General features: G+C 36.0%; 2 protein-coding genes and 2 long non-coding RNA genes across 4 annotated transcripts; 2 read left to right on the top strand and 2 right to left on the bottom strand.

The window, feature by feature from the left end:
• Positions 1-23,792: 23,792 nt before the first annotated feature.
• LOC127958411 (uncharacterized) lies at positions 23,793-39,675 on the bottom strand. The gene is made up of 3 exons (XR_008154025.1): positions 39,208-39,675; positions 24,314-24,599; positions 23,793-24,200 (listed from the first exon to the last, which is right to left on the bottom strand). It is a non-coding gene; the product is annotated as an uncharacterized LOC127958411 (long non-coding RNA).
• On the top strand, positions 32,347-34,694 carry LOC127958410 (uncharacterized). Its single transcript, XR_008154024.1, has 3 exons — positions 32,347-32,559; positions 32,672-32,766; positions 34,411-34,694. It is a non-coding gene; the product is annotated as an uncharacterized LOC127958410 (long non-coding RNA).
• A 1,651-nt stretch (positions 39,676-41,326) lies between the features above and the next one.
• LOC127958403 (E3 ubiquitin-protein ligase DTX3L) lies at positions 41,327-44,096 on the top strand. Its single transcript, XM_052557267.1, has 4 exons — positions 41,327-41,625; positions 41,847-42,794; positions 42,908-43,125; positions 43,258-44,096. The coding sequence occupies exons 1-4, from the start codon at positions 41,608-41,610 to the stop codon at positions 43,325-43,327; spliced, it is 1,254 nt and encodes a 417-aa protein (XP_052413227.1). The 5' UTR covers positions 41,327-41,607; the 3' UTR covers positions 43,328-44,096.
• A 567-nt stretch (positions 44,097-44,663) lies between these two features.
• LOC127958401 (protein mono-ADP-ribosyltransferase PARP8-like) lies at positions 44,664-71,320 on the bottom strand. The gene is made up of 26 exons (XM_052557265.1): positions 70,827-71,320; positions 70,220-70,274; positions 63,745-63,782; positions 62,422-62,511; positions 61,038-61,108; positions 60,826-60,894; positions 58,039-58,133; positions 56,530-56,590; positions 56,330-56,420; positions 55,386-55,452; positions 55,171-55,299; positions 53,727-54,297; positions 52,900-52,953; positions 52,393-52,488; positions 52,195-52,287; positions 51,959-52,084; positions 51,786-51,851; positions 51,420-51,487; positions 51,137-51,185; positions 49,355-49,467; positions 48,091-48,163; positions 47,551-47,620; positions 47,368-47,441; positions 47,169-47,238; positions 46,998-47,082; positions 44,664-46,809 (listed from the first exon to the last, which is right to left on the bottom strand). The coding sequence occupies exons 1-26, from the start codon at positions 70,915-70,917 to the stop codon at positions 46,707-46,709; spliced, it is 2,568 nt and encodes an 855-aa protein (XP_052413225.1). The 5' UTR covers positions 70,918-71,320; the 3' UTR covers positions 44,664-46,706.
• Positions 71,321-71,796: the final 476 nt, after the last annotated feature.

Genomic DNA, 71,796 nt, shown 5'->3' with positions numbered 1-71,796 from the left:
TTCCTTTGAGTACATGAAATCTTTCACTCATTACTGTGTCTTCATTTGTCCTTGGGACTGCAATTTGATTTAATTTTAAAGATAAGTTCACAATTCTGTTCCCCATCACCCCCTCCCACTTACTCTCCCACCAGTTGGATTGTGTATTATTTCTTTTTTCATCCTTAGGAGCACTTAGGCGTCTAAGAAACAGGCATCTGTCTTGAATATGGCCATCTCTGCCAACCCGCAAGGGCAGAAGAGAGCATCATATGTCTTATGGAAGGTCTACAGAACCCTTTGTCTATACCTTCGGTAACACGGACTGATGAATGATTCTGATCGCTGGCTCTGAGTAATATATAAAGTCATCCTACAATGTACCTTTGCACTAAATTACGCTCACTCAATAAGGTTTGACAGGTGCGGGTACTTCACCAGGCTCTTTTATATCTCTCAAGCATCAGATGGCCTCCATTTATCAGTAGCCAACCAGCCGGAGATTTCTTTCTCTCTTGTTTCCTCCTTTTGTATATCCTTTGTCTACACAAAATGCTGGTGTCACGGAATTGTGAGTTCATAGATGTCTTTGCCAATGTAAATATAAAGACTGTTCCAGCCTTGTAATAAAAAAAGGATATTTGAATGAACACTGATTTTCTGCTAGCATGGCAAGCTAACAGGGAAGGATGTTATTGTGTGGCCATTTGTAGCTGTTTGGCACTAAGCTGAAGGGCTTTGCTGGTGGGGGTGTAATGTTATTGTCAGTGATCCATTAGCGGAAATTCAGGATTAATGAACATGTAAACATTTTAGTAATCTTTGGACTGAGGTGATAGGCTGGATAAATGTACACCTTGCAAACAGCCTTTTAGAGCCCCACTTTCTGATAACATCTCCGAAAGGAGTATGAAACCCAGCTGAGTTAAGACAATTTGACTTACTTACAGCTACAAGTGTTACAGTGTGGAAACACTTCTAAGCATGCAAAGCATTTTCTTTTGTTTGATAGATGTAGCTAATCTTCTAAAGAGACTTTTTTGGGAAGTAAATACAATTTGTCTTCCAGACAAATTCCAAACTTTTTTTCCTGTTAAACTAAGGGATTTCGTGTTGATGCAACTACATAAACAATAGCTTTCCATTTCAATTAGTCAAGATAAAAGCAAAGCACTGCTTTCTTTATTCTTTATATATATATATATATATATATATATATATATATATATATATATATATATATATATATATATATATATATATATATATATATATATATATATATATATACCAGTGTGTGTGTGTGTGTGTGTGTGTGTGTGCAATTACTTTCACACCCTAACCCATATTAATTCTTTATTAATAGTCTTCCTATAAATATCTCTTAGATATTTAGATACAAATACAGATAAAGATATGTAAGATATTTCGAGATGTAATTTTTTTAAAGAACTCTCTGCAAAACTGCATTTATTAGACCAAAAATAAAGAAGCCATTACTCCAGTGTTCAGTTATTTTATGATCCCTCAGAAATCATTGTTAATATGCTGAAATGTTGCTCAAGAAACATTTCTTATCATTATCAGTGATGAAAACAATTGTGCTGTTCAATATTTTTTATGGAAACCATGATATTTTTTTCATGATCCTTCAAAAGATTTCTTATCATTATCAATGATGAAAACAATTGTGCTGTTCAATATTTTTATCGAAACCATGATATTTTTTTCATGATCCTTCAAGAGAACAGCATAAACTGATCTCTAACCATATTTGCACTCTACATAATTGTGACCACAAAGTCTACAGTTTCTGTATACAGTATGTGCATATACTGTAAATACATAGCAAGAGGGCGTATCTTGTGATATATATACATACATATACATCATACTTTATACCCTGCACAACTCTTAAATGTACTTGTAGTGTGCACCAAACATACATAGAAATGCACAAGTATCGGTTTGGGAGTCATTATCACTATTTGTAACACTATCACAATCTCTGTCACTTTTGATCGATTTAAACCTTCCTTGCTGAATTAGTGTTCATTCATTTAATTATTAATAATTAATATTAGTGCTGTCAAACGATTAATCACAAATAATCACATCCAAAATAAAAGTTTTTGTTTACATAATACATATGTGTGTGCTGTGTTACGTATATACAAATACAAATGCATGCATGTATATATTTAAGAAAAATAGGTAATGTTTATACTATAATATAAAATATAAGAATGTAAATATATAAATGCATATGCATGTAAATTTTCCTAAATATATACTGTATGTGTGTGTATTTATATATACATAATAAATATACACAGTTCACATACATATATTATGTAAACAACAACTTTTATTTTGAATGCTATTAATAAATATATCTATATATATATATCACACCACGTATAACATGTATTGACATTTTTCTGTTGTATTTCTCAATTCTAGATGAAAAATAATACCTAGTTCAATGTCTTGCTTCTTGTTGTATGACGGGTGAGAATCTGCAGGTTACATTTATGGGCCCCTTCTTGAAAAAACTGTCCTTAGGGCTTCAATTAATCATCACAGTCATTAGACTTGCCTGTCAAGCTGTGAGGCCCTGTGTGTTCAGTCAAAGGGATTTGCTTTTAAGCTAAACAAATGTTAGCAGTATGTATGTTGAGCTAACAGCCTGTCTAAGAAAATAAATGTAGCTACAGCTTTTCAATTTTAGTACAGATATCACACTTACTTAAGGTGAGCGGACAAATTGTGTAAGATATCTGTCTGTCAGTGCTGCTGTGAACAAAGCTAAATAGTAGTAGTATTAGTAACAGAATGCCAAACCTACACCACAAATACTATGATGTCACCTTAAAAAAATGACATTATTGCTTGTTTGTTTTTCAAAGATTTAAGAATACAGCACTTAATTTATAATAGTATTCATTCATTCATTTACTCATTCATTCATTCATTCATTCAAACGTACATTGATGTGAAAGACAAACATCACATGTGTCCTGGGACAATGTTCCTGCTCTAGGTGAAGGTACAGCAGTTGTTGTGTAAAAGCCACTCAAGGCCCTTCGGGGAGATTCACTACAGGAGGTTGTAAAGGTCTTAACACACATTCTGCCCTTTACTTTTCCCTTGGCCTTGCACTAATGTCTTGTAGTAACCTGGCCAAATGGCCAAGAAGGAATGTTTTTTTTTTTTTTTTTTACCTCTTCTGACACCTTAGCTTGTTACTGTGATGAGAATTATTTGTCTGATGAAGAGGTTTTGAGACAACACCACAGATCTACTTGTGTTGCTGCATACTGTATTGTACCTCTAAGCCTACTACAGGGTAAGACTTAAAAATCTTTATTTCTATTCCCCAAAATTATATTATTCATATATTATGTTTATTTAATTTCCTTTAATATGTATTATTATTGTTATTATTAATATATTTCCATGTATCGTATGATCTATTTCTCAATGATGTTGGTCAATTTTGAACTCATTAACCCATTACAGAAGTAAGTTATGTCAACTGATTTAGACATTTTCATTTTATGATTGCCTAAATTCCCAAAATGTATCTTTGCATGTGAATATAAATGTCTGTGAATGAGGGTAAATTGTTTGGCCTGGAATTCAGTTTTCAGGAGGGTTTTGATATAAATTTGTGAATATGAGTCAGCAGATGTCAGCTTACGTCATTAAAAATGAAATATTGGTATTAAAAATAACAATGAAATCATTCCTTAATGAATATCTACCTTCAACGCGTAGTCTGGCCATCTCTTCTCTTGTTACATACAGGTACATACAGTACATGTACATGTACATACAGCTATCATAAACTTGTCTGTCGTTGTGTATTATTTTTTTGTCTGTTTCTCATTTCCCCTCACTGCTGCATTTGTTTATATTCCAAATCTGATACAGCAGGCAACAGTCAACATGACAACATCGTCATTTGAATGACAACATCTTCATTTACATACATACATATAACAGCATTCCAATTTGGGGTCAGGACGTTTTATGTGTGTGTGTGTGTGTGTGTGTTTAAAAAAATGTCTCTTATGCTTACCAAGTATGCATTTATTTACATTGAATGTGAACTGTAACTGTATGTGCAACTGTTTCAATAATCTACTTGATAGGGAGAGAAAAAAGTTTTAATAATATTAACAAACAGATGTATACTAATAATAATGATAATAATAATATACAGTTGTCTATACAAAGTATTTGGATATAGTGTAGACACATTTCTTTAAAACACAGATGATTTGAGAGTGACAAATTTATGAAGGCAAGGCTTTATTAATAATATTTTATTTTTATTTTTCAGTGTTCAGTGTTACATTATCTTTTAGAAATCATTCTAATATGAAATCATGAAATCATTTTGTGCTTAAATAGTTCTTAGATTTCACAATGTTAAAAACAGTTGTGCTGCTTAATAATCTTGTGGAAACACATTTTCATGGTTATTTGATGAATAAAAGAAAAGCATTTAAAAAAGAAACGACGTGATGTTAGCAACTTGACGTGTAGTTTTTAACAGTAGCTTTAAATGTAGCTGTAGTTGACAAAAATGATGCTAATTATGCCACTAAACACCTCATTCATTCCGATATGTGTACAAAGACAGGATGTATGAGGATAAAACAGACAACAAGCCACTAAGTACCTTAAATTAAGTCAGGGGTTATGCCCCATATCTAATCGATTGTTGTAAAACAAAGTCCAGGCTTACAGAGTGGTAGAGTGCTGTAGGCCGCAGGCGGACATTTGCAGCAGTGTTTGTAGCCGAGGTGCAGCCCTATAACTTACTGACTGGGAGGTACTTACAATATAATGCAATATTCCTGCGCTGCAGTGTGCCATTTGTCATTTGAAGCGGGACACAGATTATGGCTTAGGGCAGTGCATCTGTCCTGCAAGTAGCTAAAAGCCTCCCCAGCTGAGCCTGCTGATTTAGCCGCTGGAGCAGAGGTCAACGCCCCTCCATTACTCCTCTCCACCTACTTTCTCTCTCTCGCTTTATCTCCCACCTACTTCCACACCCTAACCCACTGCTAGTCTGTATCTACATTCAAAGTGCTGCTCTGTTTGCTAATGCACACTCCCTAGCTTAGCACCCACTTAGCAGTGTCCCCTGATTTCCTGTGACAGTCCCTGCTAGCTAAGCCCTGCGTCTTAGCGGGTGACTAAATGAAACATATTGACTTCCCACTGGGCTCAACCCTTGTTGTTTTGACAAATCCTCCTTTGGTGCTGATCAATCAGGGCTTCTCAATGGGGAGTGGAACGCTCCCAATATTTCATTCCCTAGTGTGCTCGCACACGGAGCTGCGGGGCAAGCGGGTGTATTTAATTTGGGCTCGTAAGAGCTGCCCGTTCAGTCCGTCCCCGTAATTTACCCACCGTGCACGCACAACTTTGATGAAAAGGAAAGGGAAGATCATCAGCCCCCCTACCACAATGCTGACATAAGTTACAAGCGAAAATTTTAATTAGTGGGGCGGCGCACTGCGATAATTCACTGCCTCTTCTGTTAGTTTGCTTGTTTGTCATTGTGAGCTTCTATTCATTGCATCTGGCATCTGCATGCCCTGGGAGGAGAGAGAGATGGCAACAAAACCAGCATTTAAACTCTGGGGAAAAGAGGAACTCATCTTGACGTTGTTCAGTGAGTCAGGATTACAGACCTGCGGCAATAAACAGAAGATTAATAATACAGACACTTCCTTTTGTAGTTAATAGTTTACAGTGTTTATTCGATTCTGCTTTCAGACATTTTAGACTTTTTCTTTTCTGTTTTGTGTCATTAAACCTATTTTCATTTTTTAAGAGTATGTTAATTGTACAGACAAAAATAAACATATATAAGGTCAATGATTAAAAAAAAAGTTTTGTTTGTTGTTTGTTTAAATGAAATTTTTCTCATGAATTACTCTTTCTCATTCCATTCTAAATGTATATGGCTTGATATGGTAAATAATAGAAAACGATGTTTAGAAGTCGATGGGACCCCCATCTTTGCAGCTTCAAAAACCATGAAAAACGAACATGACGGGAATCCATACGACCCCAGCTGATGAATCAATGTCTTCTTAAGCATTTTAGAAGTGTTTGTGTAACAAAAATACTCATATTTTAAACTTTTTTTAAACTATAAATCATCTTGAGACGCTTGAAACTTCTTATCGCACAAGCTTCATAATGTATTTACATCAAGCTTCACAATGTTCTAATTTTTACATCAGGCGTGAACTCATGAACCCACTTATGACCACTGGCCCAAAGTGATGGTTTATATATAACATTTGTTTTTAAATATTAGCATTTAAAAAAAATAATAATAATAAGTGAGGATTCCAGTCACTCACTTGAGTGTTTTTTGAAGCATCAAGTTTGGTGGTCTAGTACACTTATATGGATTTCTGAAAATCTTCGTTTATGTTCCATCCAATGAAAGAAAGTAATAAACATCTGGGACAGCATATGAAACATGAATTTTCATTTTTGAGTGAATTATCCCTTTAAGCCTTTCTGGTGCTTGCTTTCCATTCTTGCTCACCTGACTGAATCTGATGCAAAAATTATAGAGGAATTGAATTAAGTATAATCAGACATACATCTCTCGGCGAACAGCAGCAAAAAATAAAACATGGTTCACATGTACGTCTTGAGTCAAATCCTTTGCTATGAAACATAAAAACTCTATTTCCAGAGAACTGTTTCTCACCGGCCAAATTTTGTGTTTTACATCTTATTTCTAAATTGTTCCTGAGACTATTGTGAATTTGTTATTTGCAGGAGCTAGTGTCATGCCAACAGGATATGATCAAGACCATAAATATTTCACCTGGAAGAGTGTGTAATCACTGTGTTGCCTGAGCTAGACTACTGTTCTGTGCATCCCCTGCTACAGTTCATCATTTATTTACCTCACAGTCTGTTTGCAAGAACCTCGTAGTTCTGCAGCACTTGAAAGCACGGGACTAAGAAACAGTTGCAGGGGGCTGTAATCAAATACGTACATCTCCCCGTCACGACCACCCCATCGTTCCCTCCCAGAATGTTAATAATGTCAGTCTCCACCTCCCAATCTGGTCTATATACCACCGGAGTCGGAGCGATGGCTTGTGCCTTGTCCCAGACCACCTCAGGCCCCTTGCTGGCCTTTGCTCTTTCTCATTGTCCTCCTGCATGTCAGGCTGGTATGCAGTGACATGCTGTCTAGATTGTTAGCGACCCATGAGTTCAAACTGTTGCCATCTGGCCTGCTGGCTCTTACCCTGAGTGCTTTATCTTGTGTTAGTCTCTGCTGGATGTTCAGATTTTTCAAAAGACTGCGGGTGGAGCTCACACAGAGTGATGCTTGGAATGGATTTGGTTTGGTGGGACTCTCAAAACTTTTTGATACTATTTTTATTTCCATAAAACCTTTTAACACAGTGTTTTGGATACTCAGTGAATGACAACATTGTGTTTTTGCGGTTTTTAAATATGCATTAAGCATTGTGCAGGCAATTTTACCTGTTACCGTTGCTTTACTAAACCGTTTTTTTTCTGTGGTTTAGCACATGTGCGCTGACACATTGATGCCACATGGGCATCCTTCTTTGGTCGTAATTTTGCGGCTAATATTTGCAGCATATGCAAGTTCAGTCCAAACCATTGCATCGACGTATTTCCATAAATTTGCGTAATGCAACAATTTTCCGTTAACAAAAGATAATTTAGAAGTCATATTGTTGTGTTTCTAGCTTTCATCATGCTCTGCTGATTTTCATATAAATGTCTTTTCTAAGGCACTCAGGTTTGTGCCGAGCATTATGTTAGCAGGGAGAGAGAGAGAGAGAGAGAGAGAGAGAGAAGAGCTTTAGAGGATATTCATTTATGGCTTGCATTTTAGGGGGAGCTTTGAAAACAATGAAATATTTATCATGGAAAGATGAATGGCACAGACAGGGAGAGGGCACTAAATTATAAAGGAAAGGTTAGGATCTAATTGAATTAGGATGTGTGGAGAGCACGAGCCAGCCAACTGCTGGGGTTCACAGTGGCTGCCACAAGTCTTCCCATCACTCTTGGTTTCACTCATCTGCCTCACTGACTCTTTTCTCTAATAAGGGTTAATGCATAGTAATAAATCACATTACAAATTATTAAACATTCATTTGTTACAAATGGAAAGATTTTTAGCAGGAATCATTTGTACAGCTTACATTAATTTAAAAGGTGCTGCAATAAAATAAAAAATAAAAACAATTTTATGTTATATGATTGTGTATATATAGTTATATCTATATATACAGAGAGATTAAGGGCCCTATTTTAACGATCTGAAACGCAAGTGTCAAAGCGCGAAGCGCAAGTAACTTTGTGGGCGGGTCTCGGCGCTGTTGCTATTTTCCCGGCGGGATAAATGGCTCTTGCGCCCGGCGCAAATCTAAAGTGGGTTGGTCTGAAGTAGCTTCATTATTCATAGGTGTGGTTTGGGCGTAACGTGAAATAAACCAATCAGAGCGTCATCCAACATTCCCTTTAAAAGCAGGTGCGCAAGTTCCATTATGGATTGCTATTATTATGGCGTATTTACCAGGCGCACGCCAGGAGCGGTTCACAGCCGAGGAGACTGATGTTCTTGTAAGAGCAGTGAAAGACAGAGAAGTTGTGTTGTATGGGGATGGGAGAAACCCACCCAAAATAGCGTCGGTTAAACAGGCGTGGGAGGAAATAGCCACAATTGTTTCATCGATTTTTTTTTCCCTGGTTCTTGACGGACAAACAAATTTGTCAGATGTCCTTATATACATATATGTCTTGCCACTATCGGGCAAACAGGTCTGATCCTTAATTACTACAATTAGCCTTAATAATTTGTAAGCAAGATTTCACAATGATTTCCGTCATCTCATGTGTTCATATTTTTTTAGTGTAACAATTTATGATTTGCAAAAATAACTGTTGCATCTGTGTAGATTACATGAGCAAAGTGTATGCGCGTTGTGCACGCTATACATTATGGTCAAGCTTGCGCCCTTAAAATAGCATAATGAACAACGCGCCACTGACTTTAGACTAGGTTTTTTCTGGTCAGTGGCGCAATTGTTTAATGGAACAGCAAAATAGCACCAGGGATCGTTTGCGCCGGAAGACGCCTCCTTTTTTGCGCTGAACCGCCCATGGAGCGCAAGTTCATTCACTAGTTTAGCGACGGGCTTCTGTGAAGGGAAAAGCGCGCTTTGCGCGGGTGCAAAATAGGAATGACACATGCGTCGGTGTACAAAGTCAATTGCGCTGGGTGCAAGATAGGGCCCTAAAACATCTTAACAGTTAACATAAAAAAAATCCTACAAAGTACAAAGATTATCAGCATCTTCTTGGGAATTTGGTTTACCTGATGTGAGCTCAAGTCAATACAATTTAGTCAAATGCAATAACATTTGAGCATTTTCAGGTAAAAAACAAAAACCCTCTGTGGTTCGAAATGACTGATACAACATGAGGGTTAAGTAAATACAATAGCTATAGTTTTGTTTAATTGTCATAAGAAGCGTATGAATGATCCAGAATAAAGGGAGAGAGAAAAACTAATAGAAATAAAATCTGTTGCAAGTTGTCTCTATTAAAATCTATTAAATATACTTTAAAAATAAAAAAGGCTTTGAGGAATAGATGTATAGTTCATACGATTTATAAAGGTCCCAAATCACATGGAATTTAAATAAAACTACATTAAAAAATTTTTTGTCTAGTTAAAGTTTTGTAGAAAAATATGGAGCCCAGGACATGACATGCAAGAAAAAAAATTGTGCGCACGATAGAAATTGTGTGCACATTTAAGTACGTTGAGGGAACGAATTAGTAAATCGTGCACATGATTTAGCCTACTATTTTTTCGGGGCCCTATAGAAAGATTTTTCATCAGCTGAATTTGGCAATCCATTGAACACACCGTACTTCTATTCCTCACAGCCTTGTTTTCACTCCTGCCAAAAGTGAACTGTGTGTGCCCTGACTAAGGTCTGCTGGCAATAGTTTTGGCTGATAACTGATAATTCCAAAAAGCAACTATTGGAGCAAAAGTAAATCGGTTGCACTTTATTTTACAGTACGTGTACTAACATGTACTTATAGTGTACTTACAGTGTATTTATCTAAGAAAGTTCTGGTAATACAAGGTAACTACATGTGGTAAGTTTAGGTTTAGGTTTAGGGGTAGGTTCAGGGTTAGTGCCTAGTTATTACATAGTTATTGTCATTACTATAATAAGTACATAATAAGTACATAGTATGTACATGAGGAACAGGACTGTAAAATAAAGTGCAACCAGTAAATCTCTTAGTATCTAAGTTATTTTTTCAAATTTTTTTTATTTATAAATAAACCACCAGAGCATAGTCTTCTTACTAATTTTATGCATTATGTTGTTTTCATAAAAATAAAAAAAACATTATAGAATTGGGGGTAAAAGTGACATTATTCACAATTACTCATTTTAATGCATCAACAAATTTCCATTTATAGATTTATCAGGACAAAGTACCTGCTTAGGGCCCCCCGGGGTCCATGTTCCCCAGATTGGGAATCGGTGATTTAGAATATTACATTTTCCAATAACATTTTCAGGCTTTGTAAACAGAGGCAGACGAAACAAGATGGCACCACTTTGTACTTTTTCAAAGAACATATTTTAATTTCTGTCCATCCCACCCTCCCTTCCTCAGGAATAACCTCATTAGAATTGAGGGAATCTGATTGTGTATTCCCGTGAGATTAACATTTTACTGCTTAATTTAATTTGAGGGGCTGGCGTTCAGAGGGGAAAGAAAGAAAGAGAAGTGTGTATCCATCTAACAGGTGGCTGAATCGACCTCAGCTGGTGCCACCTCGGCCTCTGACACTGACCTTGCTCAGAACAAGCTTAGCTTAGTCTCTCTCTCTCTTTCCTCCTCCTTTCCTTCCCTGTCTTTCTCTCACTCCACTCGGCTCTCTCTAAACAAATAACACTTCTGCTTTCAAGGGGGAGAAGATAGAAAGACACTAAAGGGGAAATATGTTACAGTACTTGCGGTTGGTGGAAAGCATTTGAGGATGAATAATTTCTCCCTGTCTCTGGAGAGACGTCGCTGTATTTCTTTCTCTTTTTTTCTTTTAAGGAGAGGGCGGATTTACATAAAAGGAGCAGCGACCACAGCGGTCTGAAAGAGCCTCTAACTGGTGGGAGGATTAAGTGTATCACTGAATGGAATTATGTTGTAAATGACAGGGAGGGGTAAGGACCCCCCTGGCCCCCTTGCTCCCCTCCTCAGTGTCGTGGTCCCATCTGGTCCTTTAAAGAATACCTAGCAGTAATTACCCCCAGATGGCTTAGGGGCTTTGCACAGGCCGCCCGACCAGGTGCCAGCAAGTCCTGCTGGGTCACTGTATTCGCTGCCAGCCCCCAGCACCACAAAGTGGACCAAAGTTCTTTTTTTTTTTTCTTAATTTATTTTAACAGTAATTTAAGCAGATAGAAGCCAAAAATAAAATTGGATAGGATGGGACATCAAAGAGGGAAGGGAAAGTTGGTAGACTGGACTATGATGTTATTTTCATCTTTCTTATGTCACAAGAGCAAAAAGGCTACACAGTATGTTTTTTTTTTTTTTCTCTGAGCATCAGAAGTGCATGAATTTTATCAGTTCTCATCTACATGCGTTTTCACAGCAGATTACAGTCATTTGTAAAGCAAAGTGGGTTTTAATACTGAAAAGCAGCCATATTGCATTGATCTGTTTTGACTGACCAAAAACTAAGATAAAGAGAGGCTAGCAAACTGAAACCCGTATTGATCACACTGCTATTTTCTCTCAGGCCTCAATAGTGTACCTGAAGGCATCTGTGTTTGGTAACAAGTCTGTTTGGATGGTCTCAAGTCACCATAACACAACAAAAAAAAAGTACAACGTACAAGTAAGCATCTATAATGCCTCTGCTGAAACATATTTGATTATTCTTTTCACTTGGTAAAGCAATAGGTCTCAAGATGCCTTGTGATATAAAGATTTTCCCATAAATAATTAGTGCTATTAGGCTTCGCTTTGCATTAAACCTTTAAAATCACTCTAACTTATGGACTCAGGTGGTGTATTGTTTTATTTATAAAATAAAGACACCATGATAATACAAGAACCAAAAGCATTTGATAAAGAATTATAGAAAATCTGTTGTAACAATATATCAGTTTATATCAATATATCAGTTTACAGTTGCCAGGCAACAAAATAACTTGGTGCATTAGTATGGAATCTGCCATCACAGGTATGTGTTTATAATCAAAAACTTGAAATGCAGCTCATCCGATCAGGGCTCTCTAGTCAGAATCAGAGGCTCACTTGTGTTCATATGAGAGTAATAGTGGCTCTGAGTAGAATTGATTTAGTCTTTTTTTGCCATTACATTGACCTTTAAAGCCAATTTAGTCATCTATCCATAGCAAAATGATTTTCCTCCTTTCTTGTCAACATTGAACCTTCAGAAGAAATCTAAGTCTGTAATCACTATCTCGCAGTAAACACCCTATGAATGACAAAACTGCACCGTTGTTAAAGACCTACCTGTAGAGAATGTTCCAACAATGCAAAAAAACCACAATAGTTTCTGCAGGCAAACCTAGTAAGTTAAATGCTGAACCAGCATCAAAGATTAAATATGTGATATAGTGGCATTTTTTTGTTATTTAGCTTGGGATACAGTATCCAGTGTCCAAGGTTATTTCACAATGTAATATTCCTCCTATTTATATCCCCATTAACAGTGGGAGTGATTAGTGCAGTTCACACTTGCTGTGTTTAACATCACCGTCTCTCAATAGACATAACGAGCCTGTAAAGTCATCATGATTCTGCATCTGCAGACTTTATTAAAATAATCTGACCTACTTTATTATCGGATCGCTCAATGACTCTAAATTGGCTGCTCTGCTTTTGTGTGCAGCCGTGTGTGCTGGAGTATATTTTATGCACGGTCCCTCCTCTAACAGCAAATGCTATTCAGCCTGCTGGTCGCAAGTGAATGCTGCTCCTCTTTCTGTAAACAATAGACGCTTGACCCCTGCCACAGGCTCACATAAAACTCCAGTGCCTCTCTTCAGCAGACTGCTGTCTTTAACATTATTCATAGAGAGAGGGCTGTTACAAAGGTATGATTTGAAGGCCTTGTTCTGCATTACATTCACTCACACAGGACAGTCATGTTGCTAACGGATCCAATTTCACATCTGTTCCTGAGTCATTTTGTTTGCAGTAGCCTAGCATGTGGTTTAATTCATCAAATATTGCAACTACAGATTTTTATACTAACACTTTTTACAAGTTACACCTTATTTTAATAGTGAGTATGTAACATGTAAAAAGGATACTTTACAAGCCAGAAGAAGTACCATAGATCACAGTTTTTGACTTATGTCCCAGGGTTTATTATTATTATTATTATTATTATTATTATTATTATTATTATTACAATAGTTACAATATACTTCATATATATGAGATGTTTTGGTGTTATTAGTTGATTGAGATAGTATACTACTAGTATTATTTTGAAATCGTTTTTTTAAAGTTTGGGTCATTTTTTTGTGTTATTTTAACACATCAGTTTAAACTTATTTTTTTAAAAATTTTTATGTTGTTTCAACAAATTAAATCTTCTTTTTTAAATCTCTTGTTTATCCCTTGTTATAAACGTATTCATTATTACATGATTACCATGTCACCTGTGATGCTTGTATATCCTCCGCTGGACATTGTTATTAGATAAATTAAATGAACTTTCAGTGTAAAAGTTTTTTTTTTAAAGGGGTGTAATAAGTCCACAAGTTCATAGGATTGTTTAAGTTCTGCTCTCTACAGATATTTCTCAAAAGGCATTTTGTCACTGTACCTTACATGGATCAACTACCACGTGGAATAGACATCCAGTCATTAAGCCATTTGCTCAAGATGCATGCAACACTTTTTTTACTGCAGGTCAACAGAAATGATACCAAGGCACCTTTTATGCTAGCACTCTGCTGTATGGCTGCAGCAAGGCCGGAGGGGGATTTGAAGGAGGCAGACTCCATCATTGCTCTAGAGTGCTATTGATTCTTTATTAAGCCAGTGAGCAGTTCATAGGGGGATCTTTGGGTCCCCTTCACGCAGTCATCCTTGAGAGGAGAGTGCCGTTTATCTGTTGTGACAAAGTGCTGGTTGGACTAGGAGGATTTCTTTTCAAAAGTAACCCTTAGAAACCCTCAAGCATCATTGTAATTGCAGGGTATTCCAAAAAGAATCAACTCTATATTTTTAAGATCATAATTGAAGATATGTTACTTTTAATATTCTAATGTGTAAATCCAAATGCATATTCTATTTAAACATCAGTGTGTGTGTGTGTGTGTTTGTGTATATTTTTACTTAAATATCAGTGTGTATGTTTGTGTTTGTGTGTGTATATATATACACAAACACAGTATATACAGGTGTATCTCAGGTAAGATGCTTCTGACATTGTTTCGGTTTCAGAAGTGGCTTGGTAGCCCTTTTCCTGAAGACATCTAACTGTGGTGACTCCTGATGCACTGACTCCAGCTTCAGTCCACTCCTTGTGAAGCTCTCCAGAGTGTTTGAATCAGCTTTGTTTGACAAGTATTCTCAAGCTTGCGGTCATCCCTTTTGCTTGTGCACCTTTTCCTACCCATTTTCTTCCAGTCAACTTTGCATTTAATATGCTTTGATACAGCACTCTGTGAACAGCCAGCCCTTTCAGTAATGACCTTCTGTGACTTATGGTCTTTGTAAAGGGTGTCAATGATTGTCTTCTGGACCATTGTCAAGTCAGCAATCTTCCCCATTATTGTGGTTTCAAAGAACAAGAGAAACCCAAAATGTATACTGTATGGATGGTAATTAAGTGAAACTCAAATGTAAATAATCTAATATTTTGAGGTACTGGATTTTTGACTTTCATGATATATAAGTTCTAATCATCAAAATCAAAAAAAAAAAAAAACTTTACATGTAATGAATAAAAAAAAAATATGAACATTTTACTTTTTGGAATGTTACAAAACAATTTTTTTGAGATGCACCTGTACATATTTAAAGAGAAAAAGAGCAAGAAAAATGTAAAGTAGTACTGTCCCTTTAAAGGAAAAGAGTGCAATGTTTTTCCCCCCTCTAATCTATGATAGATGCCCTAATACCATAATTCCTTTGGCATGTTGTTGTTATTTTTCTAAATATTTTTCAGCACTAGAGGTAGATGGAAGTAATCTCATGTTAGAAACAAGGGATTGCAGGAATTAAAAGCCAATCAAAACTAAAAAAATACACATGTATTTTTACTATTACTCTTATCACTCAACCAAATACTCTTAAATGTGTAGGCCTAGTACTTTAAAACGACTAACATTATCATATAATACATGAAGGAACTAAGCAATTCATGGCCTTGCTGCTGTATTACAAGTTCAAGAAAAGGTCAGGAGAAAACTCTTTTTGTGTTTCGCCTCATAGCTTCTGGAACTGTGAGGGTTTCTAAGTGTATTCAAGCAGACTGATTAACTTAGATTGCAGAGTGTGGTGTCATCTGGAACAGCGCAGTCAAGACTACTGAAGCTCTGACTGGTCCTGTGGTGTCTGACATATGCTAGACCAGACACCAGCAGACGTCTCCAATGGCCTTGCCCTGATTATTGAATATTGGAGGATTTTTTCTCCCTGCTTTGAAATAGTAGATGACAGTATGGGAGGAGCGGCATGTCATAAAACACTCGTGCCCTCTGCATACATGTTATTGTGCTTCTGAAATGAGCTCTCAGTGTTAATATCTTGTTTTTTGTTTTCTCTTTTCAATATATACACCGGGGGGGGGGGGGGGGGGGTGTTGAAACCTTCACTCAGAAACTAATAGAAAAGAATACATAAAAAATTACATGCTGAAGTAATTTTCTTGTATGTATATGCCACTATATCATTTAATACAGTGTATTCTGTGCAAACATATATTGTATAGTATAGAGTATATTTACTAAAATCTTTAATTATGCATTGCAGAGTGTTTTATGGTTAAATTATTTTAAAATTTAACAAAGACTCTTCTAAGACATGACTGATTTTATTTCTTAAAGTGTCTGTTTATATGTATATCTATAATTAAAACAAACTATAAAATTCTTAAGATCTGCAGTGGAAACTGCTGTTGTCAGTGTGATGGGGGCATTTTAAAAATGTGGGTTAATTAGTCTTGAAACGTTTTCCCTGCTGCAACAGCTGTGGCATAATTGATATAGTGCTATTTACTTTACACAGAGTAAAATTATGCATGCAACACACTTAAAAATATACAATTATAGCTGTGTAGTAATGCTGAAAAGGTTGCGTCAGTTACATTTGCGTGATGTAATTAATGCTACCTAGACTTGGGAGGGGTTCAGCTTGGCATGAACATGGTACAATAGATTGGAGTGGAGAAAAGGGGATAAGCAGACACACAATTAATGCTGGAAATGGACAGCTATGATTTTGGAGGGTTATTCTGGCCATAAAAAATGTAAATGCTTTGGATGTGTGCTTGTTTCGGGTGAAGCTGTTCAGCATTTTCAGCGAGCTTTTGTTTTGGATGTGCTAGTCATCTCAACTGCAATAAGTGCCACTGATATCTGTGGGTATTTTTTATTTTGTTATCTCACTTTCATCTTCACTGCCAACTAATTGTGTCTGTCACTGGCACTCTGTGTTCTAATCAAAATAAATAAATAAAAGATCTATGGTTTAATTTCTGGAGTTCCTTTTAGTTTATCTGGCACAAGTTACCATTATACAGTTCAAGAATGGAAATGACAGGTCTCAAAAACATTTTCTTGCAATTAAGAGTAGACCGTTACAGCAGATATCAACTATATATTAGGCTGCAAAAAAAAAAAAAAATAAATAAAATAAAAAGTGCTAAGATCATGTTTTCTTTTCTTTCTTTTTTTCAGTGATCAAAACATAATACTACATTTAGTCTGGCATTTCCTGAACACTCAGTTTTTTATTTTTTATTTTATCCTGTGTCTATCCATTAACAAACCTCTCACTCCCTTAACATCTAAGGCACAGAAGACCCTTTTTTACTTGCAACTGTTTTTCCCCCACAGTTTCAATTTTGCTTTAATTTGAACTTCATGCCAGAGCTTCAGGAAGGTGAAAGCAAGGTGGGAGTCTTACAAACACAAGGTGCAAGCGAGAAAAAAGGGAAGAAGAAAAAGAAAACCACACACGCCATCCATTGGTCTTTGTATTGATTCACAGGGGTGTTGAAAAGGTCTTTGGTCATGCCCTTACCAAAGCATACTAATTTGCTCGATCAAGTCTGTCAGAATATCGACTGGGAGGAGGTACAGCGCCCGGCATTGTGTTTTCTTCAGCGGGGAGCCGGTCTGTGAAACAGGATTACCAGAGGTCACGCAGGCAGTGAAAGGATGTCCATCACTTTCTGTCTGCTAATACAAAGGGGCGGGAACTGGGACGTGATTGAGATGTTGAAGACAAGAGGAATGGCAGTTTCAAAAAAAAAAAAAAACATCTCTTGCATGCAAATGTCTCACTGTTAATGTATTCATTGCCACCTCACAGAGTTTTAATCACTGTAGAAGACTAGCTTACAGTTTCCTGATGTATTTAAGGCTCAGGTTGAAATTGAACTGTAATGCAGTTACAGCTTTTGCTGTACCAGTAGATACACAAAGACAGAAAAAAAAGAAAAATAATTATTTATTTCAGCTTTATTGTAACATTTCATAAATGTGACCTTTGACAATGAGTCCGTTTTACAAAATGATTAATTTCTTAAAATCATCAACTGCATAATGCAATTTAATGCAGTTGTAAACACTTTGTTTATTTAGTAATGTTTTAAATGACAGGACAACAGAAAACATTGTGCCAGCATTGCCAAATGTTCATGAACACTTGTCTATTAAGAGCAACAAGTTTAATACTTTCTAATTATAAATGAATGCAAAACATACATACAAACTAGATGTAAATGCTCTCTTAATCTGAGTGTAGTAAAAACTTGATGCATCCTTTTCTATTCATTTAATTTCATTTCTCCAAGAGTTACTTGATTGCATCAATTTTAAAACTGGTTTGTGCAATTGTATTTTTTAAAAAAAGTTGTGCATGTGATGGTTGTTGAGGGTGTTGAGGGTTATGGGTTTTAATTGATTCAATTTTATGTAATTGTTTTGCTGTAGAAAGAAATCAGTTTTTCTTCTCAATTTAAAATAATAATTAATTTTCCCTATGTGTGAAGTCCAGATTTGATGTTTCATGTTCTGAGTCCCTCTAACTGTACAATCCCTGTTACCATCAGGCTCTATAAATAACCCATTGTGTCTATGAGACTCCTAATGTTTCCTAATCTCTGCACACTGCTGAAATTCTACGCCACATCATCCAACAAACCTCTTTGCTCAACAATGGTTTTTATTATACCCATTATTACAACAAATATCCAATTATCTATTATCTTGTAGATCTGATTGTATACCTCTTTGTGGCGGTAAGGTCAAATACTCTTACCTCTCTAGACGTGGAACATCTGCCTGTGCTTCCTGTCTCATCTGCAGCCCTCGTGGCCAGCAGTCCCTTGAACCTGATCACATAGGTATTTCGCTTTCATTCTCCCCCTGCGTTTTGTTTGTTTGATTGGCTGAGCAGGTGTTTTATAACCATTAGAGACTCCATTGCGACCCTGTCTCCGAGTAGTAAGCAAACAGAACAAGCAGACAGCCAAGTCATGCAAGTGATTTTTTTTTCTCTCAATGGAACCATCTGGTGACTGAGCGAAAGAAAAAAGGAAACAGGGTCGTTGTGGTTGTTTACATTTGGCTACATAATTGTGTTTCGAGGAAAGCGTGAGGTCATAGGGGGGAGGCTTGCTGTCGGTTCGGCAGGTTCTAAGGGTTTCATTGTTGTCCTTGTTTGCAGTCAGGAATATATCATATAATATATATTTCTATATTATTTATATGAATTTTTCCAAGTATCTGAAAATGATGTTTTTCTGTTCTCTCTCTATTTATTAATGCACTCTCTTGTTGTTTTTTTTTTTTTTTTGCTTTGTTTGTCGGGCGTCCGTCAGTAATTAATGTTGTCTCCCAAGAGTCATCGCAGCTCATTTTTATAACGAAAGCAAGTGTGACTCCAGCTTCCTGCTCTCAGTGCTGATAGTGGAAAGATTGAAATGTTTGTTTAGTGTTTTTGCAGTGGTGTCAATAAACATTCAGAGTAGACATTCATCCCTCCTGGTACTGCGCAGACCATTACGCCACACTACTACATGTAATTATGAAATTGATGATAATTACTGAGTGACTCATTAATCTCTCATTAAACCATTGTGTATAAACTCAATGACATGCAAATCAGTAAAATGAGAACAGAAGAAGAGGATAAATACTCGAGAAAGAACCGTGAAGAGCAAGTTATTAGCTGTGCTAAGACATACAATATTAGCCAGAGTAAGAGTAAGAGCAAGAGAAAAGCATATAGTACGCTCGGAAGTCAAATGAAAGTTTTAAGAATTACAGTTGTTAGTTTATATTTGAATGTTAAATTCAAATAGACTGGAATGTTCATTTAAAATTAAGACTTGTTTTTCCTCTACTGTAGTGACCTAAAATAATTATTTTGACACTTAAGCCAGATTTAAATTAAATGGCAAAATACCAAAGCAAATGGCATTTGCAAACAAATGATGCTGAAGATGTTCTCAGAATTTCAATTTTCTTTTCTTTTTTCCATTTCTTTGTAACCGGTGTCAGAGGTGTTTTTTAGGAGATGTATGAAATCAGATCCAAAATTTAGTTCATCAAATGGGCATGACCCACTAACTTTGACAGTCACAAACTGTTTAAATATGTCATTTGTCATTGTAAGTATTCTTTTATCAATTAAAACACCACAAACTGTGAAATGTTTTGCTGGAGGGTCAAAATCTCATACCTGTTACCGTACAGTATTAGGACACACTAACATATGTAGAATACCAACTTAATAGTGAAGCACATTTTATTCAATCATTCAATCATTTGATGATTGAAAGATTGAGCGACGAACCCAGCATTATGCTCTCTCAGATGTATTATACAGTATGTTGCATCTGAGTGGGAATGTTTACCTGAACGCTGCTAGCCCTCAAATGTGTGTGTGACAACAATTCTGATAAAAGCTTGACTCTCATGGCCTAATTGATTTATTTACAGTGATCCGGTCTTAGTAAGAAGCCCCTTTCATGTTGATTGATCACCACAACATGCTGCAGATTTAACAGCACAACAAACCTTTTTGTACTAATGACCCAGGAGCATTAAAGCTCTAGGGCAATGTCTCCATTCACGCAAGAGTGTGGATTTGCAGCTCAAGTGAGAGAGGGGACTTGGTTTATGTGTTCCTAAGAAGCTGCCCATAATGAACAATTTCTCCTAATGGCAAATTATCCGTTTCTCTTTCCTGAAGCCGAGGCCCCTGTAAATTGATGTATCTGTCCTCTGAGGGTTTCACCGTCACATTACGGCATTTTAAAATATTAATATGAGAGTGCATTTAGCCCGGCGAAGCGAGGCACAGCTACGCTCCCGGTGCTTTCATGTAGGTCACAGGAGACTGACTCCCTCTTCCTCTGTCTGTTTCATTTTGTCTCTCTCTCCATTCCTCAGACACACTCTTTTTTTTTCCATCAAGCTAATTCAAAAGTCTAAATGTCTAAATGCAACATATACATACAGGCCTATGTATTTTTGCATTAGTATTTTTTGTTGTTTAAGTGCAGATTTCTTCCATTGGCATCCGGTGGAGATGCCCTTTTCCCAGCCGTGGCCATCTTGCCAGCTCAAACGCTGATTAAAGCAGACTACGTGTCACATCCTGTTACAATATGAGCCAGAATGTGGAATCCTGGGAGATCTGAATAAAGAATACGCTCCGTTTCTTTCTTTTCACTGGAGTCTGAGTGGATAAATGTTTTACATGCTGGTGTTGACCGTCGCCATTGTAATGAGAGCTGTGAAAGACACAGGTATTCACATATAATCTAACAATTAATGACATTATGCTTAAGAAGTGTTGTCATTTTAATTGTTATCTAATGCTCTATTGGCAGTGTTTATTATTTTATGAACTGGGGTTTTCAATGTAAAACTGCAATATCCACTGCAAAAAATGACAATGCGAGTAGCTGTTTAAACCTACAGAATGTGTGTTTGTGTAACCTCAAGTAGTCCGATCAATTTAGTCATATGAAATATTTTTGTCTTGAATAGTTATTTTAATTATTTTTTTGTATTAAAACGCTAAAAAAAAAGATATTTTTTATATTTTGACATGTCTGATATTTATGTCAAGGTCAAGAAACTACACAGAGCAGGCAAAGGATCAGAGATGTCATAAGGAGAGAATGTGCCAGGGGTTTTAGTTTGTTGTGAATCACTGTTGACAGAATTGCTGGGGCAGCGTCATTAAAAATTGATAAGGAAACCTCCATGTGCTGTGATCTGCCCTCACCATTTTAAGGGGGTTAGGAATACAGCACATATGGTGCTTTATCTCTCAATATCTCAAGCACAAGTGAAATTAAACTGTGTTTTTTGATCAACACATGTAACGTTTGCTAGCTTTGAAATGAAATTAAACTTGCTAAAAAGTGCAGGACTACGGTAGATCTTAGAGGAGGATTTTTACCCCTGTGATCTCTACTGGGGCACAAACACCCCAGTGGTGTCATGATCGAGTACATCCTGTGAAAGCTACCATTCTAAATCTGAAAGAAAGAACCTACAAATTACTGTGAACTATATGTTTACTTTTAGAAAGTAAAGCTTGAGGTTCTAAATTAGCATCTTCACATTTGCTAAAGTGTTTCAGTTTAATTAAAAACAAGAAAGGTGTAAATATAAAGTAAACAAAAAATTGTATGTGGGTGTATAAATATACAAAAAACATGAACAAGGTTAACACACTCACTGAACAAAACCCAACTGTTTTGAGTTTGTGTGTTGGGCCACTTTGAACTAGCCTAACAAAAACCAGATATATAAACTGAAATAAATCATTATCTTTGTTACTATTGCTTTCTATTCTGATTCAGTACTACTAGTAGTCCATGGTGTACAATGCTGTGTTGTTTGTCCGTCATGTAAAGGCAGTTTAGTGTTTGCTTTTATGAGGTACACATGGCAAAGTGCATGCAAACAGAAGAGTGTAATATGGTAATCAAATTAGCACAACACATCAAAGGTCCTGGCTTTTTACAGCGCCAATCTCAGATCACAATTCACAACGGCAAGAGCCAATACAATAAAGGGCTTGGCAGCGTGAGCGATGATCCTGGCAGAGGACTTTAGAGTGGAGCAGTGTTCAGTGGAAAACATCATATCACTCTAAATCCACTTTCACATTAAGAACATCTTCTGAATATTTATTTGGGAATGCTGATGAGATGCCAAAAGCAACCATTACACATTTGCTGATGATGTGGGTTTTATATTTAGATGCAAATTCAACTTGATCGTATGATAGTGGCATTTGCAAAGGTTCAAAGGTTTGGAAGGATTGTTAGTGAACAATGAGATTCTTCCAAATTGCTACAGATGTCCGTTACACATCGGGAACTTTTAATAATAACATTTACAAAAAATATAAATATAAAACTGGTAAATAGATAGTAAAGTACACATTTGAATAGACTGAGATTTCATAATGAAAAAAGTGCTGTCAAACAATTAATCGCAAATAATCGCATCGAAAATACAGTACTGTGTATATTTATTATGTATAAATAAATACAAACACATGCATATATATATATTAAAAAATATATATACATTTATATATTAAATAAATCTGGACCAGCATGTTACTGTCTGGGGAATATATAAATGTAGAAACTTAAATATTTTCAAAATATATACTGTTTGTGTGTGTTTATACACACATCATAAATATACATGCTACATATACATGTATAATGTAAACAAAAACATTTTATCTTGGAAGCAATTAATCGCGATCCAAAATAAAGAGCACTATTGAATACAGACCATTGTATAATGCTTTCTAACTTATAAATGAAAGTTATTTATTAATCATTATATTTATAATAAAGCTTGTTAGAATATTTAAAAAAGTGTTTTCAAGCTGCTTAATTTTTATTGAAATTTATCAAAAATGACAGTACAGATGTTTTTAATGTTGCAAAAGATTTCTGTTCCAAATAAAGACTTTTCTTTTGAAATTTCTATTCATCAAAGAATTCTATTTTTTAAAAGTATAACAGGTTCCACAAAACTGCCAAAAATTCAGCTTTATCATCAAATGAATAACAGTTTAAGCTACATTAAAGTATAAAAAAAACATTATTTCGAGTAGTACTAATATTACACAATCTTATTTACATATTTTTAAATTCATATTTGCATGCATCTGAACTACTCAGCATCTGTTTAATGTTGTTAAAGTTGTTAATGAATTGTAAAATGTCTTTGCAGCTCATCTAAGATATATGACGGGAAAAAGATGAATGAAGACAATCAGTAAGTTCTATCTACAGAACAGTCAAATGACTTATTGGTGTTTTATCATTTGCTTATGATTTGTAAGAATACATATGCTGTAGCTATGAATACTTGTAATTGTATGTATAAAAATATATGTATATATTTGTATATCTCCTGAATATTAAATAATAATATATGATAGTTACCCAAAGCATTACAAATAGAATGAGAGACCGTAAGAGAAATATGTTTTATTTTTGTTGTTTTCATGTACAATTTATCTATATTGGTTTCTGAATTGCTAAAAAAAAATACTTTACCATGTTCTATATATTCCTCAGAATTTACAACAATTTATAGACATTGAAAGAAATGATCAGCTCAGGATGTAATTTGTAAACCAAGAAAACTTTGTATCCATTTGGTTTAAATCACTTTGGTGGATTCCAATATGAAAATCATCCTTGAAAGTTCTTGCGAGCACTTCAGTGCAGCATCTCGATGAGATGGAGATGGACATGGAAGCGCGGATGTGGATCTGACAGCGGCCCCGCCACACTAAATAATTGATTGGGCACTCAGCTGGCTGGGAAAACTTATTAGCAGGGGAAAGGAAGCAGATGGTATGAAACTTGTCATCTGGCAAAACAATGGCAAAAAAAGTAAGAGAAATTAACTCAAGCAGTCATCGCTCCCTAAGTTCTGCCACATACCCCTGCTAACACATGCACATATACTCGTACAACACTCACAGGAGGTGGGATTGCTGTCCGTATCACGGAGGTATTCCCTGTTCACATCTGGACGCCTCGTTCCTCGTGTCACCATTAAAGTTTCAGGCGGTGGGTGGCTGAAGATTCCGGGCGGTTGTTCCAGCTACTGTTCAACATGCTCGGATCCCTGAAGAAGCACTGCTGGAAGGCAGCCATGGGCAACAGCGTGTCACAAATGCTGGATACGGAGTCTCCAGATGCTGCCCTGGAAAAGACTTGTGTTCAGTTAGCACCTTGAGGGACTCCGAGCGTGTTCACTTTCTTCCTGCATGAAACAAATTGATTGTGTTACAAGAAGATTCATGTTCCTGTGAAGTACTTCTAATAGTCGAGGGAACTTCATAATGATATTCTAAAACATTTGACGCATAATAGCACAACAATTGCATAGCTTTTGTGCCAGCAGAGGAATTAAAAATTGTGATTTAAGGTATTGCTTTTAATTGCAATTCAGATCATGGCAACAGTTCATCTAAAGTGCTGGTATGAAAAGAAAGCCAGCCATGATGCTGACCCCCCATTGCTACACCTAACCTTCACAGTAATTGCAATGCGCTCACTCAAGCACAGTTTGGTTTACACCCATCCACAATGGTGCTTGTGGAGATATCTCAATATGTAGCACACATAATATCTCCTAATTAAAGAATAATTTCCAGTGTCCACAATGCTGCTTTTCATGCAGACATGAAATGGCTCTTCTTGTCCCAAGAGACTTGAAGTGGTGTTTTTATCTGACTCTGGTAAAAGTGAGCGTGTGTTTTCATTATGTAGTGGGCCACGAGGTTGCTAATGGATTTAGAATTTTTGACTGGCATGAATGTTTGATGCATGTATACGGTTTCTGTTCAATGTTGTTCACCTGCTTCAGGCATGCTGCTGTTAATTATGAATTCAAATTTTATTAATTAAAAACCATGATCTTTCATGAGGTTATTCTATTATATGCTCTGGTGAGGTTTTTTTTTTTTCTCATGTAAAATATAACTTAAAAATGGTATGAATGTTTTTCTTTCTGTTAATAGGAATTTAAAGGGGTCATGAACTGAGAAATCAAAATTTCCTTAATCTTTTGAGATATTGTATAAGAGGTCATTGTGCTATAAAAACATCCTGTACGTTTCAGAGCTCAAAACTTTGTCATTAGTATAAAAACAGGTTATATTGAAGGCAGTCTGCCAAAATGACAGCTTTCGGAAGGTTCTACTCTTTTGCAATTTGTGTTTACAAGAGAGGTGAAGTTGCAGGCCTACACAGAAACCAAACAATTAAGATGCAGTGGCAAGTTGTGGAAAAACAGTGTTTGCGTTGCCTTTCTTCTAATCCCAATGTTAGGAATGCGGGAATTAACTTTATTTTCAATAAAGATTCAGACTGCGTCAGTAAGAACTTGGTCCCTTTTTCACTTTATTTTACCACGGATTCATTTACAAACAAGGCATAATTCAACACGGGATTTTCAAAAAGATTCAAACTAAAAGCTGATGCTGTGCTGACTATATTTCTATCTGGCAATACAGCTATTGCTTTGTCTCTTCTTAGATAGATCGTTTGATATGTATTGTTATTTATGCCTTTTTTACCTAAATCAGAGCAGTGTCAAGCTACAGTCATGGTCAAAAGTTTTGGTAGTGACATAAATTCTGTTTTGCAAATTCTGCTGCTTCAGTATTTGTAGATTATTTTTCCACGTTTACTATACTGAAAAACAAAGATAAGCTTATCATAGGTTTTAAAGGCTTTTATTGGCAAAAAATATATATATATATATTAAGGTAATATGTACAGTGTTGACCCTTGTTCTTCATAATCTCTGCAATTAGCTCTGGCATGCTGGATATTAGCTTCTAGGCCAAATCCTGACTGATGACGATCCATTCTTGCCTTATTAGTTCTCAAGAGTTGCCCCCACATTGTCCTCTCGCCCCCCTGCTCTACACATTTTGTATGTTTCTTTTATGGTTTCAGATGTTTGTTCTATTTGAACGTAAGTGCCCTGCAAAGTGGACATCACAGGATATTCTGCCATGATTCCAGGTTAAAGTGAACGTATATGTTCCATTTAAAGGGCATTGAAGAGTCAATGTGCAGGACAAATCCGTGAATGAATGTTCCGAATGAGGCAAACTTCAACAGATTTCCCCTGCTCAGGGAGTAGGGAGCAATGAACACTGTGTAGGGACCATGTCAATGGGAACACAGTTTGTGCACGAAACTCACTTCTAACGAGCTGATTATCTGAATTAGGTGTGTTAACAAAGAGAAACATGGAAAATATGGAAAGCTGGCCAATCACAAAGCACTGGATAGCTGGCCAATCAGAGCAAACCTAGCTTAAGCAGAAAAATTTGCAAAACACAAAATTTATGTCACTACCAAAACTTTTGACCATGACTGTTTGAGCAATACTGTCAAACATACACAGCTATTAGCTTATCATAGCAGTCGTGTTTACTTCTGAGTCTACAATCTGCCACGCCTATTTAAACGGAGAGTTTTGATGAGGGGGTTAAAACAGAACAGAAAATAGCTTTTTACTTCTAAATTATGTTTATGTAAAAAAAAATATAAATAAAAAAGGCAATTCATGACCCCTTTAACAAGGCTGATTTCCTATCACCAAAACAATATGACTTCATCGACCATATATACATCCCATATGCAAAATGAACACAAAAACACTATTATTTTTTAGATATTTATAGAGCTGAATGAGTGGTCAGGGACATGTCAGTCTCTTTCTTAGTTTGTGTTGATGAGATGTGACAGACAACCAAGGGTCTCTGCATGGCAGGAAGCCCACTTATGGATAAAAATAAAAATAAAAAACCTTCAGCTGCAGCATTAGTAACTCTCTTCGGCTGCACCTTGAAACTTTTTTGAAACTTTTTTTTTCCCCAAGGTTATATATTCATCCATGCATTTGTACAGTAAACGTGTCAGTTTTTTAATACCAGCAACTGTTAGAAAGGATTTAACATGCACACAGTATCCCTGATTTAATGCTTCATGCATCACACACAGAAGACGTTCCTCTTACAGTAATAATAGACTAAAAGCTAACTGTAAAAGGAGTCATATAACTGGTGAAAAGTTGGTTTTCTTCCATCTTTCTACAGTATTTCTATTTAATATATGCTGTTTCGTATAAAAAAAAAAAAAAAAAAAAAAAAAAACTTTCAAATAATAAAATTCTCATCAAATGCAAGTGTAGGCAGCAAGCATATGCAGTACTTTCAAGAAATGTTTAATCTGCAACAAAAGAGGGAAAATAACAACTGTACACTATATATATATATATATATATATATATATATATATATATATATATATATATATATATATATATATATATAGTATTTATAAATGCACCCTACAATTAGATTTCATATTATTGATTAGTATAATTCAGATCACCTTCAAAAGAAAAAAAAAAATATAAACAAATATAAAAAGTTTTTTTTTTCTTTTTTTTAACTATTGCTCACCATAGTTCCATATTTTTCAATCCATGCTGTTCAATCCTGAAAGCAGGCAGTCTTAAACACACGGGGATCCTTCATGTTGTGCTAAACCATTTTATAAACCACTATAGAGGGAATGGGACAAGTTTCCCTAGACTTTCCATCGTTAATTCCATTCACTTCAGAAGCAGAAAGAGAGGAAGAGCCCCCAGTAATCTTTCACTGTTTTCAGGGGTTTCATACTGATGTACTGATGTACTGATTTCTTACTGATGTAGCCTTTACTTAAAAGCTGTCATCGGGGGTAAGTCCATTTGTAAATTTGTCTCCAGCATTCTCAGAGGGACAAGCACAGCTCCTCTTACAGACCGTCTTAACTATTAGTCTAAACATAACATTTGTCAGCATGTCATTTCAGCACCTTAATGCAATTGCTTCAAGTTTTTCTAACATGGCGTTAGAAGCCAAGGGTGAGTAGCAAGTTCTTTTTTTACTAACAGGAGGATGTCTGTTCTTTATCAGACTGCGCTTGGACAAGAACATTTACCAGGCACCAAGTTACTGGACATAGATTAAAGATTGACTAATATATCAGGATTTCATTGTCTCTTAAGGTTTCTGCCAAAAAGAAGCATTCTGTTATTATTGATTTATTCACCCTTACCTTCATCCTAACCCCATATTAAAATGATTTTGATTTTTTTTAAAAAGGAAAGAAAGAAAATTACAAGTATTACAAAGATATCCTATTGCTTTAGAAGACTTGAAATACGAAGGTGCTTCCAAGCATTTCTTTTTGTGTTCCTTAGAAATAAATAAAACGTGTGGAACAGCATAAGGGTAAGTAAATAATGACACAATTTCAATTTTAGGTTTGGTTTTGACTATTCTGAATGAGTTTGGAGTAAGCTGAAAGATTTTGTTTATGGTGTTGTGTAAAATAAAACACCTGTAATAGAACCTTATTTGCTTTTTGTGCAAGTACATGTATTTAAAAGGTTTCTAAATCGAGAAGGACTGCCCAGCTCTAGACCACCTTCAAACCCCCACCCATCCATATGGGATCAAGACAGTGTTCATTCCCATCACTCCTCTTCTGACCAGTTGTTATGTCTCACATCCAGCTGTTGCTTTCATCTGCTGGTTGACATGGCTTTGAGAATAGACAGCAGCATACTCGCCTGACTTAATGTATTGCCATCCATTAGTCTAATATAACCTTAATTCTATTGTTTGTTATGGATATGTAAGACATATAAAGCAAAACTGTACATATGTTTTTTAGAAAAAAAAAATTACCTTTGCAACAGGGTGGCATTTCTGTAATGCAGACCCCTTCAAATAAACATTTGTCTTAATTTGTTAAAGAGCAATGCAAAATGTTAGAATATTTCATTAAATTAGTTTCAAATGTAGATAAAATAAAATAATAATAAAATAAAAAAATAATGTAAAATATCACATAGAAATTGTGCATTTATTTTAAGAAACAGCCACTATTATTGATGTAATGATATAGATATAGAAGACAGATGTCCACAGTAAGTGAGTAGAAGTGTAAGATATTAAGAACCTATCAGTAAAAGCCCAGCACATTCAGTGTTCCATTTGACATTTCAGATTCAACAGTCCTGTGCACATATACATAATTACCCCAGCAGTAATAGCGGTTCTGCATTAACCAAACACCATTTCCAACTGCATCAGTCATTACCACTTTGAATTTTCTACTTAGACTGATGGTCTGATTTTGAATCAAATGGGAGAAACGCTCTCGACAAATGCAAATGCATAAGATTAAGGCACACCGGACACTCAAGGACCATAACCTTTTAGTGTTATTCTCATATTTTGAGTTTTGAATGAGCTCATTTGAACTAAATTTCAAAGAAACTGCACAACTTTGTTGAACTTTGAGATTTACATTTGTGATCATTTCCATTTAACGCATATTTGAATTGCAGATTTGTCCTGTGTACATATATATATATATATATATATATATATATATATATATATATATATATATATATATATATATATATGGAGTTTATATATATATATATATATATGCATGTATTTAATAAGATTAATAACAACATTTAACTCATTTGCATAATCAAAGAGCCATAATCACTAATTAACAGAGAGCTTTTAATAAAAGCATAAACATTCTCCCCTAAATCATTTAGTCAACTAAAAAATAAGTTGTAAGGTCTAATGTTATTTATTTATTTAGCCTCAAGTGCAATCAATTAATCTGCATGAAAAATAATCAAGTCAACTAATTATCCAGAGGAGAAGGATTAGCCTTTTTCTCTGACTCTTAAGAGACATGTTCGCTAAAGTCTGCTTTGTCTGACATAGTTGATACCCAAATTTCCGGAGATGACTTTCTCATCAAGCAATGTCTCCCTTTAGTTTATAATACAATGTATTGTTTTATTTATACTGAGGTAAAAAAAAAAATTGTTTTAAAAAATACTTTCAATGTGCTATATCTCATTCAGTTTTTTTTATTTTTTATTATCAACAATAATATGTTTGTCCTGTTTTGGAGGGAGGAGATATTTTGGATGTTTGCGTGCATGTGACTGCATCATTCAGTGATGACCATATTTTGTTAAGCCCCATTGTGTGAGATGCTTTTCTGTATAGATGGAAGCACGTAACCACATATAAGCTTCTCTGAAGACCAAGTGCTCTGAGAGGTGTGGGGATATTGTACAGACTCAGGGGTCATTCTGAGGTTAGCAACGTTCAAACCCACTGCAATTTTTTTTCTCTCTTTCCCAGACACACGCATCTTCTATTCATTTTATTGGCTTTAAGAAACTGTCACTATTTGCATTGTAATTTGACACATAAAAGGAAAAGGTTGAAAATGTAAGATTCTTATACAAGGTGTTTCAAGTATGGAAATCATGGGAATCTACTGTATTTAATCTTTGAGGATCAAATTATATAGACACTCTAAAATAGAGAGATAGCAATGCTAAGCCTGGCAGTCACATTACAGGCTGACAGTGAAAATGGCTTCTACGTGGTACGTCTCCTGTCACTGAACAATGTTTCAGACCATTCCCAAGGTAACAATCATATAGATGGATTCACCTAAGCTCAAGGCTACTCCTCTTAGATTTAATAGGCTTTGGATCTCTTCTTTAGTTTTCTAAAGTATCCATCTCAGTTTAATATATGGGATTCAGTTGAGTCTTCAATGTTTGCCTTGTTTGTATGTACATTAAGCAGCTCTTACAGCGCACACATTTGGAGTCATCGTCGGCTTAAAAATGTACAGCATAATCTATAAATTCCTCACGACTGTGATCTGAATCTGAACATGTAGAACGTTTGGACAAATGGCACATCCAGATTTAAAGAGGAAAACACATATCTCAGATGCTAATGATAATAGGGATGGTAATTATTCTGTAGTTATTCTGTAATGCAAAATAGTGGGTGGTTGATTATGATTTCTTAAGAAAAAAGGAAAACATATGTAAACAAGCATGTGTTTCATACATTTCTATTAGCTATTGGTCACAACGCTAGCAGGAATCTGGTGCTTCAAAAACAGTTTTCTTTACATTACTTAATTGTTAAGTGTGTGTGATCATTAAGAACCAGATGCCTAGTCACAAATAACTCCTACTAAGCAAGCTCCTGTAGCTTCTAACATGGACCAAAAATGCATAAATTCTCATGTTTTGGACAAAGTAGAAGCATCTTTAATAAAAGAGTGTGCGTGGGGGGGGGGGGGGGTTGTTGGGGGTATTTGGCTGACTTCAGAAAGAAAACCAAAAACACATAAATATGTATAATTATCTCTATTATTCTCATGGACCTCTTTTTCATATAAAGGGTTTAAAAAAAACAGCAAGGCAAAACAACAACAACATAATTAAGCCCCCCTCCACCCCCACCCAACCCCACCCCATCACCCCACTGCCCCTGTCATATTTAGATCAGATTAGCTGTCCCTTTCTGCTGTCTGTTGTCTATCCTGCTTATAGTGTCCATTGTCTGACACCAATATTTAGTCTGCTTTGAGGTCTATGGGCATCAGGAGGTCATTGTGGACGTTCTGTACACTGTAAAAAATAATTCAGTGGCTTAGTAAATTTCACAAAAATAAAGAGCTATATTAACTTAATAAAATCTTTTGAAATCATTTAAGTGATTTTTTGAGTGGGTCAGATTAAAAAGAATAATTAAAAATCCAACAAATAATTTCTCTAAAATTTACATATATTATTTAAGTTTATGTAATTAAAATAAATAAGTATTTAACTAACTAATTATATTTTTAATATACCTTCAATATTTCTGGTGAATTCTAATAGAAATATTTGATAATTATTTACTTGTACTGATCTGTTTTAGAAACTAAAATTATTAAGTATTTCCAACCAATTTTCCTAAATAAAGTTCCAGCTTAATAAATGACAGTTTAAATAAATTGAGTAAATTTCGCGGCTAAAGTGATCACGTGTGCAGCTCCGCAGGAAAAAAAAATCTGCTTTCCTCAGCAGCGACGTGGACTAGCCATACACCTCACAGCTCCTGGTAAGTAACGTTAGTCAGCTAATCCTACTTACGTTTGTAACACTTTATTAAAAAGTTAATAATTATTAAGCATTTTCTAACAATTGTCTTTGTATTTTACGTCATATTCAACAAGTTTCGTAGCTTAATCGAAGTCACCTGAAGGACGGCTTTCCTCAGCAACGGCAAGACCCGCACTCCTCTCATATTGTGGTACGTTATGTAATTTAGCCAGCTAATACTAATTATGTTTGTGATGTTTAATTCAGAAGTTAATTATTAAGGATTTCCTAACAATTGTGTTTGTATTTTGCGTTATCTTAAGAAGTTTAACAAGTTTCGCGGCTCAAACAAGAGGCACCTGTCACTGAAGGACTCCTTTTCTCAGCAACGACGTGAACAGCATTACTCGAATTTCCTGTAAGTAACGTAACGTTAGTCCTTTTATAACTATGTATATTTGCAATAATGTTTTCAAAAGTTGATTAAACATTGACCGTGTGTACGTGTACATAACAGTTTTCGAAGTTAGTTAGTGGTGCAGCCATATGTATGTTAGGGTTTTTTTTTTTTGTTTTTTTTTTTTGGAGTGGGTTAACGTTCGTACTATTTGGATCACCGTTTATTTCAACCGCCATTTGAAAGTCTAACGATAAGTGTACCGTGGTCCAGCAACTATAACTATACATGCCCAATGGAAAACGATTTTGTACAGGTTCCCCTTTGGGGTCAGTGGCTTGTCAAAAGGGAACACATCATTTATGAACTTTCAAATGACAACATTCTTTCTTGTAAAAAGCTGTCACGTTGTTGTAAAACATCATAATTACTACACGAACTCAAGTATGAGCTCTTAAATCACCACTACAAATACGCCATGCAAAAGTATTTAAAATGGCGTGGACATAACATAGACTGTTGCGTTTTAATCAGCTCCCACTATAGGGAGTCAGCCAGTTTAAGGCCTGCTCCGTTGTAAAATCATTCTAGTGCACTGAAACCTAGATCACATACAATATCGGTCAAAAGTTTGAAAACCGTAAGCTTTTTAATGTAACCAATCCAGACCTGGTGGGTATTGAAGGACAGCGGAGGCTGGGGGAGGGGTACGTTGTTTTAATTGAGTGAACTTCCTAAATTTTTTAAGTGTGTGTTTAAATATATTCATTTTGATTTGAAATTATTTGTAATATTTTTGTTCCCTGAAACAGATCAGTTTAATTTTCCATCCTTAAATTGATAGAAATTTCACAAATATATTATGTGTATTATAAATAAACAATTTGTTAGTCTAATACTAAATTGTTTTAGTGGAAAAAATAAAATATAACTGTACATTTTAGATAAAATAAACTGTTGTATTTTTAGTCCGTTAATATGTTTACATTTATGCATTTGGCAGACACTTTTATCCAAAGTAACTTACATTGCATTTCAAGGTACACATTTACAATTTAATCAATTTTTGCTAGCGCCGACGCTCTACTGTTTGAGCTACAGGAAAGCCATCTTTTGTATAATCAAGTAAACTATATTCAGAGATTTTATTAAGTTAATAAAGTTAAATATTACTGTAATATTTACTAAGCCACAGAATTATTTAGAGGGTTAAGGGTTGAGTGTGAGGGTTAATGCAATGCATATTTTTTTCAAGTAGTGCAATTAAACAAGCTTTTTTGTTTCAAAACCATTAGTCATTTTACTTAAATATTAAACATGTTTATAAAGAAATTGGTTGAAATAATGCAGACCTCAATAAAAGCCTATAGCATTGATTTACAGCATAGAAGCTCGCAGTTGGTCTCTTTTCGTTTTTCTTCTAGGTTTATTGTTAAAAATAAATGTCCCTATGTAGAAAATTAACCTGTCCTCTTGTTAAGAAGAATGCTGTTAATTTTTGCAACTCCTCCCCCTAGTAAATTTTGTTTGAGATTTTACCTATCATATGGTCCAACAGAATGTTTGCTTCTTCAGGTGCTACTTGTTTTGTGTATTTGTCACTTTCTTGTAACATTCAGTTTTGAATGTTAGCTCTAACCAGTTATCTTTAAAATTTGCCTGTAGGGTTCAGCTGATCTACCCGTCTTCGTACAAGCAGAGTTGGCAGAGGAGGTCATAAAAATCTACATCCTTCGGGACAATAATGGGGCAGTCAGCGATGTAATCTTGGGAATCTCAGCAGAGCCTGCTGCCATCTTTCAGGAGTCACATTGGATTTGAGATATCCCAAGACCCACAAATACAGGTCCTTCTCCAAAAATTAGCATATTGTGATAAAGTTCATTATTTTCCATAATGTAATGATAAAAATTAAACTTTCATATATTTTAGATTCATTGCACACCAACTGAAATATTTCAGGTCTTTTATTGTTTTAATACTGATGATTCTGGCATACAGCTCATGAAAACCATAAATTCCTATCTCAAAAAATTAGCTTATTTCATCTGACCAATAAAAGAAAAGTGTTTTTAATACAAAAAAGTCAACCTTCAAATAATTATGTTCAGTTATGCACTCAATACTTGGTCGGGAATCCTTTTGCAGAAATGACTGCTTCAATGCGGCGTGGCATGGAGGCAATCAGCCTGTGGCACTGCTGAGGTGTTATGGAGGCCCAGGATGCTTCGATAGCGGCCTTAAGCTCATCCAGAGTGTCTCAACTTTCTCTTCACAATATCCCACAGATTCTCTATGGGGTTCAGGTCAGGAGAGTTGGTAGGCCAATTGAGCACAGTAATACCATGGTCAGTAAACCATTTACCAGTGGTTTTGGCACTGAGAGCAGGTGCCAGGTCGTGCTGAAAAACGAAATCTTCATCTCCATAAAGCTTTTCAGCAGATGGAAGCATGAAGTGCTCCAAAATCTCCTGATAGCTAGCTGCATTGACCCTGCCCTTGATAAAACACAGTGGACCAACACCAGCAGCTGACATGGCACCCCAGACCATCACTTACTGTGGGTACTTGATACTGGACTTCAGGCATTTTGGCATTTCCTTCTCCCCAGTCTTCCTCCAGACTCTGGCACCTTGATTTCCAAATGACATGCAAAATTAGCTTTCATCCGAAAAAAGTACTTTGGACCACTGAGCAACAGTCCAGTGCTGCTTCTCTGTAGCCCATCTCCTGCACACGCCTGTGCACGGTGGCTCTGGATGTTTCTACTCCAGACTCAGTCCACTGCTTCTGCAGGTCCCCCAAGGTCTTGAATCGGTCCTTCTCCACAATCGTCCTCAGGGTCCGGTCACCTCTTCTCGTTGTGCAGCGTTTTTTTTCCCACACTTTTTCCTTCCCACAGACTTCCCACTGAGGTGCCTTGATACAGCACTCTGGGAACAGCCTATTCATTCAGAAATGTATTTCTGTGTCTTACCCTCTCGCTTGAGGGTGTCAATGATGGCCTTCTGGACAGCAGTCAGGTCGGCAGTCTTACCCATGATTGCGGTTTTGAGTAATGAACCAGGCTGGGAGTTTTTAAAAGCCTCAGGAATCTTTTGCAGGTGTTTAGAGTTAATTAGTTGATTCAGATGATTAGGTTAATAGCTCGTTTAGAGAACCTTTTCATGATATGCTAATTTTTTGAGATAGGAATTTTGGGTTTTCATGAGCTGTATGCCAAAATCATCAGTATTAAAACAATAAAAGACCTGAAATATTTGGTTGGTGTGTTAGTTGGTGTGCAATGAATCTAGAATATATGAAAGTTAAATTTTTATCATTACATTACGGAAAATAATGAACTTCATCACAATATGCTAATATTTTGAGAAGGACCCTGTACTCACTTGAGTTGTTCCAAAAACTGTTTCTTGAGCTGGATCCTCCAAAACTCTGTTAATGTTCAGAGGTTAAAAAATTATCTTCTTGCATAGTAGTGGTTCATGGTCATCCCACAGAATGGGTATTCCTGATGGAAGTGTTTCTGTTATCTGATTAATTCTGTTGAAGACATAGTTCACCCCAAAAGATGATGTTGTCATAATTTACTCTCCCTCAATTTGTCCCAAACCTGTACGAGTTTCTTTCTTCTGTTGAACACAAAAGATATTTTAAGTGAAGTGACGTGACATTCAGCCAAGTATTAAAGAGTGTTGGTTAACGCAGTTAAAGGTTGCCATTGACTTTGCATAGTATACTTTTTTTTTTTTTTTTTTTTTTTTTTTTTTTCTATCATGGAAGTCAGTGGCAACTTTCAACTATCTGTTGACCAACATTCATTAAAATATATTTTGTGTTCAACAGAAGAAAGAAATTCGTACAGATTTGGGACAACCCGGGGGGGCGAGTACATTATGACAACATCATCTTTTTGGGTGAACTATCCCTTTAATATTGATGTAAGTGTTGCTTTTATATTTTTTTATGGTTTAATGTTGAGTGTGACTGCAAATGGCTGGTATGCACCAGGAACAAAGATGTCATTTCTCTTATGGCTATCGTATTTTACATGTAATCTACTTGAATACTGAGATGGATGAAATGTTTCATAAGGTTTAATCATTTCCCTTATGGCTACTTTACAGTTTTTAATTTTTGCAATCTACTGGAATATTAAAATGGATACAATGTTTCAAAGGTTGATTTTAGACTTTGTCTTATGTTTAATTGACAAATAAATTTTCAATAAAAAATGTGTTTCTTTCTTTATTTGGTTTTATTATATTAATTATAAAGGGTAAATGGTGTAAAAAAAAAAAAAGTGAATGCAGCATTTTGATAATTTATAGTCCAATATTAAGTTAAATTCACTTTTACATGTAGTAAACGTAGCACATTTTTTTTTTTGGTAAAATTTCATCCAATATTTCAATTATATCTACTCAATATTTTTTGTTTATTTTACATAGAATTACAGTTGTGGTGTTTTATAATTTTGATTATATCCAATTAATTTTATTTCTCATATAAAGTAATTCAGTTACTCAGATTTACTTAATTTTTTTACTTACAATTACTCAATTTAAACAGTATATTTCATTGATTTCACAGCTTTAAAATTTACTCAATTTTTTTGAGTGTAAAAATGTTTCACCAAAAAAATTGAGTAAATAATAGTTAAACTTTTTACAGTGTAGGAAGATATTGTTACTTATTTGCAAAAATTTTAAAATAACGGCAACTTTAGTTTCAGTGTCAATAATTATTTAATATTTTGTTGCAATTAATACAACACGTAGCATAAGCAGCCTAATAAAAAAAATTATAAATAGGTTAAATAAATAAAAAAAATAATAATAAAATAGGCTATCTTAATTTTAGCCTGCGTAATTTCCGAACAGAAAATGGTTGAAGGAATTAGGCTAGGCGACAGTCTGATGGGCTATATAGTCCGTGATAACATTCAGGTTGGATTGTGAATCTAACGCAGAAGGCCATCTTGATGTGTGCCCCTTTTGTCATATGCATTGTGGCCGCCTGGATGCTTTCAAGCAGCCGAGTTTTCGTGATCAGATTATGAATTGTAGCCTACTTAATCCTCCCCGATCTGCCGACGTCTTTCTTGGTTCAATATTACTAATGTACATTCTATTGGCTGCCTTTGACAGATGTCTAGATCTCCCTCAATCCGATTCCACATAATACTTTCACTGCCATTAAATCCACACTGGTGGCCTTTTTTGGGATCCGTGCTATCTGAGGACTGGCAGTGATGCTTGGACCGGGGCATTGCTTGATATTTTCCGCTGTGAGACATGCGTTTGCAGACTCAGCGTCTTTTTAGCAACGCAGTGATTTCCAGCATTTTGCGCAAATCGATAAGAGTGAAACATAAATCTGCCAGCATGTCAAGAAGAAATTTAAATAATGGTTCAAATGGAAAAGAAAATGTACACCTTCATTTTGTTATGCGAACAGTCTACAAAAACTATTCTTAATAGAATAATTCTAAATCCGCGAAATATAGCCTATGTAGTCGATATCATTGGTGGTTTTGCTGTTAATAGATTAACAACAGCTAATATTAGCTATTTCTTAATATTATTAATAAGCTAATACGATTCTGTTAAGTTTATTATTTAATAGTATTTAACTAACAAAAGTTACTTGTTATATTAGGCTAGTAGTAGGCTAGGCTAACCTATTCTTCAAGATTTTAACTCAAATGAGCGCTACAAAATACTAGCTGATATGTACATTATAGGCTACGTGTTATTCATTAAATAGCCATTCTGACCGCATCAACCTTAATATAAATTGTCTTTTAAGTGTCCTGCTAACTTATAAAAATAGTATATTTTATTCCTCACAACACTATTTCACCCTGTTGTAACCTAAGTCTAGTCGCGCGCTCTCAATATAAACGTGCCTGCTTTATGTTCAAAAAATGACTGAATTAAATGTTTTTATTAAAAACGTTTTTTTCTTCTGGAAATTCTAAAGGGGGAAAAAAACTCCTATTATCAAACCCGTTATGTGTAAATAGACGCCTGCCCTGTCCAAATATAGGCTTCCTATCTTACAGATGCTATCACTATTTCAGAGTGCGTGGAAAATGCACAACTCTTTTTTTTCTTCTTTACATACTCTGGACAAACATTTTTTTATTTATTTTATATTTTTTTTGCAATAATATCAAAACAAATGAAGCACTCTGGTAAAGTAATTTTAATTTTAAAAGTTTCGTGCGTATCCTAACATTGAAGTGAATACGAAAAAAGAGAAGAAAAAAACTAAAACAGCGTCTTAACTAAAAATAATAATAATAATAATAATAATAATAATAATAATAATAATAATAATAATAATAATAATAAGCTAACAAAATCTCAAAGACTAATACAAGATGAAGAAATGAAAAGGTCCCCAACTAATAAATAGATTAAAATATCTACTTTCTCTGGAGGCAAGCATACATACTGTGATAAACGGGAGTCGGTTTGGCTGGCTGTCCTCCTGTTTTCACAAATGTCCCAAAGAGTCGTTGACAAGTCGTCTTGTACGGACACATAATTTGTGTCATGTGCAGGTGGCCGATTGTGTGATATCCGACAGGAGCATCTCAATGGTGAAGTCTCACTCCAATTAGGGTCCCCTTTAAGAATTTCATGTTAGCCAGACGTGCAAAGCCACCAACAGCTAACTTAAAAACAAAACATTTAACTCGAAATATTTTTTCCCCTGCCCATTTACAGCCTTAAGTTTAATGTAAATGAACGCAAACAGCAATGACTCGGTGCAGAAGAAATGTGGGTTTTGGGTGACAGTTGTGTCTGCGTGTCGTGTAGTAGGCAAAGTGCTATATTCCCCCCTGGTCATAAAGGCAAAACATTAAGAGAAGGTGTTGTAACAATCGATTTTGGCATGAATTTGCTTGATGTGTGTTGTCGAAATGTAAGTCTAACTGCAACCTTATTACTAAAAAGCAGATTGGTGTTATTAGTTAGACACAAGCGTGAACTCTTCTGCCATCTAGCGATCAAGTAAACAGAGGCTGCCTTGTTAAGTTATTGTGAACTACTCTACTGCCATCTATTGTACTTATGTTGAACATCGTCTAAAAGTGTGCAGTAGTCTGCTGGTCTGAACAAGTCACCTCTCTGGACGGTTTATTATTTATAGCCCTCAAGAAAATTTACATTTAGCTGATTTGGAAAAGAAGTGACTAAAAACCCATTATTTAGAAAAAAAAATTAATTTGGATTTTTTTTCAACGTCTGTTTAATGCTGGGTTTTATTCTTTATACTTAAAAGGACTGATTATTTAGGTTTTGGGGTCTTTTGTCGTGTTCTTGTGCATTGATGCCTTGATGCTAGCTGCTGGACCTCTCTGAAGATGTTTTCCTCTCTGATGAGTCCCTAATGATATATCTTTGAGGGGGAGGGGTCTCTGGCAATGTGTTCGTGGGCTTCCGGTGGGTGTGTGGTGGTGGTAATGCTGTTGAATGGTTTAATGATGTCATATTCTCTATATTATGTATCTGCATCATGCTCAAGTACATCTTGTTTTTACAGCAGCTCTGACTAAGTTTTTGTTTGTGGATGGTGAGCTAAGTGGACATTTAGCTGGTTTGCACAACCTAAAGGGACATGATGACAATTATTTTAAGGGAAGATTACACATCCTGTTAATCATTGACAGAACCGATCATTAAATTCAGCAGTTCTCTTTTTAAAATGTTTGCTTCTGCCCAAGAAAGGGTTTTTATTTACAGCACCAAATAATAAATTATCTTTATAGACATTCTGGGGACACCTGAGACTTATTTTACATCTTGTCAAAAGGGAAATAATAGGACCCTTTTAAAATAAAATGTGAATGGGCTTGGGGTAAAAGTGATGATGGATAGTGGTATCCATCCATCCATCTATTCTCTAGACTGCTTGTCCTCCATAGGGTCGGAGGACACCCCAGACAGATGGCCAGTCCATCACAGGTGAGCGAAATTTGACAGGAATAAATATTATCAGATGACCAAGCATATAGTAATCTCTTTTGACATAAATGTATATGCATAATTTAACTCGTGCGCAGAAATAGTCTTGTGATGCTCTAGTTCACAAGAGAGGACCGAGAGCGGGACGTGTGTAATGTATATTATTCTTGGTGAAACAAGGTCTTTTACCTGAATGGACCTCTAACTCCCTCTTGTGGTGTAAATGTTTTTCTACGTTATCATAAGTGAGGGTGTCGTCTACTCGACGAATAATGCATACATACAACTGTTTACTTTATTCAAAGCAGGCTGCTGCTCTTTTGATATTATTACAATCAGTATGGACGATTTTCTAAATGACTAATTTCGATAACGATACTCGTATACATTAACTGGTCTTTTAGATTATTCTGTTAAGTGGGTAGAATTACCTACTTAATTTTTTACAAAAATAGTTTAAAACCGTATCTTTGTAATTAAAAACTAACTGCAAAATATTGTTTTTGACACCGCATGTGTTAACTCTGGACGGAGGAAAACAGGCTAGTGTTATATTCCTTTGGGGCGGGTTTTGAGGAGGCCTTGGGCTGTTTTTTACTAGGACCTGGCAACCCGATAATGACTTCCTGCTTGAAAAAGTGAAACAAACTGCAGTGTGTATTCAAAAAGTGTCAACAGTGTCCTGGGGACACTGTGATTATATATTGGACGAAACGAAAAGCGCTTCAACTTGTTACTAACGTTACTCTTTAGAAAACAATGCATAACTTTATCGTTTTACTGAAACAAACTTATTGACGTTTACACTAGCTCTTAGCTCGTTTCGTTCCCGCTTTGTTTAGATTTCCCTGACAACTGAACGACGCCATCAGTGGAGATCGAGATGACGAGCCTGCCACAGGTGAGTTTGCTAACAGTCATGCTAAAACCCTGTCGACGATATTATTTATCAGTTAAGGATTTCATGTCACGACTCCAGTTACTTAAAATGTGTACTGTTTATTAGTGTCTTTAGACGTAAGCGTGACGTCAGTCAGTTCTTAAAAAAGTCCTGATTTTAAAACAAATGCAGATACCATGTAAATAAATCAGCTATGATTGTTATTTTCAAATTCATTGCAGATATTCACTGCAGTGAGACTGCACCCGCCAAATTCAGTTTCAAGCAAAAGCAAGACTACTAAACACAAATCTGAAGACGCGTATGGTGTTGCCTGCGGCTCGTTTCGAGAGGCTGAAGATATGTACAGGAGTACAATTGTGCAAATAACACGTGATGGAAGTAGGGATCTCAGACAAGAGGAGAGACCAGCTCAAAGTAACTCTTTAGTAGTTGAACAAGTTGAGGTTGATGGCATTGTTATGGATTACATTGAAGAAATGAAACACAAGGAACTTGACATAATTGAAAAAAGGAATGCAGTTCTCATGAAGCGAGATGATAGATACGTGACCTTCATATCTCCGTCTGGTAAGCGCGTTCACGCTCAGTTTGCACGAGAACAGTTTATAACATTGTATCAAAAGATTGCAACGGGGCTGCAAACTAGGACATACGATTACAGTCGAGGACTTGTTGCGCGTTGCCAAGCAGAATTTCCAGAACTCCAAATCACTCGTAAAGATGAAAGGCGATTGCAACTGACTGGCAACTTCATAAGCCTTGAAAGATTTGACACATTTCCCAATGGCAGTACACGGACATATTCACACTACCAAACCCCAAATAAAACAAAAGTCAATGACACACCTTACACGCAACCTGTGAAACAACAGACATCAATAGACCAAGCCAAAGATGAGACGTGTCCAATTTGTTTGGAAACAATCAAGATATCTGAATCCACAGTCTTGCCTAAATGTAAACACAGATTTTGTAAAGACTGTTTGGAGAGAGCTTTCCATGTGAAGCCAACTTGTCCGATATGTGGAGAGATATACGGCAGTCTTACAGGGACGCAACCAAAAGGAGGAACCATGACTGTCTCATCGGACAGATCCTCTCTCCCTGGATATGAAAGATATGGTACAATAATAATTAACTACCATATACCAAGTGGATATCAGGGGGTGAGTACAAATGCAATGACATGCAAGATATTCATTTGCTTTAAGCTGTTCGTTATGACAACAATCAGTTACACCGTTGAAATGTTGTCTTTTTATTACCTCATACTCTGCAGGATGAACACCCAAACCCAGGCATGCCGTACCAGGGTGCGTCCCGCATAGCTTACCTCCCTGACTCAGCAGAGGGGAATAAGGTACTGAAGCTTCTGCAGAGGGCATTCGACCAGCGGCTCACTTTCACCATCGGACGCTCATCCACCACTGGACACAACAATGTGGTGACCTGGAATGACATTCACCATAAGACGTCTCGTTATGGTGGGCCAACCTCGTGAGTACACAGTTTGGGTGGTGTCATCATTTTTGGGTGGTTGCCTTCTCTGAGACAAGCCCTTTAATTTTTAGCAGTGTTTAATATACAGTAGTTCTCATAAGTGTCGTAATTATGTTTTCTTCTTTGCAGTTATGGTTACCCAGATCCAGATTACCTGAAACGAGTACAAGATGAACTGAAAGCAAAAGGAGTCGACTAACAACCTTTTAATCAGTTCAGACACTATTATTACAACCAGTAGTCATTTTAAAACAGGTACAAGAATAAAGTGATATTGTAGTCTTGTGGTCACTAATCAAGGTCAAGCACTTTTCTTTCTTTTTTTTTTTTTTTTTACAGGCATTCTTAATGTTTAACACAGTTTTGAATGTAGGAATCTCATGTAGCAGTATAAGAGAAACTCCACTGCACTACCTTTTCATTGCTTTAACATTGTTTTTTACACAGATGTTTGAACATATTACTTTAATGTCTTTTGCAGCATCACGTGTGTGACGGGACAGCATTTTCTATATGTCCCTAAGAAAATCTACTATTATGATGTTATGCATGCAGTATAACTTGTTTGTGCTTTTAAATGAAACCTTATTGTTTCATCTCATTATGATCAAATCAGATCAGTTTTACTTTAATCACAATATAATATAGCAATGATTATTTTTTAGAGTTTTTAGATGGATGAACATGCAGCAAAATTAAGTGTCATGTAGTGTATAGAGAGTTATAGTGCCAGCCAAAAAAAAAAAAAAAACTGCAACGTTCATGAGAAACTTTAATCAAACAAAAAACAGGTCATTTTAGTAACACTAAGCCATTTCCATTGGTATCCGGTTTTTTATATTAACTTATTTTTTTTCTGGATCATTTATTGTTTACCTTTTTGATTTTGGTGGATTGTAGTATTAAAACTTAGATGAAAGATGCTAAAGTGTACATGAACAAGAAATAAATCCAAATGGTTCATCAAATGTTGTTTTTCCCCCTCTCAGAAAGATGCTACATTGCAGAAAGATTTACTGGTATTTAGGCATCATATACAAATAATAATAATAATAATAGATGACTTACCTGGCCCAAGTGTCCTGGCTTTTGGCCAACTTGAGTCAATGATTAGCCTGTTCTAGCACTGATTTACAGAGGTACAGCTAAATTAGTTACATATAACATTTTATGAGAAAAACTGCAATAGGAACACTGGAAAATTTTTTTTTTATTTGTGCTTTAGAGGGAAGACACTTGAAATTAAATGGCTGATCCATTCTACAACATCCCCATGCACTGCTTTTCCCCTCATAAACATTTGGACTACACCTTAATGCTGTCAGCAGCCATTTTTAAGTTGTTCGATGTTGTGCACTAGCCAGATGTTTAATGGTTGTAACAAAAAGAAACGGCTCTTCCGTTTGAAAATAGCTCTGGATCAAAGGTGAGTATGGCTGGTAAGGCTGCAGACGTATGTGCTTAAACTGGTGCTCTGCAGTATTTAGGGTTTTACACATTAGTTCAGCTAGAAAGAAAAAAGACAAATGTCTGAATTATTGGTAAATCTGAATTTAATGAACATAAACAGATACATAAGCTACTATTTCCATAACTTGTAAAAAGCTTGCTCCGTTCGCAAAATAAGGAAAAAGTAAAAACGTACTACAGAAAATATTTGGCCTCCATGTTGCTGTGGCATTTTTTACACTATATACAGTCTTTTCATATATGACAGTACTGTCATGTTTGCCATTAAATCCTTATCGATAAGGCACCAAATGCTAAGTAGCATGATCCTTTTTTTATTTAATTTTTTACCAAATTGTGCAGAAAGTGTACAAAACTATACAAATAGACCTATCACATAAGAACATGGTCTATCACAATGAAAAAATATAAACACAAATAAAAATAAGTTGCTTTTAGATGTTTTGCAACCGCTGTGAGAGTACATGCATGTAAGAATGACCGCCGTCTTAATCCTTTTTATTAACTGATTAGATTGTGGATTTGAAAGAATAAATATAATTAATCTGATTTACATAGTTTTTTAGTAATGACGAATGTGTAATGATTACGTAAACTTTCACTTCAGATTTAATGTATTATTATTGTCATTCACTTGAAACTATAGTCAATGGAATATATTGCAAGTGAACATCGTGTGAATTTACCAGCAGTTCAAAATCCCATGGAAAAATACACAAAATAATACCACATATTTAATGTGTCCATATTTTAATAAAAACCCATAATTCTAACCATAAGTGCGAAAAAAAAAGAAATGTGGTGCTACATCTGGACTTTATGTAGAAGTTGCATTTCCTCATTTAGTATTTTGGATCAAATTTTATTTTAACCAAACACATTCCCCTTTATGCACATTTTCCTATCCCTATATTGGGTGATCATTCTCAAAAAAAGATTTAGTGATTTCAATGATCGAACAATTTAATGTTTTGAAAGTAAAGTTAACAACCACACAGGTGTCTAAACATCACTATAAAGAACTGCAAAAACTGAACAGAATACTCACATTTGAACCCTCTGTTAATACATTACAATGTATAAACAACAAGCAGCAAACACTTATTCTGCCTTAAAATCAACTTACAAAAAAGTTATATATTGTAATATTCAAAGACATTTTACAATTGGGTGCCGATTTTTGTCCATTATTTTTAAAAAAAATCTGAAAACGTAAGGAAAGCAGCATGCATCTTATGTTTAGTTGTCGCTGCTGAATATATAAAGTCTTTTTTGAATTTTTTTTTTAATCTTTTTTTCATACTTGGTATAGTCACTGGTAAATGGAAACGTTACAGCAATACTGTACGTTTAAAATGAAAATGTTAATGAAGTGGCAGGTTCAGTACATCTGGGCAAATTCTAAACTGAGGCCTTTAGAAATTGTAAACTGACAGCTACTTTTAAGTAGCAGAAAATATTAGCTGTAGAACAGGGGTATTGTTTTTAAACTACACTTGTCAAAGCTCTCCATCAGCTGTAAATGCGGTCAACAACAGGAGTTGCTCGCTTGTGTTCAGCACTGTCAAACAATAAATACGTTTGTCTTTCAAAGGCATTTAAGATTATATGGAAGTTTGAAACAGCTATCATACAATTAAGAAAAATAAAGTGCATATACAGTAGACACCTTTTGTATACACAAATTAATGTACTTTAACAAGTACAACTCTTAGTAAACAAGGTCAGATGGCGCATATCCTCACAGGAATATTGGATTTTCTCCAGGAAAGTCTCAAAATACTGTATTCTTCAAAGTGTTTCATTTTTTGTATTCTTTACAAAAAAATAAGTAGTCTATCAGTTGAACTGAGAGACATACCATGCTCTTTCAAAATGTACCTTTATAAACTTAGCAAAATGGTAGTAGTTGAATTGCCAGTGTAAATATGCATGTATCCCAGGGGAACAGTAGAAATACTGTATTCTGAAGATTGCGAATATGCTTCTTGTTTTGTGTGTGTGTGTGTGTTTGTGGTTACCAAAAATACATGTGGTATTGGCCTCCTATGCTCAAATGTCCAGCTTTGGGAAAGAGGTCAAGGCAGCGGTATTGTGTTCAAACTCTTTCATCCAGTAGCCGTTTGATTGCCGATGACTCGCAGGATCTCCCGATGAATGCCAGGGTCCTGTGTGTTTATACTTGTGTCACCTACCTGTCCGTCCTCATAACTAGTTCGTAAAAAAAAAAAAAAAAAAAAAACGGAAGTAGACTATCAGTTCAATTTAGGTTCAGTACTTCTGCTAATATCGCATTCTGCTTTTTATGTTCTGACGGAATGAATGCATTCAATATGTGAGATACACACTCAATATTTAATTTTACAGATATATGCAGAGATAGACATAAATGTACTTACACAAAGAAAAAACGGGTGCAGACATGATCTGTGTTTGGAACTACCCAGATGTCCCCATGCTTGTGCAGGTCTGGAGATGTAATAACTGTTACATGTATATACATAAAAAGAGGTGATTATTAACATGATAAGAATTGCATATGATGGTATAAATCTTTGTTAAATGTGTACCTTCACATAAGGCTATGCATTTCAGGTTGCGGCTCTGCAGAAACTGTGGGTTCTGACCTTTCTTCTGTGACTGAAAGCAAAAACAGAACAATTTGGATAATGTCCTGCAGGGTTCAGGATGTAAAGCATTTTTTTTTTAAGAAAGGCATTCTAATAATGAGTGTGTCGGGTAATTTGCAATGTTAAAAAAGCGAAATACCTGCAAATTAATATTGGACTTGTTGGCAGCAGTTTCATCTTTTGAAGCAACTTTCTGCTGTTTTTTATTCATCCCTGTTCCACAAAAAGCCACAGTCATGTCAAGCAATTATACATGTTTTTGCATTTTTTGCATATATTTACGTAGAAAGTACAGGAGTTTGGCTCATAAAGGTTTTAAGACCTGAGTAGCCAAAGGATATGCTTGATAATGGACTGAGATAGATTCCAATCCCATAGATAGCGCCATGGAGCTGCAAACAAAACAAAGATTCAGTATGGCATTGAGTAACTGCAAACTGTTTTACTTCTCAAAATATGTTTGGTGAAATATTTTTGCAGAAATAATCTCACTAAGCTCATACAGTACACACAACTGGATTGAAAGACATTTACATTTTATATTTTGTTGTAAGAAACATCCAGTGAATAAACCTCTTAAGTTTTTTCTTACATAAATTTAGAGATGTGGTGTAAAAAGGTCAGTGTACATCAGTCTGCTTGGATGTTTAAGAGGTTTACATAATGCATTATGCATGTATGTATACACTATTACATCTTACTACATCAATTTCCACTATTTAAAAACCCGACTTCATCCACACTTTCATCTCAGCTTGTTTTCTATAAAAACATTTTTGCCCTCAACCCTTTTTATGATCGGTCTCTTTAAAGAACCAGACACCGTGGGTAATGCATCTGCATCATAATTAGATGCAAGTACCTGAAGCCTCGTGTTTGATGCCACGACCAAACCATTCCTCAAAATGGAGTGCCAGTTTTCTATGTGTGATCCACTGAAAGAGAGAGGGAGAAAGAGCCAGTCAGTTTGTCTTTTTAAATCTGGAAAATCAACAACCAGTGTTGTCAACTCAGCAAGAGACTTCACGCCTGTACAGCTGTAGCTTTAATTAGATTTGTGCAAAAGACAGATTGGAATTCTATGACTCCTTCAAATACAGTTGCGGAAAATCAACTGAACTAGTTGAGACAGCTGGAACTGGATTCCTTTTATTGTGACAATGAAATGTATTTCCAAATGTAGAATATTTGTGACCCTGGACCACAATAGCCAAAAAAAAATATTGTTTGGGTTAAAATGATTGATGCCTAAAATCAATAGGATATTAAGTAAAGATCATGTTCCGTGAAGATATTTTGTAAATTTCCTACTGTAACCATCAAAACCTAATTTTTGGTTAATAATATGCATTGCTAAGAACTTAATTTGGACAACTTTAAAGGTGATTTTCTCATTATTTGGATTGTTTTGCACCCTCAGATTCCAGATTTGTAAATAGTTGTACATTGGCCAAATATTGTGATATCCTAACAAAGGGAAAACTTATTTATTCAGCTTTCAAATGATTCATAAATCTCAATTTACATATATAAGTCACACTGGACTATAAGTCGCATTTATTTAGAACCAAGAACCAAGAAAAAACATTACCTACACCCACGAGAGGGCGCTCTATGCTTTCTTTGGTAGACTACAGGAGCACTGAGCATCATAGAGCGCCCTCTCGCGGCTGTAGACGGTAATGTTTTCTCTTGGTTCATTTCTCTCGGTTCATGTCAAATTAATTTTTATAAATAAGTCCCACCTGACTATAAGTCGATGGACCAGCCAAACTATGAAAAAAAGTGTGACATAGTCCGGAAAATACAGTAATCACAAAGCCATAAAACATTTGAAGTAAGAAATTATTGCTTTTATGTTATGCCTTGCAGTGCAAACCAGGCTTGTGGCATCTACATCATTTGTTCAACAAACCCACAGACCATTCACAGACGTCCTGATTCACATTACACACAAAACTGCCAATAGCTTGCCAAAAATGGCAAGAATAGAAAGATACTATAATATACTTAGGGACCAGATAAAACACATTTTCCTTGTCATGAATCATGAGTTTGTAATGATGTGGGTCAGATTTGAAGATTCTTAGGTAAATTGTGTATTGGGTGTTTAAAATGGAACTCACTGGAAAGCAAAGGTACTCCCAAAGAGGCCTTTGGCAGCTCTGAAGTTGGATTCTTTGGCTGGCGGACTGCTGAGCAAAAGGAACTGATGGAGTGTGTGCATGAATTTCAGTTGCTGTTGTGAGAAAAACAAGATGTAAGAGCATACACTTGAGACGTTGAGCCTTAATCATTTTCTCTGCTTGAGACTTAGATATCGAAAAAAGTTCCTCTGAATTTAAAACTTTTCAGGAATACAGAAGAACTGAAAGATAGTTTCTAAAGGAGTCATGGTTCTCTCTTAGGGAGGTGATGCGAGTTAGTCTAACCTAGGGATGGGTAAACTTCCCAAAAAGATCATATCACACAAAACCACCATCTACCAATTTTGAGATGTACTAATGAGAATACCCAGACTGGAACAAGCCAATGGCTAATCTGATTTAACGACACAGTATTGCATTAAACAAACAAAATGGAAAACAAATCCTACTTTAAAACACTGTATCACTTGCTATGTTTCCATCTATCCATTTTTTTTTTTTTGTGCACATTTTGGAATATCGAAATAAAAAAAAAAGCAAGATAAAAATGCCAAGATGCGCATAAATTCAAAATATGTGCATAAAAACATATGTGCGCATTTGAGAAGGATTAATTTTTATCGAATACGAAAAATGTGCATAAACAACGACAGAAACACATTTACCAAATAAATTCCTCTGTGCGCATTGAAAAAGTCATGAGCTATGAGATGGGATAACTTGAGTAGCAGCAGACCAATCTCGTTCACAGCATCTATATGTTGTTATGGTCATTCTGAAATGCCTGAGCAAAGTCCGTCAAAGTATTTGTGTATAATTGTCTTACATGACTGCACTCCCAAACGACATCGACCTCCGAAAGCAATGACTGCACCTGTTGTGTTTGTCTGCTCACTATCAGGCGCAGGTCATTTATCATATATGAAAATTATTATATTCAGTGGTTTCTCCTAGTTATCTTAGTGATATTTAGTGCCAGTTTGCAGGAAGTGAGGATTCTGTTCTCTTTGACTCGTTGGATGGAAACGGTGCTTTATTTGCAAATGTTTTATGCAATATTTAAGTTTTACGCACAAGTTTAATCTGAATGTATAGATGGAAACATAGATACTGTATGGAACAAATATACACTGATTCAAATTAAAATCATACAGTGATCTAGTTAAGAGCAGTGAGTGATTTTCTCTGTCTTTTGTTCTTTGATGAACATTTATGACACAGACAGAAGAAGGTTTATTAGGATGTCTCTTTAAGGTCGAATGTACAGATCTAAGGAACAGGTTGTTTTCCAGTCAGTGTGCTTTAAATAACACTTTTTAAAATAAAGCATGTCCCACAGTAGACTGCATTTTATGACAGTCAGATTACATAATTGGACTTATTTGAAAGTTGAAAAACCTGATACTAAAATTTGATTTATTTCACTACTAATGCTAGCTTACTTAAAGGTTTTTATTTATTTATTTTTTTATATGTCAGCACGCATAAAAGACATGATAAAGACGTGTGATATCATTTGACCAGCCACAGTCATCTACTAGTAGGCAGTCATTGCTGTAGTTTTAACATTATTATAGGGACATGACAGATCACGATCTCTACGGTTTCCTTGAAAAGTTGATCATAGACGTCTTCAAGTTGAGCACCCAAAGTCTAACCCTGATCATCTTAACCTAGATCCCAGAAATGTGCATAAATTTGACAGCAGAAATATTCAAGGACATCATTACAAATGCTTAATAAAATAAATACAAGACTTACTCTAGTAACAGGAAGCTTCACTATGTGTGATCTGTTACTGGAAATCACCCTGTAAAGAAAATGTATTTATCAATCACGTCATATTCCCCATTAGGTTTGAAACCCTCTACTATATCTGTATTTCAATAAATGAGTAATAGCTCATCACATGATCATATAGATGGATGTACACACTCTCCAAGACAATGTAATCGGAGCTATTGGGAGAGCTCACCATCACATTTACACATCGTTAAAATGCAGGAGTGGAGTAGATAATGACTGAAATGTCATTCGGTCATACCACTGCAGCAGTGGGTGAGCCAGGGGATCATGCTTGTCCATTTGTTTCTTTATCTCCAGGTATGGAGCCTGTGCAGAAGACATGTCAACAGTCAACATTTTATTCCATTATATGTTATAGCAATTGTAACAATTGGAGTAAGATTGTAAACAATTATACTTTTATATATGATTCATTTATGAAATATTACATTAGATTAAATAGTTAAGTAAATTATTCTAAAAATACCTTTCTAAATCATTTACATCATATTTTTATTTGATTAAACCCACTCTATTTTAATTGAATGATGGCCTTCAAAACAATGCAACAATCAGAGAAGAAAAAAGAAAAAACATGCTCTTGTTGGAAAATTCTACTTGATACCTGGGTCATTTCTCTGATTGATGCGATACTGTCAAGTGCTCTCATCACTCGGTCGTAGTCCTTTTTCTGAAGAAGAATTCAAACAATCAATGTAACATTCCTTTCTGAATAGCAGGATTACATTAGAGAGACGGATCAAGCTAAAGTTAAATTGCTCTAAGTGTTTTAAGTACCCTGGGGTTGAAGGCAAGCGCTTGTGAGTCATTGGGATCCACCACAGAGGGATATGGCTCAAAAATGACAACTTTCCTTGGAGACTCCAGTGCAGATCGGCACATGGAGACCAGTAGATCTACTACCTGTAATCACAAACAGAAATCATAAGCCATTTGGTTAGAAACATCGTTGCAGATTGACTATATGAGTGCTCACAGTCAACAATGTCTATTTTGGTTGTATGTTTGTGTACCTGAGCACCAGTGGCTATCTCATCAGCAGCCTCATTCATGACCCCTAACGTCTGGAAGGCGAATACACATAACTCTCTCTCACACACTGTGGGCTGTAGGACACACATAAATGAGATCATTAGAAGCAATCCAGAATTAATCCAAAGAATTCACATCATCTATCAATCCAAGATTACTAGTAGAGCAAACAGACTCACTCTTAGCATTGGTCCATTTTGGAACACATGAGGTTCATCGCAGACCACACAGAACTCATTCAGTACAGGGATACGCTGCTCGGCATACTCCATAGTCTGCAATTATACATCAGGTTAACACATACAGGATCAGTTCAGTAACATTTCTCCCCTCTATAATACTAATACAGCATCAGCAGCTGCCAGAAGAGCGCCACCAAATCCTTAATACAGATTGCAGATTGACAGTCCACTGAAAAATACTATATTTTCATCATGTTGGAAACAATTGAAAGGAATGTTTCCTGAAATGTTTCTTGCACATTCAGTTTTGGTCATAAGAATACTAATGACTGGAGAATGTCAACTACTGCAAACAATCACATGCCCTCAAGCTCAGTTTGCTTCAGGAAAGGATTTAGAATGTATTTGCAAGTAAAAGAGTTGTATTAATCAGACCTCAAATCCTGCTTGAATAATGAATTAAGGCAAAGGGGGAAGTGTAGTTTTTTTTTTTTTTTTTTTTACCTGAACAAGGAAACCTCTGTCTCTGACTGGAATGGATTTGGCTCCGTTGTTTGGCTACTCGAGAAAACAGAAAAAAAAAAAAAGTTTGAACTCTAACCTATACATTCCAAACCAAATTCACAAGCCAAGTACACAAAGTTGTTTTCAATGCCTCAAGCCAAAAATTTAACTCATGGGGAAAGAAAAAAACTACTGAATCTCTCTCTCTTTTTAAAAAAAAACAAATCGCCTTGTCCTCAACTTGTTATACTCTCTCAGCCTGGTTATACAAATTAACTGTGAAATTGTTTACTTTTATTTTTGCAGTAAATAAATTCTTAGAAAGGGCACCTATTAGCAAAATTCACTTTTATGTTCACATGTTGTTTTGAACATAAACGTGTTGGCAATGTGTGTACACAACCACCCTATAATGATAAAACTTCTATTTATTATCTATTTATTAATCCCCATAAATCATAAGCAGTGTCACAGATCCAGCTGTTCACAGAATGTGTGCGCACAGTACCATATATTATAAGTTTAAACTATATCAGGCTTTAAAACGCACTACTTCAGCACGATGGACATAATACCAAACAGATATTCTGATACAGAAGCTGTAAAAGGCACTGGAAAGGTGGGCTGGAAGTAGCAGCTCATTTGCATGTAAAGATACATGCACGAAAACAGCATGTTTCTGCTTCCACTCAAAATAGGCATTTTTAAAATGATATAATAAATGATCTATTTTTAGCTGAATCTTCAGACACATTCTGGGGACACCTGAGACTAGAAATTATTTTCATACAACAAAATCCCAAGCAGCCTCTGGGAAACATCCTTACCTGAGGTGTGGAAGAGAGTGATGGGGCCAGGATGCCAATTAGCCCTGAGGTAAGGGAAAGGCGTCTGCTCTCAGTGACAGGCTCTTTAAAGATGTCGTTTTTACCCATCTTGGTGCTGCTGGAGTAGGACCTGCTGAGCAGACGGTGGTGGTGCTTCAGGCCATCCAGCTCTTCAGTCCGCACGCTGCCCGAGCAGGAGCGGCCCAAGAGCCGGTGGGGCTTCAAAGTACCGCCATCGCTACTGCCAGCAGCGTGTTCATAACGAGGCTCTGCCGCGCTCGACCGATGAGGCCGCAGCGGCAGGCAGTCCTCCGGTTTAACAGCGGTCGAGCAGGGCCTCGACAGCAGCCGGTGGGGTTGCTTAAGGGGCTGATGTTGCTCCATCCGCGGGTCACTGGAGAGGGAATGGCCCAGGAGCTTGTGCGACTTGCCGACGCAGCCGTCCATTTCTGGCTTCACCGTGCTGGAGCATGTTCGCCGTAACAGACGGTGGGATTTCGACATGCCATCCTGCTCTGGTTTGAGCTTCTTTTTGCTCTTCACACAGCCAGGAGGAGGGTAGCTGGGGGATCTGAGTTTGCACAAGCACAGCACATTAATCAAACAACATGAATTAAGGAACACAGAAATATGTTGTGCAATTATGCTTGTGCAAATCCTGCACATTTCAGAATGCTTAATTGGCGGATTCACACCATTTCATTTTTCATGTTGAGGTCTGCATAGTTTGCAGTAGAAATGCATATTTTTTGCACTAACGAATTACAGTAAGTTGTGCCAGAGTTAATGAGATACAAAGCATTAAGCATTGTTGATACATTTTTTTCTGCATCTTAAATTTCATTTCTGGATCATTTTATTATACATTTAAAAAGAACACACAGGTAAGACATTCAGGTAAGATTTCCTCTTTATGGTTTTAAAATTATAACCAAATTTACTCCTGTATTGTATTCTGATTGATAGACAAATTTACACCAGTAAAACAGAGGACAGAAAACATATAGATTATAGGTATAGGTTATTCTCTATAGATGGTTATTCAAAAGAAGCCTTATATTGGCATTAGAATTAATTTTTGCAAATTTCATAATTGTAGAAACCCAGCCAAACAGATGAACCACAGAAGAGCACACAAGCAAGTTTAAGAGTAAGGTTATGACTGGTTAAAACTTAATCAGAAAATAATGATTCAATGTTTGAAAAACTGTTATGTAATAACATGCACAAAGCAATAAAAACAGTAAAAACAGAAGAAAGAAAATCTATAAAGAGTTGAAGAGTTTTAATGTGTGTTTTTAGTTAAATGTTACCATTCAAATTGGTGAAAATTTCTTTGGTCCTGGGTATAAAGAGCTACAAAGGAGGATATAAAACTCAGGACTATGCTGTAGGAAATAAACTGTCCAGTACTGGTGTAGTGGAGTGTTTTTTTTTTTCTTACCTGCGTAGAGTTGAAAAAATGTGCAGGGGAGACTTCACCTTCCTCTCATTTTGCTTTTTACTGTGTGGGCTGATGAGTTTATCTTTGCTCTGACACTTCCACTGCTGTGTGACAAAGGTTTGCATTACCCTGCCAAGAAACGACACACTCATGAGGTTTAATGACACTAGAAAACCCTATATAAGGCTAAAAAACTATTTCCAGTAGTTTCCTACTTTTTCAACTGATGTCCAAGTCCAAATCTGTCTTTTGAAGACACTTGGAACACATCAACAGTGGGAACTGGAAACGGGACATGACATTTTCCATGAGAAAGGTATTGCAAAGAAGCAATAATGAAACCATTTGCTACAGACGTTTGATTTGGCCATCAAAGTGTATCAGAGGTGTTTAAAACACTAGAACAGAAGGTCACTCTGTAAGGAGCCACTTATGATGAGCAATATCTTGAAAAGGGAACAAGATCCGGGATTATGGACATGTCCAAGTAATTTATCTCTTTCTCCTGCAATCTAAACTGAAGTGGTCATGTTCTTGAAGCAAGTAATTCTAAGCAAATCTACAATCAACAGAGGGAGCTCAGTGCAAGGACACCAAGACAACTCTCACTGAGAAAACAAGTCATACTGTATTTATGCAAAAAGAGCACAAAATAAAAACATCTAACAAGGCAAATTGGCCAAACGAGTCTAATATCGTGACAAGAAAATGATTTGCAGGTTTTTCTTAAAGATTTCTTAACTGTTTTATAGATTTAACAAACTTGTATGTAGCCCTGGCTGGGAATCATGGCAATAGACTGAAGTTTTGACAGGAATGAAAATAAAGCTGTGAGGCATAGATTTACAATGCGCTCAATGGACTGTACTCTTGTTTAACAACAAAATCTTTACAAAAGACTTTTTAGTAGACAAAACCTCCATGAAAGGGTTTTGAAAAATGTGAGTTGTGAAAACTACACGATTTAGGATCATTATACAGTGTGTACCATTGTAAAGACTGCAAGTCTATTCCTTACAGCCTTGTTTTCATCCATGTTCAGTTCAATATGGTGTCCAATCTGACTAAGGGCAAGAGATGTTTATAAAATTGATATTCTATTACAGAACGTTTGTTTGTATGTGTGAGAGAAAGAAAACAAGAGAGAGAGAGAACTAACCTGGTCCATTCAGATACTGTGTGAGGGAGCAGTGAAGCCGCACAATAACAGGTTCACTCCGGATCACATCCCAGGCAAGTGCAATCTCCTCCTATAAACAAAAACAATTTCAGTTTCACACACTTGCACACACAAAACTAAAAAATAAAAATTGGGCATCATCATTTATCTTTAATAAGACGCTGAACAATAACACTTACATCTAGGAAAGTGACATCAATGTGTAGGTCGATGTCCACATCATCAATTGCACCATATTCCCTGTATTTTGGAGCAAAAAATAGATACAGTTTCAGGCTTGGTCATTATGAAATTCCATCTTTGACAATAAATCCTGCTCGTGTGATTATTCTTTATTCACAGTAGCTTTTAAAATACACACTCATTAAGACTAGAAAATTGCTAGAATATATTACTCAGAATATGTTGTTGACAGTCAAGCAAAAAGCTTTTAGGATTCGAAGGGGAATTCACAACAAATTTAGACGATGAAGCAGTTCACTTTGTTTATACAGCCGGCTTACAAAACATTCTCTTTTAAAGTTAACATGAATAGTAATTTTCACCCCATTTTAAATAGGTTGGAAGGAAAAAAAGGAAAAATAAGACTGAATGCAAATTTACAAAATATCAATATTTGGCTACTGGTTAACGTGTGGCCCTAAATGACCAGGAAGGAAGCCCAGGAAGGATGCAGTCTGATGCTCCAGCTCTGTTGCTGTGCTTTACTTAAAGCATTTATTTCTCATAAAACCATTGTGATGAGTTTGTTGTGTTGCTCTGGGCTAACTGTTACCATGGTTACTCCTCACTCCCAAATGCAGTCTCTGTGTCTCAAAAGCAAAAGGTTTGAGGAAATAATAATCCCCTGTGATCTGTCAAGAGGAAACAGCTTACATACAGCCAAAAAAAACACATTCAGACACATGTAAACACACAAAATTACGTATTTACTATGGTAAAAGAAAATCAGAGTAACTTCAAGGATTCATTAAAGATGTGTTATGCTGTTTACCAAAAACGCTGTGCAATGACCTAAAAGCAGTTTTGCCTTTTCATTAAAATCCAGTTCAATAAATAGGCAAAAACCACTTAGTGGAATCAAATTATTAAAGGGAGCCTCAGTGACCCCTCTCATAGAGACTTCAGCAAAACCATCCCAGGTCATTTTTCAAGCAGAAGGCTGAATAAATACTCAAAATAGTTTTCTATCGATGAGTCAGAGCAAACGAATCGCACGGATCACACACTAGACAGACTATAAAACACACTTCTGCTGCTATGAATAGCCTTTTATGCTGTTCTTTCATTTGACTGTCTGCTGTTATCAAAAGCAGCTTGACAAGATAAACTTTCAAGGACAAAGCTTTTAATAGCCGTCGTCTCATGAAACACCATTCAGATTGCCAGATTTTGAGTGAATCACGTTCTTATTGACATGTTCTATTCATCTGTGAATGTCCTCGAGTGGGTTAACAGTTCCAGAACACTAAAGATTGGGTTGTTTCCCATAAAACACTTCTCTGGTGGTGGGGCATTTCAGAAGGAAGTCACAATTTCAAGACTATTTTTCCTGAGCTAATGAAATGTTTGCACTTTTATCATTGAATGATTTTCATTTTGTGTGAAGAAAAAAAAAACAGTTTCATTTGAAAAAGTTTCAAACTATTCTCACATCAAAACGTCAAGAAGAATGAATGGTCAGATACCTGAGAGATACTGCATGATGGCCATATAAGTCCCTCACGGCTGCCAAATCAGCCTCCAGCTGGGGGTGTTTGTGAAGCTCTCCATCATAATTTACCTGCCCGCATAAATACACAGCTCGATAGGTTGATAAACAGGAGCATCAGTAAAAAAAAAATCAAGAAACACACGGACAGCTGTTCAACCACTTCTCCACTCATGACTGTTTCTACCTTGAGTCTTCAGAGGTGCATTTTTACTGGCTACATAATGAGCTTTCAATCCAGAGCACTTTAAACACGCTTCCAGACATTAATCATGTTCATTTTAACCTGATGTCTCTCCACTCTTTTAACAATTCATACAACTTCCGGGCTTGACAATAAGGACTGCCCAATGACCCGTGGTCAGTGTTAAAGACTCACGACAGACTACATTTGTCACTGGCCCGATCTGGCCAATGATGCGGCATCACAAAAGTTTATCATTTGCACATGTTTTTAATCATTCCCAATTGACACACAATTTCAAAGGACAACTGGAATGTTGCACTGTTTTGTTTTTGGTTTGTTTGGGTTTTTTGGGGGGTATGCCAGTATCCTCGAATGCGCAGTTGGTTGTCTTAAGTAAAGCCAACAGCCAAAAATAAATTGGATGTAAATCGTATTGAGTCTGTGCCTTATTGACAGCCTAACCTACTGCTGTCTCTATCATTGATGTCAATCAAACAACAACAGACAGAAATGCAAATCACTACTCTTAAGTGAATAACTTTTGTAGCTTTAACTAGGATAAATCTGTTTAATTTATTAATGAAGACTATACAATGTTATTTCACATCTGATTATTTAATTTATGTACTTGAATACTACTGTTAGACCTACCTGAAAACATGTTTAAGCACTGTTTAATTTGTATTTTTGTTTTATTACATTTATTTGCTTTGTTGCTTCTAATTGGTTAATTTGTTTGTAATGACTGTTCACTGGTCTTTAATGTTGGAATTTCAAATGTTGAATTTTTTTATTAATTAGAATACAAGGTCAGATGAGTCTAAGTATTTTATTGTTTCAAAAAAAAATTGGCAGGGCAAGTAATAACTTGAACCACCATTCCAAAAGGGCCACTCCTTAGTGTTAAGCCCTGACTTTAGATTACTCCATTATAAGATCAGTCAGACTGTGTCCAAAACAAACTGTCTGGTTTCTTGTGAAAGTTAATTTGCCATACCAGCATCTTCAGACTATTTGATTTTATCATTGAATGATTTTGTTTTCTTTGATCCTTTGATTCTACTGCTGAGCTGAGCTGATTAAAAGACACCGAGATGTTGTGTTTTAGAAGGATGCAGTGACTATATTTCTCAAGAGATCCAAGAGTAATCATAATACTCCTACAAATCTAGTCAGTAATAATTGCTGCAAGAAATTAGTAGGAAAGTTTAATTTGAACAAGCAAAATATGAATCACAGTTTTATTTTGAATAAATGTCCTTAATTAATACAGAGTAAGTGAAGTGTTTTTTCATTTGTTTTATTTAAACATTGAACTGTTTGTGTGAGCCTCTAGCCTTGCCCCTCACAGCAACACTTGAGCATTAGTTCAGGACAGGAATATCTGTTTGAAAGAATGGTAATGTGCAATTATTTATACTTAATAAGTCATTCCTTTGGTGACACTAGTGGAATGGAAGTAACAAAGTGTTTCTTAATATAGCCCATTACAGAACGTACAATGATCACGCTTTCGTCTATGTAAACGATGGATGTAGTTTGGTCTGTTCAGATATTCAGTACAACAGAGATCAAGAAAATTCACCATCTGTTCTGAAGTTCAGAGAGTATCTGCCAGCATGTGGCATGGAAGTGTCTCCCGAAGGCTTTGAGACCATCAAAACAGCAAAGGATTGCAAAACTGTCACATTACAGTCAGCAAGAGCCAGTGAGCATTCACAGCATGGCACAGGCATTAGGGTATGAATCTCCATTGCCTTTGGACTGGTCCTCACAGAGCACACAAAGCTTGCTCACTCGCTCACTCACTCCAGCTTTATGGATTTGCTCCAGTGGATGGTCACCTGATTAATTTAAGCACAATCCATGTGTGCAAACATTCATTTTCAGGATGGAAACTTTCTCAGAAAAGTGAGGGACTAATCATTAAAAGTTAAGAGAGTTATAAAGTTCTTTTATATGAGCTGCAAACTGCTTTAAGTAATTTTACCATGAAATGAAAAGTCTGAAGCCCCAGGTGGTGTGGGTTTGAAGCTGGTTTTCTACCTGTAATACCTTAGGAAGTTTAGTTGCAGTGATCATGTGAGTCAGGACCTTGTTTAGCAAACTCCAACTCTGAAACTTTCATTATTTGTCACATTTGCACATGCTTCTAAATTTCACTCTGCACCAATAAGTGTCATAACATAGCCATTTAGTATTGTTGTTCATTCTCATTTTTGTGAGAGAATTCTATAAGAATGATTTTTTTTCTGTTTCAGGCGCACTACAAAAATAGTAGTATCAATTTTACACATCCTTGCTGAATAAAAGTATTTTTTTTTTTAAATCCTCCACAACTTTGTACTGTAATATAAAAAAAAGGCATGTTTGCACTGACATTTTTGACAACAATTTAAATGGAATACTCACAGCTCAGTTACCCATTTCAACACATTTAGGCTATTGCTCAATTAATAAAGATTGTACGTGGTAGTCAATAAGACTGCACAGATTCCACAGACTGAAATGTTTTGTAAATAAATAGTGTAGTGGACATATAATAATATAGCAGTGTAATGACTCAGATGAACTTACCTGTCCCACATAGTAGAACTCCTCTGAATCATTGTCACCCTCTGAATCCTCCTCTATAGCATAATGGCACTGTAGAGGTTTCAAAATCAAGGCAGAACTTTAGTCACAGTAAAAAGTTATTCATTGCCATACCTGATGTTTGTAAAAATAAAAATACATTTTATGATAAAGGCAAAAAAACAATTGTCAAAAAAAAAAGTCAAATTTCTTACCACGTTTTTGTCGGTTTGAAGTTTTGATCTAATAGACAGACAGCTGGTGGCATCGTTATTTATGCGTATTTCTAAAGACAAAGTAGAGTGGAAGCACAGATGTGTGTGGCTGACATGATATTGTGAACTGAGAATTTCAGATTTAGATCATAACTGGCATAACTCCTGTAACTCGCCACTAACCATTGTTTTTTGTTGCCGTGTATGGTGACAGCAATACAACTGTTTCAACTGAAACACTGCAGATCTTACTACAAGATTCATAACTCATAACTCCACTACAATCCTAAACTACAAAACCTGCAATAACTGCTCAGAATTCCAAATCTGGAAAATCTGGTATAAAACACTGCCACATTAAAGCGGTGAGATAACAGTGAGGTCTTGACCAAAGAAGTTGTACTTGCATTTCTCAGAACCTAAAAAAAAATAGTTTTATTAGTCAGCAGTATGTACTGTACACAGGATCATTCGTTGTAATTTACTCTGCCGGAAGATGTCACTGCTTTTGTATTAAATGTGTGGACTGGAAAAATATTAGGTGTGCATGACAACTGACAAGCATCTATTAAGCATTTAACTAACTGCTGGGGGAAATTAGTGAAGATCTCTTCTGTTTTTGCCACTTTGTTTTGGCACATATGTCTTGGTTGATTCTAAAAAAGGAACAGAAGAAATGCAATATGATTCCAGGATAATTTATTTCCAGGATTACTGCCAGTGGAAAGAGCTCCAAAACAGCGAAAGACTGGCTAACACTATGTGAATACTGCAATAATAGGATCTTAAGATAATTTTTATCCTACACAAACAAAGTACTAAAATTTAATTTTGGCATACGTTATAATTTGACAGTCTGGGGACAATCAGATTTTTTTCTGATTTTATTCAGCAATGAAGAATTATTATATTAAAATAAGACATATTAAAATATAAAACAGATGTTAAGTAAATTAGAAAACAAATTTTCAATATTTAATTTTATTTAATAACATTTTACTGTACTTTGATGAAATAAATGTATCCGGCGTGAGCAAAATAAACATTTTCAGAAAAAATTACGTTAACAACAAACTTTAAAAAGGTAGTGTTTGTTTACCTATATCATGGTTATATTTGAGTATAATCTAAATGCTGTATTTATGTGAACATGTTATTCATTCAGTACCACGTGCTTCTACCACAGTACTTACTTTACTGACCATCATAAAAAGTAAACAAAAGAAAATCTGAAAAAGGATTGTTCAACCGTTGAGCTAATTCAATGAAATTTGATTGTTAAGTGTTGGCATCATGGTAGGGTTGGAGCAAAAATATTCAGCTGACAGGGCCTTGACCAAATTTTAAAATGACTGAAATACTCCTGGATCGTAAGGATTCTTACCTGTTGCAATTCTGTGGAAGATCACTGGTATTGGATCCCTGGTGACTAACACTTCATCATTGTTTTCAGAGTTAGACACATATGTGTTATCTGAACAGACAAAGACAAGCAGGTGCTATTACAACACCTAAAAAAAGTAAACCTGAAGAAGATCTAACAGTGTAATCAAGCCTGCCAAGCCAAGTATTAACCAAAACCAGTAACTTGCAACTTATACATAATAAATAGAAACACAAATGAGAGTGAAAAGAGATTTGCACTAATTCTACAATTTCTGGACAATCCACTATTTTCAGGTTAACACATCCCATGGCATTTTTTGGCAATGTTGTCTAAATCTTTGCCAAGCAAATTCCTCATCCTTATGCAAAGCTGACTGTCTGCCGCTATGCTGTGATTCAGGCTATGCTACGTCCTGCAGAAAGGAGGTCTGCATCTTCTAGATTTAGATTTAAGGGACAACTCTTGGGTGATGAATCAAAGCATTAAAGCAAATTTTAGGCTTAGAGCAAGCAACACCACAGCTTCACAACAAAATGCAATTTTAATGTGTCTATGTTTTGAGGGGAATAAATGTTGAACTTCTGTGTACTATTTAAAAAAATCTTATTAAGCAAAGACAAACTGAGTGCACTGGGCAACTGAAGAGCAAAAATCCAGCGTCATCACTATACCCATAAAACCCACTGAGCTTCAATATTGTGTTGTCATTTCATGTACCAAAAGAGAATGAAAACAAACACTGTCACTCACTTTAATGTATTGTGCCTTTATAATTACGTCACAGAAAAGATACAATTGGAAGATTTAAGAGTATGAATCAACTGTTTTACAGCTGAGAATGATGCAGCTTAGCCGTATTAGTACTGGTTTATAAGCATCAGCTGTCACTTTACACTGTAGACCCTGCAGCATCTTTCCTATCAGGTCAGGTACGTAAATATGAAATAAATTACATTATGAACTATATTTTAATAAAAAACTGGACACCCACAGAGCTAACACTGTGCGTGCTTGGCAGGGTATTGTTATGCATTTGCTTATGTGTTCTGAATGGTTTTTAAAACATCTCTATGTGGATGCTACTACAGTGTTCTGAATGGTTCCTCCCTGGTCCATATAAAATCCTCCCTCTATATGATATTCTAGTCCCAAGATATGGCCTGTGTTCTGTCATCAATAAAAGTCATATGGCATTTTTTGCTGGTTTTAACTAGCATTAAATGACTATTGCTTCTTTTGTAACATGCAGAGGAGTAGTAAGAGTTTGGGTGTACGATCCATCCATTTATCAATTAATCCGTCAATCTGTGTGTGCAATACCTGGATAATCATCAGAGACATGAACAGAGTAGGACACCCTAAAAAAAAGAAAAAACATAAACACATTATTAACAGTAATAAGCATACATGTAACACTGCTTCTCAGACATATTCATGCACATATGGTACCCGACACAAATGACTCATTCCATCACACTGAATAAAAGCAGAAACAGTCAGAATATTATCATATCAAACATTGTGACAGTGAACTGCTGGAGCTACTGATGTTGGAGAAGGTTTTTGTTTTTTTCTTTCTTTATGCACCTGTTTTAATCCTACTAACTTTAATAAACTTTTAATTTATTCAACCTTACTCAGTACAGTACTGTCACGGACTCTGCAAATAACTGAAAAATCACCAGTAAAAATACAGCTTTTTAGCATTTTCTATATCATTCTATTTTTAGCATCTCTATTCTTTTTTTTCTCTCTCTCTCTCGTTTGATTTTTTAAGATGAAACGGTCATAGATATTGGGATTAGGGATGCACAGATGTTTTGTACGCCGATATTTATCAGCTGATTTTTTACTAATTTAAAGCCATCTGCATATCGGAAATCGCGTGAAAAGAGCCGATGCGATGGTCGACACGGACTTACACAAGGTAACATCATGCACCTGCAGCGTTTCTGTGAACGGAAAAAAAACTGAATAAAACTATATCGGCTACATTAAAAGGAATATATAGGACTATACACAAAATATATCACAGAACCAGATTTACTGACTAGATGCGAATGATCATATAGTTAGATATATCGCCCAGCCCAAGCTGAAACATTTTAAAATATCTTGAAAAAAATCTTTAATGTTTTTATTGCGTAAATAGATTTTTCTCTCTCTCTCGTTTTAAGCCCTGCTATATGCAATTTACCAATATTGGTATCGGAATTCGCCAATATTTGTTTGTTAAAATCGGTATCATATCGGCCAAAAGAAATCCTACCGTTGCATCCCTAGTTGGGATCACACAGTACATCGCTCACTGAATATTTCTAAACTGTTCAAATAAAGGCTTGTGAATAAATTAAAACAAATGAGCATCTACAAAAAAATTATAATAATAATCTATTCATTTTATGTTTTGTGCAGTGCAGGAGCATAGTGCTGTGTATAGAAAAAAAGCCATCTAGCATTGACACCGACAATTAAATATAGCAGCAAAACTGCAATAAAATAAATAAATAAGGGCTCAATTAAATTTGACGGAAATAAGGAGATTATATATATGAATTTCAAGTGACACTTCACAGAAGAGACCATCAGGTCCCAGAAGGGTGCTGCCCGCAGCCCGCAAGTCCTGAAAACAGCTTATCTAAACACTTAAGTAAGAGGTAATTAAGGAAAGTGTGGTATCCATTTCACGCAATCAAGTAAATAAGGTTAAAACGAACCGTGTTGACACCAGGACACTGTCTCCTGTGAAGTGCCTTGAATTAATGTGGAGAGTTAAGTGGCTTGGTAAAAAACCCTATAGTGATCAGCATGAAACTGTCAAAATCATGTTAATTACCTTGATATAGGCTGATCTGGCAAAAGTGAAAATGTAATATCACGCAGGTGACCTTTATGTGCTTATGTTTTTTTGCTCCATTGCACAAAATGAGAGAACGTATTCAGGAATTAATGGAGCCAATGACCTTATACATACCATTAAAAATCATGGCAAATAACTCCTTGGGGGAAAAACACAAGCATGCTCTATGTAGACTCTGACTACTGGCATTGAAAGCAATACTAGCCCTTAAGAAATTAAGGGATGATAACACAGAGAAGAGAGGTTAATTCTGTGAAAGTGAAACCCCTCCTGAGGTCTCACACAGGATGGTGCCACTCACAGAAAGCTTTCATAATGACACATGACTTTATTAAAAAATGACTTGGGTTGTGTCATGCATGATACAGGGTTTTATTGGTCACATGAACACACTTTTCTCAAGTGTTATAAAACATTTGCTAATTGCTAATAACTGCAAAAAAATACATTAAGTTCAGGTGAATGAGGTTTATGCTTATGTTCCATCACACAAATTCTTAATATTCACAGGCTCTAAAATGTATCTTTGTCACAATATCTAATTTTACAAACTTTTTTCTGCCTAGCATCAATTTCTGCTACTGAAAAAAAATCTAAAAATGTTTGTCAATTAACCCCAAAAAAATATTGCAACATCTAAATGTCTTAAGTCAAAAAAATAAAAATAATATTAAATCAGTCATCAGTCTGGCAACATTCTATGATGTACACTTTTGTACGCATCATCGCAGCTCAGAAATAAAATTTTCAGTAAGGGGCGCTAAAGGTTAATGCTCTATTGAGTTCAAAAATAAACATACCACCTACATTAAACCTTACCCTAAATATACCAGATGGTGTTAATAAAAGCTAACACATTTAGTAGTACTTATTTACTTTTATTGCCATTCCAAAGACTATCTTCATGGTAAAAACTGAGTTGGAATAATACACAAACAGAAAATAAAAACCAAATAAACAAAAAATACAGCAATTTTTAATTAACATATGATCTTTTACTGAAAAAACTGAGTACACAGAGTTAAACCAATGAAAGTATTTTTCAGGGTTCAAACAGTGCCATAAAGTAATAATAATTATCCATTTCTGATGTAAAAATGTAATCCAAAATGACTAGGTAATTACAGCTATTGCCTCTCGAATCTCCTATCCTGGTTGGCTTCATTCTTGGATAAAAAATTAAAAAAAACCTTGTAAGAACAGCATCATAATTTGCTGACAAACGGGGTCACATGCCAAGACAGGAGCTTCTACACCTGAAACCTGCTCACCAAGACAGAAACAAAGCATTACAGTCTATATATGGAATAGGGCTGCACGATAAATCGAATGCGATATTTAATGCACATCTTGTCAGTAAAGAAGAATCCATGGACTTTAATGAAAACAAACAACCTCTACATGCGGATGACCCAACACCCTCTGGGCTGGTCTCACAAGTGCATCTACAGTGATTTTTCAACTGCCTGTCACACTGAGAGAATATCCTTCCCATGTGGTCTGCATATACTGCCATAAGATAATAACTGTAATATGATGAGTGATGAAATCAGGGCTCAACATGATGCAACAGTGTAAATGCACTGCTGATATACAGTTCAATGTGTCTCTTGTAGCCCTACAAACTACAGGAAAAAAGTCAAAAGTTCGGCAGATGATGCTAAAGCGGAACGTTAGCTTCTCTGCATCACTTAAACATTATTCTATTTGGCATATTAACTATTCAAATATTTAGGGGTGCTCCGATCACGATCGGCCGATCGTTATGCGCATCTCGTCAGTAAAGCCGGTTCTCTAATCAACCGTGTGTGATTTCACATAGAGCAGCTGTTACTACACAGAGCCGTTGTTAATAGAGAAGATGCGCAAATCCACTTCATTTTCAGCGTTTTTTGGCGCATCTTCTCAGTTAACAACGGCTCTGTGTAGTAACAGCTGCTCTATGTGAAATCATGCACCTGATGGAATTAACCGCTGATTAGAGAACCGGCTTTACTGACGAGATGTGCATTAACGATCGGCCGATCGTGATCGGAGCACCCCTACAAATATTCCTCACATTAGCACCTGCCTCTTATATAATCTATTAAATATATATGGTTTACTTGGTACACATGATAAACACACACTTAAAGATTTGTTTAAATGTGTAAATGCATCTCAGTTTGTAACTGTGACATCTGCACACTGACAGATACTGTACTTACATAACTATAAATTAGTTACAAAAACCCAGTGTGACGTGAGCGTGGCAAACTACTTCTGCTTTTGATACTTTCACTTTCTGCACTGTACAACACCTACAATGTTAATAGGATCTTATATTATGGCACTTCCTCATCAACTCCCTGAATTAATGGTTTACATCCTTTTGATATAGTATACCAAATGACCCAAAGTTTATTTCCAGCGGTCTGCCAGTATCCACATCTAACGCAACAACATTTGTTTGAATTAGAGCTTGTCACAATTTAGCACTCATGGTAATTATGCAAATTCAGTTATACCAAGATGATGAAACTCAAACATAATTTGTGCTGATCTCGGTCATGATGGATTATTCATGAGAACTACTGCATCTCTGGGATTATGGGCTTGCCTGTTCTTTTCACTGCTTGAATTACCTTATACCTGCTTCGGGTAACATCTAACGAAAATGATCTCCTTGCGAATTTCCATCTTTTAATGGTTTGTTGCATCAAATATCAGGATTATCTGGCATATCAAATATTAGAGCAACCCTATGTTCTTTTAAGAAAATACAAATACACAAAAATGACAAAGAAAGGGTGCAAAAAAAGAGGCCACACCCACATCTATATTACGTAGAAATGTCAGTCTTTCAGTGAAAGACATTGAGTGCAGGTTGCAGCTCTACAAACAGGAAATGTGCTGCTTCCTCTACAAGGCAAGATGCAATGATTTTTCATAGAGAGCCTGCCAGCTCATTTCTCGCTTATAATGCAAGGCACCTCCTCTAAAAACAAGAGTGACATTTGCAAACCAGTTCAAACAGAAGATGACAAGGAACTCCCCATTTTTAATTCAGAACACCTAAATGGATTACATCTTTGCTGTGGCAAACATGGAAATAAACATTCAATCTAGCGCAGTGTTACAAAAATGAAAGTGCAAAATTTAGAATTGCCAAATACATGCATTACGAGTTTGTGTTTGAAAACAAATCAATAAATAATGTGATACAACAAACCACTTTTAATCAACAGTAATTGAAACGTCAAGACTTTATTTAAAAGCAACTATTGGGAAGACGAGATCCACCATTCTGCTTACATAAATCTTTCCAGGACCTTCTTATCAGTACTGGTACTGCTTCAGTGAGCCTAAAGTGCTTTCCTGGACAACTCATTTTTAATTAGCATATTTTTCATAAAATTTGCATGACTATAGGGAGCGAGTTTTATAGGGAGGGATCGTTTTAACCAAGGTCTAGTGGCTTTGCAGGTATTACTTATCTAAATGGCCTCGAGCTAAAATTTCAGATTGGTATCACATCTGACTTCACTGTGAAGTCCCATTTTGTCTGTCTCTCATCTTAATCTGGTCAAGAAGTCTCAAATTTGTTGGCAGAGTTAAAGGTCTGTATAGTAAACAGGTCAGTAGATTGAAAAGACTGCCTTTTCAAGAATTAGAGCAATGGTGCTCTTCTCATGTTTCCTTTCACCAGACAATGTGGATTAGACACAAGAGATGAGTAAGACGAGACGTGCCCAACTGATGTCAAGCTTGCACAGACTAACCCAAATCCACTCCTAACTGAAAGTAACACGAACTTCCGCTAGCAGAACGCAGTGTAGAGACAAACATTCATTCAGTAAACTTACAAACCATCAGCTGTTCTTGTATGGTCTTGTAATGTCAAGAACAGTAAGTAAATGGCATTCTCCAACAAATCAATCCAAAATATTTAAACTTGACACCAAATCTCATCTATCAAACATTCACAGCTTTCAAGCAAATCATTACACAAATATGCCCAAAAAAAGTGTGACCCCTGGAGAGTGACATGTAAATAAAACGACCACACGTCAACACGCTGGCATTCATGATCAACAGAGCGATTAGTATAGACTTTAATTTCCATCTGCTGGATTCTGATTCAAACGGTTAAAAACAGCATTTTGAGCAAGAGAAAGAAAGAAAGAAAAGTACATGATTTGATCTTCACCAAAAGACAGTTTCAGATTGCTCCGGGTTGTTTACTAGCATAAAATAATGAGTTTATTCTTTTTTTTATGTGAGGAACACAGCATGCTAAAAATGGCTGCCTATTCATCATTCTAAAAGTGATTAGTCAATGTCTAATATGTCTATGACAGTGTTCAAGCCAAGGTAATTAATTATATGTAAATACAATCTATTGTTAATCACAGTGCAGAGACTGCTTTATGCTAAGGTGGTACATTTTTATTAATGCACAGGAATTCATAAACACTGCTGACCACAACAGAAGTGAGCAATGACAACGAAGATGAAGTTTGTCCTCATCGATGGGGTATAATGTGAAGAGAGAAAAAGCCTCGCACATCATGACCAAAACACCCATTACACTGTCATTGTTTTAAAGTTTTATGATTTTGTCATTGTTTGCTCATCCTCATGTTGTTCTAAATGTCTATAACTTTCTTCAGTGGAGCACAAATGAGATGTTAGTCAGGACAACAGCTTCACTCTCCTTTCACTTTCATTCGATCTTTCTCCAAAAATAAAAGCGAAGGTATAGAGTCATTCCGCCTCTTCTGTTTTCCACAGAAGCAAGAAAGGTTTCGAACAACACAAGGCTTATAAAATGAGGATGAAATGTTCGTTTTGTGAACCAAACACTGACAAATATAGTTAACTCAAAACACAGCAGGAATGTGGGTGTACAGCAACTGTTTACATTCAGAACATAGCTGGCTCTGTGATATTTACCTTTTAGGTCCTTTTGAGTAGGTGAAGGTGAACGTGGAGTCGGAGAATCGAAAGTCTGAAACACACAGACAATCAAACTTGGCGTTTTTTAACAAAATAACACACTGGACGACAAAAAAAAAAAAAGTCAATTTCAACAAGTGTAGTCTCCATGGCAACATAAACAGGGAATGTCCACCCACAATGAATACAGGAGAATTAAATTGATAGCTGATAAATGTGTGACGCTAAACAATAGTAAGGCGTGGGCTAACTTAATTGAAAAATCATTCACATCACAAACCAACACCTGAGAGGAATGTTAATGGCTTTATTAGGATGATAAGAGCAGAATATGTGGCAGTAATAATAAAGGCAGTTTACGTTTTGCTAGGCCCTTGGTTGCAGTTTATTATTGCATAATTTATTATGTCCAGGAAATATTAAATTGCCTACGCTGGAGTACATTAGCCACATAGGGTATTTAAACATAACGGGCTTTTGTGTGGAGGAGGAAATAAAGGCATCAGCAGCGAGACTGACAGCCCCATCAGTTGTGTTGATTAAATCCATGGCAATTGTTAAAGGAAGCCAGCTCTCTTAATAAGAATAGACAATGGAAACTCACCAGAAAACAGACAGTCTTTCTCTGCCTTACACCTTTGAATTACGATGTCGACGTCTTTTTGAATCCTCTCTTGCCTTGAACACATCCCCATGAAATAACACACACTAGAATGGCTTCTCTAACTAATATTCGGCGAAACAAACGAAACCCTTCCGCTTGCAGGCACGATGGATTTGTGGAACAGAAGATGTCTGTTTGGATGTCTGCTGTAACAATCCCAGGTGTGTCACGCCAACCGACACCGTTTCATCTCCTCTAACAATAGCCTCGATCGCATGAGCACAGCGGAGAGCTCTTCCTCGCGACAGCTTTCATGAAGATATCACTTTTACACCGGAAGCATCTCTCAGTCGTCCTCATAACGCTTCTGCTGAACCCGAGAATGGCGATGTCGAAAGCTAAACCACGGAGCGAAAATAAGATACCGCAAGTAAAACCAACGCGGGCGTGAGCTTCAGACAGTGAGGGAGGAGCTGAAGTTGGACACGGGGGAAATCAGTGTGGGAATCCTGTGATAGCATCCACGAGATGAGCCCGGTGGGAACGGGAATCACAACAAGGCGGATGATGTCACGGACGTGTTTTCTCCCCACGCGCCCTCTCTGCTGCTGGACCTGCTCGCTATCACTGGCCGTGGAATAGAAAACGATTACATTCAGCTTATCGTTGCTGATTTTTTATTAAGCAGCATCATAACACGAACATTATCATTTAGTTTACCCAGTAAGATATATGCTGAACGACAGCAACATTGCGAGTGTGATGTTACTTTTATACCAGCTAATAAAATCAAGTAACTTGTGCTTCAGACTTTGTGTCACCCATGAAACCACAGACTGAAAGCCGGTCTGGACTATGGATCGGTGAAGCAATCTGTTGTAATCAATCATGCTTACATGGAGCTCCTCTCCAGGTTTTCTATTTCACACGCTCCTCACATGAGAGAAACCCTTCTCGGAGAGACTCCAGC

This window comes from Carassius gibelio, chromosome B5, assembly GCF_023724105.1.
Source record: "Carassius gibelio isolate Cgi1373 ecotype wild population from Czech Republic chromosome B5, carGib1.2-hapl.c, whole genome shotgun sequence".
Taxonomy (NCBI): Eukaryota; Metazoa; Chordata; class Actinopteri; order Cypriniformes; family Cyprinidae; genus Carassius; species Carassius gibelio.
Note: the sequence above shows the minus strand (reverse complement) of the source record. Positions and strands in the feature narration are given on the sequence as shown.

Excerpts from the sequence above, each read along its gene's own strand:
- LOC127958403 (XM_052557267.1), top strand. Across the intron at positions 42,795-42,907 it reads TACCAAGTGGATATCAGGGG|GATGAACACCCAAACCCAGG; the intron begins GTGAGTACAAAT and ends CATACTCTGCAG. Across the intron at positions 43,126-43,257 it reads CGTTATGGTGGGCCAACCTC|TTATGGTTACCCAGATCCAG; the intron begins GTGAGTACACAG and ends TCTTCTTTGCAG.
- LOC127958401 (XM_052557265.1), bottom strand. The coding sequence starts at position 70,917 with ATGGGGATGTGTTCAAGGCAAGAGAGGATTCAAAAAGACGTCGACATC. Across the intron at positions 48,164-49,354 it reads GGGAGTACCTTTGCTTTCCA|TGGATCACACATAGAAAACT; the intron begins GTGAGTTCCATT and ends TCTCTCTTTCAG. Across the intron at positions 47,621-48,090 it reads CATCAAACACGAGGCTTCAG|CTCCATGGCGCTATCTATGG; the intron begins GTACTTGCATCT and ends TTTTGTTTGCAG.